Here is a 60948-nt window from a genome sequence, read left to right as displayed (position 1 = left end):
AGAAGGTGCCCTCATCAGAAATCGAATCATCGGGCATGGGAGGCGTTTTTGCTGTCAAAGGAAAACCATACCTGAAAAATGATGACAAAAGCCACCTTCAATGCACTTACTGTGGTGGTACAAGACATCAAGAGTGAATGCTTCAAGCTAGTGGGGTATCCAGACTGGTGGTCGGACATGAAGAAAAAAGGTTCTAGAGAAATTCAAAAACCCTTCGTCAACAACACCGGCAGAGCAGCCATAGGGCTAGGAGAAAATTTCGAGTTCATCAATGAAGAAGAAAGAGAAGGATTAGCCATGAACAGTACATCAGGTAAGAGAGAGAGAGAGAGAGAGAGCACACCCCATATACGGCGCACCAAAGGAGCCGGGAAGTTTAGGGTTTTGTGAGGCCCCAAACCAAAGGGGATAGTATCCCTTAAATAGAGAAGGAAGGGGGGGGGGGGGGTCACGTGTCCCTTTAAAAACATGGCTTATGGCCCTCCTCCTTGCGGTACTGCTTTATTCGTTTTCAAAGGCGAATAGATTTTCGACTGCGGGGCCACAGACACCATGTCTTATGACCCTAATGACTTTGTGATTCATGGGAAACCAATGAAAAATATTATTAAAACCGCAAGTGGGGAGGAAATTAAAGTAGAAGGAGCCAGGACCATCTCACTCGCAAAAGAACTCACTTTAAAAAATTATTTAGTTGTTCCTAATCTTTCTCATAAATTATTATCTGTTAGTTAACTCACGAGGGATTTGAATTGTACTGTTCTCTTAAAACCTGGTTGTTGTATTGTGCAGGATGCTCAGACAGGACAAACTATTGGGCGTGGTATTGAGAATGGTGGATTGTACTACATAGAGGAGGAAGTTCGAAAAGGCAAAGCAGTTCTTGTTCACGGGTCCTAGGAAAAACAATTTTGGACTTGGCATCGTCGGCTCGGGCATCCATTTATAGGGTATCTAGAGAAACTTTTTCCTAATTTAGCAAGAAATAGATTTGATTTTAACTGTGAAACTTGTATTCTTGCAACTAGTCATAAAAACTCGTACCCTAGTAGTATAAATAAAACCCATATTCCTTTCCTGCTTATTCATTCAGATGTTTGGGGTCCTGCACCTATAGTAGGAATGCATGGTTATTTATATTATTTTGTGTTTATTGATGACTGTACCCGTATGAGTTGGATCTACTTTCTCAAACATAAATCTGAGGTGTTTAAGGTGTTTTTTGATTTTTATAACATGATTTGTACCCAATTCCAAGCACAGCCCCATATGTTTCGAATTGATAATGGTAGAGAATATGTTAATTCTGATATGCATCAATTTCTCACCACTATGTGCATAATACACCAAACCTCTTGTCCTAACACACCCCAAAAAAATGGCGTAGCAGAACGAAAAAACAGAACTTTACTAGAAATGACTCGTGCTATCATGCTCGAATCCTGTGTCCCTACCTATCTTTGGCCCGAGGCAGTTGCCACAGCAAACTACCTCACCAACCGTCTTCCCACAAAAAGTCTTAACTATTGTACACCCCTTGATACTCTAAAAAATCACAACTTGTTTCCTTTTGCGCATTCTCTATTCCCCAAAATTTTTGGTTGCACAGTCTTTGTTCATTGTCCAAAAAGAATGGAAAATAAGTTGGAACCCAAAGCTGTTAAGTGTGTTTTTGTGGGGTATGGAAGACATCAAAAGGGGTACAGATGCTATGATCCTCAGACTCAGAAGGTGTATACTACTATGGATTGTGAGTTTATTGAGCATGACTTCTACTACCGCCATCCTCGATGTCAGGGGAGAAGGAAGATGACGATCTTGGATGGTTAATTAGTCCAGTCTTGTCTAACTTAGACCCAAAAGAACAAGTAGGCGATGCCACAAAACCACCTCATCAAGCTGTTCAGTTTCCATTTCTACCAGTCCTGTCTGATCATCAGGTGAGACACTTGGAAAATGAAAGTGAACTTGAAATTGTTGATAATAATAATGTTGATTCTTTGGTTGAGAATGAGAATGAGATTGTAGGGACTAATAATCATGAATGGCAGGGTAATGAGAAAGCATCATATACACTATCACCTCGAACCACTTGAGGAGTCCTTCCGAAGAGGTATGATCTAGATTACGAGGCTCAACGATCGAGATATCTTGTGGGAACATTGTATGCTTACAAAGATATCGATAAATATGTAGATGACTTCGAAGACAACCTTGTTATGAGCATCACGGAGTTTATCAGAATGGAAGCAAAAGGTTTTAGTTCTTCTAACAGGCTTCTAGAAGGTCGGATGTCTGTAGTTAGAACATTCGAGAAGTTTGGAACAAGATTGGTGGCATCGGAAAGCAGTTCTGAGGCTCAAGGAAGCTGCAGTTCAATCCATGGAAAGTCGTCTGCTTCACATAATTCACATTACAAACATGCAGTAGAAGAATCACTGAGATTCAGCCAGAGACGTACCGGGTTTGAGCTACTGGGCAATGAAAGTTTAGACGAGGTATTGGAGGAAGAGTTGATCGAGTTGTTGGAAGCTAAAGAAGCCGAAGTTACATATATTGTTGGTAACACATATATAAGGACACGAAGACATTCTTCTAGGTTCAAATGATTTGTGATTAACTGAGCATATTCGTTTCTTCGAAATAATTGTCATTCCCCAACAATAATTCTTCACATTCCACATATCAGTTTGATCAAGGTGGGTTTAGTTTATCACATGTAGCTCGATTTCTTGAGTTTGTGATCACATCCATCTACTTACGTTCTTGGTTAACACAACCCTGAAACGTATACATGTCGATTCTTTTTACATGTAGGATCTTTCTTAATGTGCAGTTTATGTTCAATACAAAATAATTTATCAGTTTTTTTATTTATATAAAAGTACATGAAATTTTGAATAAACCCCTTCCTTAATCTCTTCCTAATTTTGAATACAAAAATTAAGGGAGTCATTTACTTTTAGTATTACTGAGGAACTTGACTATTTGCTGACATGCTGTAATGTATGCTCTTTAAACATTACAAATTTACAATATCATTGGTACTAGGGAGTATATACTAGATTAAGTATTGATTATTGATCTTTTGATCGACTTTATGAATTTTTTTTACAATTTGAATAGGGATAAATAACTCAATTAAATGAATTAAAACGTTTACTTTCATATCTAAAGTACTCATTTTTAATTATTGAATGTTACACATATGACATGTCATTTTATATCATTTTAAACGTTAAAATTGACACTTGAAATATTATAACACTCTTTTAAAAATCAAGCTTCTCATACAGTCATATCTCCAATTGAGACGGTCTTATATAAAAGTTGCTTTTTAAAATATTAAACTACTTTTTTTTTAATTTTCAATTACTAAAATTTTCAACTAATAACTTTACAAAAAAAATTAATACACCTATAAATACAACACATGACGGTTGATGTTTAATGAGATTCAAGTTGAAATTTGAGTTGATTACAATTCACGGTGACGTATTATGATGGAAAATATAAAAGTATAATAAAATGGAGAAAGTTGGTGTGAATTTTGTTTAGAGGGGTGTATCAATAAAAAAAAAAAAAAAAAAAAAAAAAGTCAAGTTCGGTAATAGTAATACTAGTATTTATTCATGAGTGTTTCTGTGCCACGCCTTTCTAAGGAATCTAAATTTTTCCACCTCTACTTCAACTCAATAGCCACCGCAATTTCTCGATTTCCGTCAAATTCTTGTCGGTGCTCCGGCAATAATTTCTTCAATCTTTGCTTTGTTTTCCATAATTTGTAACTAAGAATTTAGGGTTTTTTTTTTTAGCAATTTTCGCCAATCGACGATAACTTCTTCAACCTTTTTTGAACTCAATCTTTTTTGTTTGGCATAATTCGTATTTAAGGGATTAGGGTTTTTGTTTCAGTAAATTTCCCCAATCTGGGATAATTTTCTTCAACCTTTTTTGAACGCTCAATCTTTGCCTTTTGGAACAGTTCGGCTGTAAGAAATTAGGGTTTTGTTTTAGCAAATTTCTACAAATGCATAGATTTGGTGTAATTGACGAAAAGCCATTGAGATAACCCTAAATTTTACCTCACCTCAAATGTTGAGTTCCTCCTCTTCTATTCTCTCTAATCGTCCCCTAACTTTACCTTCTCTGTCCAGAATCAAGCTTTCTAATCGTCCTACTAAGTTGTTTCCGCTTAATCGGAGCTTTCGTGTTACTGATTCTCATTTCAGCTCTTCAAAAACTGTAAGTAATTTGTGATGCGTTTTCCTTTCAATTTTTAGAATTTAGGGTTGTTTCGTCTGAATGACCGTATATAGAGATTTAATATTTGTTTTTGGTGTAGAGATGGAAAATTTGTTGTTTTAGGCAAGAGGAGTTTTCAGCTGAGAATTTGCATCAAGAGGTAGTTGGGGATGTTTCAGCTGATGAGTTGGTGAAGCCAAAGGTTGATAATCAGGGAATTGTGAAGAAGGATTGGGCTTCGTGTCTCCGCGAGGTAAATTCAAATTCAAATTCGAACATATATATGAATGATTAGTGAATTAATATGCTGTATGTACGTATGTTTTTTGAGTGAATGATTCGGCAATGACTCGATTAGATAATTTTATGATGAGCTGTTTTGGAATTTGTTTATGTGTTCTCTTGTAACAGACATAGAATATAATGATGCCTTGGATAACACTCTTGTATTCCACCAATGAATTTATGCAGTGATGATTTTGTTCAAACATCGTAGCTTAATTAATTGGCTAAAAAGGGTAGGGTTACAGGATTAATGTGCTCACTTCTTTAAGTACAAACACTACTGTATATAGCATGATATGGTTTGCTTAATTGGTGAGTTTTTGGCCTCGCTGCAATTGAATGCTAGCTATAGAACCTAACCATTAATTTCTCCCCGTAGTGAACTTTTCATACTTGTCCAGCATGTGATCTTTTCATATGCCAAAGTCACCTTGCGATACAATGGAAATGGAACAAGAGATGAAATTCTATCGTTTAGATGTATTAGTAAATTATGATATAATGAAAAATAATATCCTATAATTTCTGTTAGTTTTGTGAAGGCTTGTGAGTTGTGGCTAGGTACCAAGGGATGTACCTTAACCTTGCCTAATCAAGGGTGCATCTCAATAAGTATTGGATTAGTACCGTCATCTGTAGAGACTTTAGACTAATTATGATTATTGCAGTTAGGGCTTTGCTCTTTGCTATGGTATTGGATAAACTAATTGGGCTTGTATAAGAACTCTGATGGTGTTCGTGGTTGCAGTCTTGTCGGTGGTATTTTTGAAGGATTAGTTTAACTTTGGCATTACTGAATAATGGAACTATTCAGATAAATGATGGAAACTGATTTTCAAATTTGAATCAAATTCAAATGGAGCATTTTAGAGTGGAATTTGTACTCATGAATAATTTTGTCAGTATATTGTGCAAGTAGTTTATATAAGGAAGTTTAGTGTATCATTTGTCGAAGAATAGAAACATTGACAAAGAATTAACACTCAAAGATGGGGAAGTTTTTAGTGTTGTTTGTGCAGCTATGCGTCAGAATGCTTATATGATGAATAGGGCAAAAATGTATACATTATGTAGGTTGATGCATGGTGATACAACAGAAACTGCAATGCAGAAATTTTTATGGAAATGTTGTCATGTTGGTAGTTGCGTTGGTAGGAGTACCCATCGTGTAAAAATATGTTAGCAGTTACAGAACGGTGTTGCAGTAATAGGAGTGATGCGGTTATCGCAAAGCCTAAATATAAGTTGAAACCATAAGATATCCCTTGATACTGCGCAAAATGCGGTTTTTTTACGCCTTTACAATGCGGGAAGTATTGGTTCATTTATTTTGAAAACCTTTACAACGCGGCCGATGCAATGTGGCCTTGTTTTTACACTATGGGAGTACCGTAAATCCATAATTTATGTTTGTTTAAGGCTTCAGTTTGGGAGAGTTTTTTTGAAGAGGCAGTAGGAGTGATTTACTGGCCTTGGGAAATTTGTTAAAAGTGATTCTGGGTCCCCGTAGCTATTCGAATTGACATCCTTCCCTTATGTTTACCATTGTACTTCTACCTTTCTTCCTAGGTTATCAAACATTCAAACACATATTAATGGATTAAAAACTCTTCAGGCTGCTGTTTCCATTTTTGGGGCATTCGGTGACCGTTGGACTGTACCATGGACAGGAGAAACCATACTACAAGTAAGTTCAAATTTCGAGATTTTTTATTAAAAATATTGATTAGAAAGCTGAAGATGCATTTTCGTTTTTTTTTTTTTGGTTTGCATGGATTATTCATATCTCAATGAACTACAAGCATACTGAAGTCTAAGCCGATTTTACCACTTTTTGAATAAGTCGTGTATTTTTTTCCCTACATCTTACACTATGAACAGCTTGAACATGGCTTGGACTTCAATTGTGCAGCTAGTGTGGCACTGCACCTTTTATGCAGCTGAGCTATAGCTCTAGAGACCTGCTAAGCATCAATTTTAGTGTTTAATCATCTGGAGTAGTTCCTCTTTCCAAGCTTTCAGTTGCATAAATATAAAGCTACAGCAGCTCTATGTTGTCAAATTCTTTCCCATTTAACCAAGGCATAGTATTACAAGAAGACTTCTGACCATAGATAAGTTCTATATAGCCTCAAGGCCCTCAACCATCTTTATGAGTTAGCTAGTGGTCGAAGACTGCCTCTCTCACCCTTGGGAGTTGGGACAAGGGTTCGATTCTTATCACCTACAAGAGGGACTAATTCCCCTTTCCCCCTTACCTTTAGAGAACTAGGAATTCTCCAACCTTGCCCCTGTTTGAAAAAACTACTTTCAATATCTGTTTCAAAATTGTAAAAATGTCTTTCACTTGAGTTATCTGCTTTCAACGAGCATTAACTCTCAAGTTTTTGACACTTCCAGATTTTATGATCACATGCTAAATGTTACGGGACTAAACTACTTTTTTGTTGATTCAGGTTATGCTTTTATGGATTGCCTCATTTTGGTTTGTGGGTTCTTGGATGATGCCATTTGCAGCACACATTGCTGGCTTCAGTAAAGAGTCTTTGACATACAGGGGACAAGCATTATACAGCTTATTGACCGATGTAACTGAAGGCCTAGCAGGTATTGCCATCCTTCACCGATGTCTGTCTCGCTTTCGTCCACTTCCTCCAGGATGGTTTAAATTCAGCCTGAAAGGAAAGTGGCATTTGGACGTTGCCCTCGGATGCCTAATGTTTCCCTTGGTCAACCGACTTTCTCAATTCAACCTCGACATACTACCTCTACTGCCATCAACTCCCGTCACTCTTTCAAGCGTCGAGCAGTCGATCTTAGCAAGGGATCCAGTAGCAATGGGATTGTACATTATGGTTGTTTCTGTATGCGCTCCCATATGGGAGGAGATAGTCTTCCGAGGTTTCCTTCTACCCTCGTTAACAAAATACATGCCTGTATGGTGCTCAATTCTGGTAAGCTCAATTGTCTTTGCTCTAGCACATTTCAATGTACAGAGGATGCTACCACTTATTTTTCTAGGGGTTGTCATGGGTGCTCTCTTTGCTCGGACGAGGAACCTTGTGCCGTCCATGTTGTTACACAGCCTGTGGAATGCATTTGTATTTTTAGATCTAATGAAGTAACACCTTACAAGTTACAACTTGACCTGAAATATAAACAAATAATTCATTGGAAATTCAAGCATTGTGGAAGAAATACCTTCTCAATCGAAACGTGTTTCGCCTTTCTAGCAGATTCATTGCATAGTTTTAATGTATTGGATACTAATTAAACCATGGAAATGGCAAACTTTCTGAAGGTAGTCTCATAATTTCCTACTGATAATTTATTTTCATACGCCTTTCAAGCTTTTCTTCCCAGCATACCCAATAGGAATCAAACTAAATTGGAATTTATTTCTGAAGGCGTTCACCTGAATTATATGAAGTGGATTCGTGTTGCAAAGTTTCGTAGTTGTTTATTACGACTACTGAGACATAATGTTGAATGGAATCAAACTAAATTGATTAGTAGTTTCAATATGAAATAATAAATTGGAAGAGTATGTTATTTGTGGTTCCATTGCTATCAAATAAACGTACGTTAGTATCTCAATATAATATTAAGTTGCAATTTGTTTGATTTTAAATTTAAATTATTAAGTTCCTAAATTATAAAAGGAAATCTTATAATCCATTTGGGTAGTTGACCCATAAACATATTTCAATTCTAAAAATTAATAATTATTTAACAAATCCCTTCTTATTGTAAATAATAATATTTAATGCGAAAAATTATTAATATTCAAAAAAATCAATAAAATTGTCAGAAGTGGGATTTGAACCCACGCCCTCGTTAGAGGACCAGAACTTGAGTCTGGCGCCTTAGACCACTCGGCCATCCTGACTGTTGATGGCTTTTATAATCCTTTAATTATTTGACTATTTAATATTTGTATTTTTTTTACTCTTATTTATACGTTTTTAAAGACGTATTTTCTACGATGCATTGACTATATGAACAAGAATTAACAAAGTCATGGTCCAGGACGGCAAGACCCAAGCATGACAGTATGATGCTGCTTATTTTGTCTCTCATCTCTCGTTTTTTGAACAAATAAAAGTTGTAAATATTGAGTTGTTACTTGTTATGAAACAATGTCAATGTTCAATACACTCTAGCGCAACCTTTTTAGACCCATCTTATATATAAAGTTTTGATCATGACTCACCTGAGATTTTAGAAGTTTGGGCAAAATATTTATCATGTTTTTATTTAATAAATATACTATTATAGACCTTTAACTATTAAATATTAAAATATTATTTTTTAATTTTCGGAGCACATGCTCTTCTTACCTCCTTATAGGGTTGAACCTAATCTTAACTCAGGGTTTGAATTCGATTGTTGAATTGAATTTTAGATCACGATTTTTTTTAGTTTGTCTTATGTTACATTTCTGTTGTATCCAATTAACTTAAATTTTTATTTGGGTAGGATTGAATTTGACCGTTTAGGTCATCTCAAATTCAAGTCTACACCAAATTAATATCAAGTTTCGTTAAGGTTTAACAAGTATTGCATAAATAAAGACATATTAAATAGGTAATCCATCTTGCACTTTTGCTTAGGACTTTAATCAAATAACAAGGACTATGCAACTCAATTCAAATATTATTGGGGTTTTAATCAAAAGAAAACGATTATAACCTAGACAGATCCGAACCTAAATTTTCCGCCTAAACTCTAAACATGTTTCCTATGGATCTTGAGAAGAATATTTAACTAAGTAGCATCTCATTAATCCGAAGAAATTGATGTGATGAGTATATATTTGACATCAACGTATATGATCATTTACATAGTTAATATCACTTAAATTTAAAATAAAATTAATTAGTATATATAAAATGCAAATATATATTAAATGAAGTATAATTTTTGATTGAACATCATTTAAAATACTTTAGATTATCAAAATTATGCATTTGATCATTGCATACAAATTTAAAATGTAGCCTAAGGAGGGAGTCATAGTATAGTAGTAATAAAGCGCCGCCATTGTGATCATCAATTTCAAGAAATTCTGACCTACTGTGTTGCCTATCACGTGCAATTGAACTGAAAGATCTATACACATTGATGTTGTTTAGACAATTTTTTAAACATCACCATCCTTTTCATTTTATCGTCATTTTTATTTTAATAAATGGATGATATTACTTCTAGACTATAATAATAATAATAATAATAATAAATAATGATAATAAAAATAAATATAATATTTTAAAAAATATATTTAAAGGGATGAGTCGCAGATTTTTTTTATTTTTTTAAATATTATTATTATTATTATTATTATTATTATTATTGTTATTATTTTTTAAAATATTATTTATATTTTTATTATCGTTATTATTATTATTATTATTATTATTTTAAATATTACTTTTATGATAATAATAATAATAATAATAATAATAATAATAATAATATTTTAAAAAAATTAAAGGGGTGAGTCGCACAAAACCCCCGACTTGGCCGCGGAACTGCAGCCGAGTCGCGGGTTTTGTGCGACTCACCCCTTAAAATTTTTTTTTATTTTTTTTAAATATTTTATTATTATTATTATTATTATTATTATTATTATTATTAAATATTATTTTTGTTTTATTATCATTATTATTATTTTTATTATTTTTATTATAATAATAATAATTATTATTATTATTTTATTATTATTATTTTTTATTATTTTTTTTTTTATTATTTTTTTAAACATTATTATTATTATTATTATTATTTTAAGTCCAGGGGCATTTTCGTCATTTCATTAAAATAGGAATGGTGATATTTAGCAATACCCTTGATTTAAGGTATCATCTTTGTCCAAAGTACTGTGCATATCTCGGCCATACTTCACATTTTGTTATACTCCCTTGTTTCATTCGTTGAAGAAGTTTCCACTTTTCATTTTAGGTGTTTTAATTGTTATTTTCATAAGGAATTATTTCATTTATATTATAAATTTTGGACAAAAATAACCTTACACATTCTCATTTTAATATTTTAATAATGATTATGGTCCCCACATATCTTCCACTAACTCTATTTAACATTTTTATATTTCTTATGGTCCTCACATGTTTTCCACTAACTTTATAAAAATATTTTTTAATTAATTGTGGTCCTCATATTTTTTTTACTAACTTTCTTTTAATATTTTTTTAATATTTGTGGTCACCACTTTTTCTTCATCAAATTTATTGTTTAATAAAATAATATCTGCACTATCTAAAAAATTCTATTTTTCTTAACTTCTATTAACATTATTTATGAGAACTACATTAAGGAACAGAGGGAGTAGTTTGTTTCTTCAATTTTACTCGCTATATAATAATTTATTTAAAATTTTAAAATAGATATTTTGTTTTATGATGAATATTATAACTCATAGAAAAAAAATGTAAAAGTTAATGAGTTATGAGGTAGGAAAAAGTAAAGACAATAAATATTTACATGATTATTTTTATAAAAAAAAATAATGCAACAAGTAAATTAAAATAATATTAAGTAAGAAAATTATAGCAAGTACACGAAACGAATAAAATATATCATTTCAAAGAAAAGTAAAAATAATAAGATGAAAAAAAACGTATATTGGCTATGAAATAAAAGAAGTATAATTTAGACTTATGACGATGGCTAAGTCAATCTTCTAAGTAAAAGAAGACGGAAAAGGCCAAACCTGTGTGACCAATAGTCAAACCTTTGTTGGAGAGGTCAATTTTCATATCCAAAACCCCAAAAAAATAAAAAATAGAAGTTTGACAAAAATTTACGTAAATGTATCTCATACGCCGAATAAGAATTATTAACACTATTTATTGTTCAAGTTTATTTTATATATTGCGGCTAATATGTAAGAAAAAATATAATCAATTGAGGTCTTGTTTGAATCGTCTAGTCGCATACTTTCATGATATTAACTTTTTATAACTTTTAAATAATCAAATGACACATTTAATTGCGTAAAAAATGGAAATTAAATTTATTAAGAGGAAGGGTATGTAGTCGTGTATGTTGGTGCATGCATGTCGAGCATTCAATTGAGAAAATTAGGTATGTGCCTATGTAGCCAACACTAAAAAATTCAAAAATGACAGAAGTATATACTTATGAAGCCAACGCTATAAATAATTTTCTTTTGTCCTAATTAAATGTAATAATATTTGATTTTGCAATTTTAACTAGCAATGTATTATTTTAACATTAAATATTTTTAAATTTGTTTAATAAAAATTTTTTAAAAATTAATATAGTATAATGCATCAAGACGAATCAAATAAGATTCAATTTCAACTTGATTAGATCGTAACTATATTTTTCTTTACACATTCAGAAAAATTATAAAATAAGATTAATTGATGAAAAGTGTGGTTATTATTTAAGTGTAGTTATTCAGAAAAAAATATTTTTAGTTTTATTTTGTAAAAATTATAAATAATTAGCATTAATAAAATTTATATTAGAAAGAATCAAACTTAATTTTACCGAACTGTGTATTGTGATTTGTGCATGCTTCAACTTGTTACATTGGCCGATTGGCGGTATCTTACGGAGATTCCAGTCCATAATTTTGCGCTGTTCTGGATTTTGTTATGAACTTAAAGTTTATGGTAGAAAATACTGAGATATTTTTATGATGTAAAATTTGGTCCATATACAATGAAATTGTGAATTATTTTAACTGCTTTGGGTTGTACTTGTTATTTGTATCAAGTCATTCATTGATTCTGTACTTAGGTGTTATTCATGTGTTGCACTGCAACTTGTAGTCCTATTGCATTCTTTTGTTCTAGAAAATTCTAATCAATCACGGTAATTTATAAAGGGCATTATTATTTATCGTCATTCCTTTTCATTTTATCATCACCCCTATTTTAATGAAATGATGAAAATACCCCTGGACTAAATTTGCTTAACAAACATAAATCTCAATTAATAACACTATTATCACTTAAAAAACATTAAATTAAAAGTTTAAACGTAATCCAGAACATTTTTATCGCGACCCTATATATATTGAATTTTCAGTAGTGCTGCTGCATAATATACGAACTCAAACACGGTACTATCTCTCTAAAATCTCTCTAAAAACGTTCTTTGAGTTTAAACAAGCTAAAAGTTTGAATCGATTTACAATAGCTAACGAAAGCGACTATGAATCTGATTGAGTACGTACTTTAATCTTAATCGATTCGAATGGGTGTTTTTTTTATAAAAAAATGGTTCGTGTGCGACTGGACCACGGATGAGTCGCACGGTCACAAGCGACCCAATAATTTTTTTTGATTATTTGCATTATTATTATGAAATTATAAAAATATTTTTTTTATTTATTAGTAAGTTATATTATTATTAGGTAAATTATATTCACACAGCAATGGACCTGCTCCTTATATTCACTGGATGGAAGCACCGAAAATGGCATTGTACTCTGCAGCAACATTTCTTAACATTGGCATTGCTTATTACGGTTCTGCTGATGGTAATCTGATCTACAACTGTTTGGTTCTTCCGTTAAGGAAAGCACCAAGTGTGCATAGTGTAAATAAAGTTATACATATATGTTGGGTAAATAGAAATGATTTTTTTCAACTATTAATGAACGATGATTCATCTCCACTGCCACCAGTCTAGCAATCATGGAGAGAAGCAGTTGACAATTCTTTCAGACATAGGACCACATTTTAGTAGCAGGATTTTGCTTCGAAATAGACTATACGGGCCACGACCACCACAACATAATAACACCGCTGAAGATGCTGTAAATTTAGATAGTCCATAGTGTAACACAACGTAATAAAAACATTGATGTAAATAAATTTAACTATAATGTAAAAAGCATTAGTTTTCAATTACAAAAACCAACAGTCTATGAAGGGCCATGCCCCTTAAAAGTTTGTCATTCGGCAAATAAATCTGTAATATCAGAAACGTATACATCTAAAGCATGTCTCTTCTGAGAGGTCATTTCCGCAATAGGAGGCAGTCTTACCAATGGAGCGACTCAACTAGGCCATTCATTTAGAAACTGTAAAAAAAATAACCGGAGGCGTAAGCTCAGAGCCGTCAAAAATAACTTTAGCTATGTGCCCGCCATAGCTGGGTATCAGTCGCGTATCAATGGGCCCCCCGGCTGGGGCGATGTGATCAACCAATCCATTCCAACTGACTGTGAGAGCCTGCTCCCCCGTGGCGGCTCATTATCAACGTAACTATGTCCGGCATGCTCAGATACGCCTGCAGAACTAGGGCCGGTACGTGTGAATTTACCGTCGAGCCCATCGACAACAGTCCAATCCACTGGGTGACCAACTGCGCCTTGGTACTCATCATCATTATCACTAGAAACCTCCAACTACTCTGAACGTTAGCCTGGTCATCAAACTGAGTGCGCACTTGTTGCAGCGTACTCGACCGTTGGGCCTCACTGTGCCTGGCAGCCTCTTCCTGCCTAGCCCTTCTAGCAGAACCCGTAACCCCCCTCTCATGAGGGTCCCTTCTGAGTAGGATAGGCCTAGAACTATTACCGCTCAACAAGTGTCTAAAAAAACCCTTTCCTTTCCCTTGATTACCAGTCATTTATTACAATTTTGATAATTTAATTAACTATTATTAATACATAAAAATAATCAAACATTACGTTAAATTAACCACATGAACAACAGACAATAATTAATTAACATATTAAATTACTCATTATCAACAAATATAATTTAACAACAACAATATTTAATTAATCATTATCAACAAATATAATTTAACAAAATATTAATTATTATTATTATTGTAATTAATTTTTAAATTAACAATAATCATAATAATAATAATAATAATAATAATAATAATAATAATAATAATAATAATAATAATAACAACAAAAACAATAATAATAATCATAACAATAATAACAAAAATAATAATAATAATCAAACGTTATGTTAAATTAACCACATGAACAAGAGACAATAATTAATTAACATATTAAACTACTCATTATCAACAAATATAATTTAACAACAACAATATTTAACTAATCATTATCAATAAACACTCCCTTCGTTCTTTTTTGATCTTCCACTTTGGGTTTTTCACACATATTAAGAAAAATAGAATCTTTGGGTTGTAATGGGTATTATTTTAATTAAATAGTAGTGTGAAGTAATGATTGTATTGGAAGTATGAGGTTGTATTGGGTATTATTTTAATTACATAGTAGTGTGAAGTAATGATTGTATTGACAGTATGAGAGAGAAAAAATAACTATAGATAAAAGAAAAGAAGTACATTAAAAGAAAAGAGGGGGTTTTAAGGGGTAAAAGTGGGATAAAAACTTTCTAAAAATAGAAAGTATTTTAAAGTGGAAGAACTTTTGAAACTATCCGTTATAGTAATGTGGAAGATCAAAAAAGACGGAGGGAGTATAATTTAACAAAATATTAATTATTATTATTATTGTAATTAATTTTTAAATTAACAATAATCATAGTAATAATAATAATAATAATAATAATAATAATAATAATAATAATAATAATAATAATAATAATAATAATAATAATAATAATAATAATAATAACAATCATAATAATCATAACAATAATAACAAAAACAATAATAATAATCATAACACTAATAACAAAAACAATATTTAAAAATAACATTAAAAAAATTTACTAACAATAACAATAATAACAACAACATCACCAAAAAAAATAATAAAAATAATATTTAAAAGAAAAATAAAAAGTTAATAATAATAATAATAATAATAATAATAATAATAATAATAATAATAATAATAATAATAATAATAATAATAGTAATAATAATAATAATAATAATAATAATAATAATAATAATAATAATAATAATAATAATGTTTAAAAAAATAAATTAAAAACAATAATAATAATAATAATAATAATATTAATATTTAAAAAAAATCAAAAATAATAATAATAATAACATCAACAATAATAATAATAACAATAATAATAATAATAATAATAATAATAACAACAATAATAACAAAAAAAATTGGGTTAGTCGCACGCGACTCGGCCGCGGGTTAGTCGCATTATAGGCATGGCCACGGTCCGGGTTGGTCCGGTTCCGTTCCGGTTCCGGTTCCATTTGGAACCTGCCGCGAACGGTTCCGGTTCCAAACGGTTCCTTGGCGGTTCATAAGGCGGTTCCGGCGGTTCCAACTCACGGGACGGGCGGGTCGGACCATCGGTTCCATTTTTATTTTTTCTTTAAATATTTATATAATAAAAAAATACTATAATATCGCGGACGTACCTTTGATGATTACTTGATTATTAGCGAAATTCATTGCATGTCAAGTTGTCATCGTTATTGAAATATTTACTAAAAAGAATGAAAAAAATAAATTAATAAGAAACGAATCAATGATAATGTCGATAAAGATGATTAATAAAAAAAGAGGGAGAAAATGGACTTGAACCTAGTACCCAAATGAATACTAAGCTGCCTACGTATCCCGAAGGAATCAAAGCCCACGTAGTTCTTTGTCATACCTTTTATTTATAGTTGTTGAATGTTGATTTATCGTTGTCGTTTGTCGGATTGATCCTATTCGTCTTCGTCATCATCATGTGGTTGATTAGATGCTTCCGCTGACTCTCCTCCTGACGATGATGCAGATGTATCCATCATCATCCATGGATCATCATCGTCGTCTTGATCATCATCATTCCTTAGTCCTTGTGTTCGAATCTCCGCTTGATCCCAATCTTTCTTGCAAACACATATTTGAATACTATGTGGAGCAAGACGAGATCGCTTTTCGTCCAAAACTCTTCTACCTGCACTAAAAGCAGACTCCGACGCAATTGTTGACGCGGGAATTGCAAGGATATCCTTTGCAATTCTCGATAAAATGGGAAATTTAACAGATTTTTCTTTCCACCACTCCAAAATATCATAGATACTTTGGTCTATTTCAAAGTGGTGTTTAAGATAACTATCTAGTTCTAAATATGAGGTCGAGGAAGAAGAAGGTGATCCTACAAAACTATCATCTTGAGTCATTATGTTAGCTATTACCGAATTATAGTAAGAGGGACGTGCCGAAACGCTAGCACGCCTAGACATATCGCGTTTCGGGTTATATACACTAGCGTAAAAATCATAGAGTTCTGTTAAATATTTTTTACATGTTCCTACATAATTATGTACATCAGTAGACGGGCGATCTAACGATTGGTAATAAAATCCTATTACTTTAGTAAGGACCTCAGTTTTAAAACGTGGGTCCAAAATGGTTGCGATTCCATAAATATAAGGAAAATCGGTAAAATATGCTTGCCATTTTTCCATCATATCTGCAAGAATCGGCCTCAATTTTGGGTTAGTATCTTCATGTGTATATTTAAGGAGATGATAAAAAATAGTAATACATTCACTTATTACTAAGTGAACGTTCGGTTCATAAACATAAGAAAAAATCTTAGTCGCGTGGTCATACGCTTCTAATATGTTATGTACATCTATAGCTAATTCCCAAGTGTCATCAGCTATGAAACTATCTGTACACTCACTATATAGTTGTGTTATTACTGGGCGATAAGCAATCGCCTTTCTTAATAAATCGTTGGTTGAGCCCCAACGTGTAGGAGTATCTAATGACCAATACACTTTTTTAAGTTGGTATTGGTCACATAATTGTTTATATCGTCTTTTTATCTTTCCGATCCTAAGCCATTTCACTATATCCCTGATTGGTTCTAATAAATCACTTAATTGTTTTATGCCTGCTTGACAAGATAAGTTAATTATATGCGCACAACAACGTATGTGTAATAAGCTACCCCCAAGGATTAAACTAAAAGCAGGTTCGTTAAACAAAAGTTCTATACATTTAATGTTCGCGGTTGCATTATCAGTTGAACAACAAAATATTTTATCTAATAAGTTCCATTCTCTACATATCTCTACTAATCTATATTTTATGTTTTCACCGGTATGTCTTTCTGGCATTGTCTCAAAAGCAATTATTCTTTTTTGCATAATCCAATTTCGATCTATCCAGTGTGTTGTTACACACATATAAGGTTCTAAATGTGGGGGAGCAGACCAAATTTCAGTTGTTATGCTAACCCTACCATTAAACGATTTAAACATTTCAACTAATTCATAGCGCATTGATTCGTATAATTTAATTGTGCGTCTTTTAAGAGTGCTCCTAGGGATTGCTCTATATTGTGGTTGCAAAGTTTTTCTATTGAGACGCTCGTATGCCCTACTTTCACCGTGGTGAAAAGGCAATTCATCACAAATTACATACCTAGAAAATTCATCAATCATGTCATTACGATTATATCTAAAAGGCATACCTGTGATGGGAATGTCCCATTGTGTCTGTCGGCTTCCACTTGTGGTCCCGCTCCCGCTTGCTGCATGAGTTTCTTTTGTGATTCCATGCTTCTTTGCCAAATGTTTGTTAAAAGATCCCGTACCACCACCTAACACGTATTCACAAAACACAATAAATAAATGTTTATAAAATATGAATATATAATGTATCAATGTATTATGTATGTCAGTATGTATAAAAAACTTAAAAAGTATTTACCTCTGGCGAAACTGTATGAAACTAAGGGCTTTACTCCTTGACTTTCACAAATTTGACAAGTGCATAAGAAAATATCTGGATTCTCGATTGGTTCTTTTGTGAAATACAACCACACATGTGAAACAGCTCTACCACTAGGAGGTGGCATTGCCGGAAAAGGTTGTCTTACTGGTTCATCTTCATCTAAATAAATAATTTAAAATTATAAAACTATAATTAAATAAATAAATAATTTAAAGTTTAATTAATTTGAAGAATAAAATTATAAAACTAACCGATAGTTTGGAAATTGACTCGTTTACCACGAGCTTGTCTTTGTTGTTGTTGTTCTCCTTGTTCTTCATGTGATCTTGTTGATGACTGTCGAGATATATTTATCCCAATTGGGGTCGTAGGTTCCTCTTCTTGTTCTTCTTCTTCATCAATTTGTATTTCTCTTTCCATTTCTTCTGCACAATTATGTAACTCCGGGTCGTACCCTTCCGGATAATTATGTTCATAATTATAATTACTAATGGAAGGTGTTGTTGATACCGACGGAGTAGAAGTGGCCTTTCTTTTGGACGAACTGGAACCTCCCAATGATTTTGCCACTTTAGTAACTTTTTTTGTGGCTTTTTTAAAAAATGAAGACATGATTGATAATATTGAAGTAATAATAAAAATATAGAATTAAGAAATAAATAAATAATTAATTATGTAACTAACTAAATTAAGAAATAATTAAAAGACTAATTATTTAATTAAGAGAATAATTGCGTAATTAAAGAATTAAGTAGGGAGAGTAAGTAGAGAGAGTAGGAGAAGAGATGAGTTGTGAATGAAAATGATTGAAATTGATGAGTATTTATAATGAAAAATGCAACGGCTAGTTCAACGGTCATAAACGGTAACTTTTGGCGAACCGGTTCCATGGAACCGGTGGGCCGGTTCAACCGGACCGGTCCTGGTTCCGGTTCCACAGAACCGTTGAGCCGGTTCAACCGGACCGGTTCCGGTTCCAGAACCGGTTCCGGTTCCAAACCACGGGTTTTTTACCCGGTTCACGACGGTTTTTTCCGGCGGTTTCACGGTTCCGGCAACTTTTTTCCTGCGGTTTCACGGTTTCGCGGTTCGGGGCGGTTCGGAACCTGTCGCAAACGGTTCCGGTTCCAAGCGGTTCGGGACCGGTTCGGTTCCGGGTAACCCGCCCCGTGACCATGCTACTCGCACAAAACCCACGGTCGAATTGCGTGTGACTCACCTTTTTTTTTTCTTAAAACTTAAAATTTAATTAAATTCGAATGAAAATTACCTCGATTATTTGTTTGCAGTTTGAATTTCTAAGCTTTTGATCTACGAATTTTATGTTATAATTTAATATTTTAAGAGTGATAATGGTGTTATTTAGTGAAGTTGGAGTATATATATAAGAAATTTTAAGTCCAGGTGCAAATTCGTAAATTCATTATGACAGGGGTGGCGATAAAATGAAAAGGGTGACATTGTTTAAGGATTATGTTTATAAAACATCATAACAAGACAAAATAAATACCAATAAAGTAAACAAAATGAACAAATAAATTAAAATCTTAAAAGCTCCAAACTATTAAACTCATCCACATAAGAGTAATTTGCCAATATTACAAATCTCCCTTATTATTCTATATTTTCTCCTTTTACTCTATGTATAGTACTACTTGATCTCATTATCAAAAAGAGCTTTTAACTCTTTACTTAAATTAAGGGATTCTCTTTTGTACTAGCCTTATTTGGTTCATGATTATAGAATATCATGAAATTAAGTTTTTGCCGAGTTGAATTGCTTGTTGCAAACTCATCACCTATCCTCTTTATATGGACTTGGGATATTATAAAGATTATCAACGATCAGGGACAAACAATCACAAGTTACATAGGGAAATAAGACTTTATAGAAAGACTTCCTCGCGGGTAATTACATCAAAAAGTGATGTAAAGAGAATACATAAAAAAATATATACTCGTATGAGGTTTTATCGATTTATAAAAGTAACATACTTTTTCTAGTTCTATTTAAATGAACATTTCTGAATTTTCACATACTTAATATAATATTTAAATCAATAAGTTAAATATGTGGATAAAAAGTAAAAAAAATAATATAAGTTATGTCTAAAAATAAAAAATAAGACAAAATTAGAAAGACAAATTAAAAAAATAAATCAAATTTTATCAATAGAGAAATTAAAAGTAGTAAATGTTCATCCGAATTAATTTTAAATTAAATAATTCGAGCTGCTTTTAAATCATAACTTGTAGCTCCATTGGTTTTATCATTTATAAAATTGAATCAAAGGTGGGACTTAGTAAATACTTACTCCTTTTTTTTAATCTTTCACTTTAGGTTTTTCACACATATTAAAAAAAATAGAATTTTTGGGTTGTAGTGGATATTATTTTAATTAAATAGCAGTGTGAAGTAATGATTGTATTAGAAGTATGAGGTTGTAGTGGGTATTATATTAATTAAATAGTAGTGTGAAGTAATGATTGTATTGAAAGTACGAGAGAGAACATAAGTATAAATAAAAGAAAATTGGTACATTAAAAGAAAATGAAGGGTTTTAAAGGGTAAAACTGAGATTAAAACTTTCTAAAATTAGAAAGTATTCTAAGGTAGAAGAACTTATGAAACTACCCGTTATAGTAAAATAGAAGAACTTAATAAAAACAGGGGAGTAACAACTTTGGTGTTCCCTATGTTGCACACAAAATATATCATAATCTTACATTTAATGTTTTTCCTATTTATAACAAGAAAAGCACATGAAATAGAGCCTATCCAATATCAAAACCGACTACTCTGCAAAGTGCAAGGTGCACTAACCGCTTCTCCATTTTCATACCCTTTTTTTCATCTTCATTTTTTGCTCTCACCACCGCTTTCATTCGTTTTGTCCATCTTCATTCAATCTTCTCCATTTCCCTGCACCAAATTCCTCTCTTTTCTCTGAATTTCCGCTGAATTTACTTCTATAGACAAGAAATTTAAAATCAAGAAACTAATATTTCGTTTTTGGATTATTACTGATTTTATTACATCTCAATAAATTTATCGTATATTAAGAAAACTAGTGAAATTTGGTTGAAATTAAAATTTCTCTACCGAAATTGAAGTGTCTTGTTCGAGTTAGTATAGAAATGGAGCCAAAACAGATATTGATGTCAGCGGTAGGAGTAGGGATAGGAGTTGGGGTCGGGCTCGGGCTGGCTTCCGGGCAGACGGTGGGAAAATGGACGGGATCTTCGTCGAGTACGAACGCCATAACAGGGGAAAAAATGGAGCAAGAGTTGTTAAGGATGGTGATTGATGGAAGAGATACTAAAGTTACTTTCGATGAATTTCCCTACTATCTCAGGTTAACCGTGTATTTTTATTCTTTTCCCACTCTGTTTTAATGTATTCATTTTCTTTTATTTATAATTATTTTTACTTTACACTACTATTTATTTAAAATAATACCCACAACATAAAAGAATGGAGGGAGTATTTGTTATACTTCTACGTTATTATCTCAAATCATGTACTTGGGAAAAAAAATGTTAGATTATAATCTGAAACCGTTCAATATGTCATTAATCTAGTAAGATCTGGGTAGAAATTTTCGTGTATGGTAAGTACTGAAAATGAAGTTTGATTATATATCAGTTACCACCACCATCAATATAGATCGTCTGAAGAATAATACTCCTATTGATTTCTTAAATAAAAATTTTTGTTTCTCCGTTTTTTAACTTTGCATCCTGTGCACTTTTTACGTTTTTTTGGTATGGTAGAAAATTTGACTCCGACGAAATCAAACTCGATCAGAGAGTCGCGACTCGATCAACCGACTCAATATTTTTCTTTGAAAAGGAGAATTTTTTGAGTTTTACATAAATATGTTGAAAGTTAATAGAATTTAGTAAGTTTTTAGCGTTAAATTTTAACTGTATTTGTCATTGATTTATATGAAAAATGTATTAAGGTGGAATCTTTATGGATTTATCCATATATTTTCTAAATATATTAACTTTTTTAGAGTTTTTTTTAATTAAAACTCAAAATAAAGATTATTTGATTTTTAAGTTTAAATATATTCAAAAAGTAAATGAAAAAAATTTTACATTGGAATATATTCAAAAATTAAATGAGAAAAACAAATAATAAGAATGGGGAAATATAATTTATTACTTTTTGTAGTCTATTATTTGGGTCAAAATTTTATAATTATGATTTGAATAGCTATTATTACAACTAAAATTAATTTGAATTTTGATAGTACCAATATTGCTTGGTACTTCCGTTCCATAAAACTTACTACTATAAGAAATTTTCCCACGCAACATGTTATACTCAGTAGCAAGTATTATGTAACGGAGTAAGTAATTGTTTACTATTCTACGGTAATAAAAATAAAATAATGATAGAAAATCATTCGTTGAGTTTAACCCAACCAATCTTGAACAAACCAGCCGATTTGAAACTGACTCAACCAACCGTGCCATACTGCCATTTGATAGTTTTAGAGGTGTGCTAGAGAGGGAAGGGACGGCTAGGGGACGACAAGAAATAACTTAGATTTCTCCTGATAAATTTATAAATTTTATGGCTTTAACTTTGTTAAAAATTAAATTAAATTTATTGAAGTTGAAACTAGATTTCTAGATTCTACTTATCATTTTTTTAATTTTTTTAATTGTACATAATTAAATTATAAAAATTTTAATGTTAATAGTTTATTAACACGAAGTAAAAGAGTCTACTTAATTATTTCAATTTATAAATTAAGAATAAAATAAAAATTAAAAATGATAATAAATAATGCAAAAATAATTAATGGGATACTTTTGAACAAATGGAGGGAGTAAATGGTGCCACTAATAAAAGGACGCATAGAGGTATTATACAACTAAACATACAACACATCTTTCATGAATCAATCATTATAGAAGTTACAGTCACACGGTAATAGTGCAAAATTCAAGTCTGACAACTAAAATGGGCGGAAGGAGTGTATTCAACTTGGTACTTCGTTGAACTAAATTATGCTGAAGTACTACCACTATATTTTTTATTGGGAGTTCAAATATTATCCCATTGTTTTTTTTTTTTTTGTTTGTATTATAACCTTAGTCTCTAATTTTTAGAGCTCAAGATGGTGTACATAACCTAAAACTTAAAATGAAATCTCGTTTTTGTTTTGTGGATTGCAACACACCATCATGTTGGATTAACTTTATTTTTTAACTATGCAAGTGATCAAGGACTCATTCATTGCTTAGTCTTCTTGTTATTTAAAGCTTAGTAACATCGTACGCATTTGATGTCAATTGATGATTAGGGTAATTTACTTTTGTGAGGTGACAATTGATAATTAGTTGATAAATGATTAAATATGTTTTTGATAGATAATTGGTGAATAATAAATGTAGAATCTATATATCCTCGATACTATCTCAGATGAGTACTTTACTCGATGGGTAAACAAAATTCAAGTCTGTTACGAAATAATTCCCAATTTGTTTATTAAAGTTTCAATTTGTTTATTAGGTTCTAGATAGTACTTTTATATTTGTATGATGATTCAGAGTGACTTGAATGAGGATTATTATGACCCTCCTCGGGAATTTATGAAGTATATATTTTAATATATAAATATCTTCTCTCTATTTATAGATAAATTATTTATACACAAGTAGTTACATAGTGAGTATTGAGTAGTGACTCAAGATTCGGATAAGATTCATATATATTTCAATAATGTTGGAAGAGACTTTTTGGCCATACTTATGGGGTGTGTATTTTTGTATTATGCTTGCAGTTATGGTTATTAGGCATGATTTATTGATTATGTAGTTTTTTTTTACTGAATTTCATTAAACTTAGCTGCATAAACTGAAGATAATATAATGTTGGAGAAACCACTGCAATTTTATTATCTAATGCTTTCACTTTGTAGACAACACTGGATCTGGTTGATATAATAAACTTTAATCTTTGGGGAATTGGGATTGAAGCTTTGGCATCCGCATTGTTGTCACTGTGATTGCAGTGATTGCACTTCATAATTATCTGTTGACGGTTTACTTAGGCTATCTATAAGCCCTAAGGGCAGTGAAGGAGACTTGAATTTATTTTTCTGCACAAACTTAAGATTGTACACTTGCTCACGTGTGTGTTTGGACCTTTTGGTGGGGGATGGGGGCGGGAGGGGGGGGGGGGGGGGGTTTGGAAAGAGAACTTTGATAGTTTCTTTCACACAATGAAATGGTCATTCCAATTCTTACTGGAATCGAGACGATTGAAAGGTTATATACTTATTACTGATTTTGCCGATGGGGTTGCATATATTCCTGAGAAATATGGTTTACCCGGATTCTTCGAGAATTATGTTGGAGTTACAGAAATATATAGCAATCACTGGCGAGAATATGCAATTGTCTTTAGGATCTGTCATCTGTTAGAATATCTCAGGATGGAATTGTTCTTTAATTCTCCTTGGAAAAACGTAGCATTTGCCTCTTAACTGGTTGACATTTTTCTTGATGCCTACCTAGACATAATCATGGCCGGTCGCATCGTCCAGAGGTTTTATTATATTACTTGTTCTACACTGCATTAACCAGTCATCCTACCAAACACTTGCTCTTATGCTTTGCTTAAAGTTCTTACCATATTGTTCATGAGGATCAATGAATTGGAATATCTTGATCTGATATGTATTGACATGTCTTGACAGTGAACAAACGAGGGTTCTGTTAACAAGTGCTGCTTGTTTTTATTTGAGAAAAGGGGACTTCTCCAAGTATACACGAAACCTGTCTCCTGCAAGCCGGGCTATTTTACTGTCAGGACCTACTGGTTGGTTTTTCAGAAGCCGGTTTCGTGTACTGTTGGCTAACTTATGTTAGTTTGAGACTAAAGAGTTTGTTTGTGCTGTAGAACTGTACCAGCAAATGCTTGCCAAGGCGCTGGCACATTTTTTTGAGGCAAAGTTACTGCTATTAGATGTTACTGACTTCGTACTGAAGGTGAGTATTCTCATCCCATCCTTCCTGCTCGAAAAAATGAGATTGAATTTTACAAGGCAGATTATGAGTACTTAATTGTTTTTAATTTCTCCTTTTTAGATTCAGAGCAAATACGGTGCCAACAATGAATCAGTAAGTTTTTAATGTATTATATGGTGAATTTGGTTGTTTTCGAAGAATTCTTTTAAGCTTGAAAATTAATCAACTGCATTAACAAGTTATTTTTTTTCTTTTGATGTCCTAGTCTTTCAAAAGGTCCACGTCCGAGACTACTTTGGAGCGCCTTACTGGGTTTCTTGGGTCTTTCTCTATACTACCAGCAAAGGAAGAGCCCAAAGGTGGTATTAACATTTTTCACTGAAAGAGTTCTGTTGCAAGAGCCTATCTAGCTAGTTTATGAAAGGAAGAACCTGTTAATTAAGAAGAGCACATTCTTACATGTTTGTTTTTAGATTTTAGATGCAAGAATATGTAAATAGAAGTAGCAGACTATTGTTGAATATTGGTTTGAGGATCAACTGGAAACAACCTTTCTATTTTTACTGGTGTAAGATTGTGAACATGCGACCTAATAATGTTCAAGGTGGGTCATCAGAGACACTGCTTTGAAAAGATAATTGATCTATGAATGTTCTTTCTTTGGGAAATAACCTATTATTATTGAAACATTTAAATTATGATGTAATGTATTTTCGTTGTGAATCAACCATCTGCTTGCTTGTGTAAGTTATGTCCTTCATGATGAAAACCTTCTTACTACTATTATAATATGTGGTGTAGGATCCTTGCGCCGTCACGGTAGTGGGGTTGACATTGCTTCAAGGTTGGATCATCTCTGATCATGTATTAGACCTGTTTCATTATTTTATCGAGTTTTCAGCTTAACTCATCCCATATATTTTCGTGAGCAGGAACAATGAAGGCTTTTCTACTCAATCAAAGATTCGCAGGAATGCTTCTGCCTCGGCCAATATCAATGATTTATGTTTACAAGGCTCACCTACAAATCCAGGTTTTTATCTTTCTATTGAACACACCCATAGAATAATGGACATTATATATATGTTGAATGGTTCAGTAAAGAATCGCCAGGGTGTAAAATAAATTCTGCATTTTGCTTTCAAGGGCACGACATCCTCTGAGATTTAGTCAGTCAGATTTTAGTTTGTTAGAGTATGCATTTACATTGCTATTGTCCATTGTCGTTGGTATTATGTAGCGTGTTTATGTTGTTCATCTTCACTAATTTCCTGTTCTTGAAATATCTTATTCTTCAGCTCCGCTTAAGAGAACGAGCAGCTGGTTTCTTGATGAAAAGCTACTCATCCAATCCCTTTACAAGGTGGTATGCTATATACTCTGTTTTGTTAGAAATTATGGGATATTTGAACATTGTTGGGGGTATTAATCTCTTCTTTTTTCTATGGTCCTATGACAGGTTATGATCACTGTATCCAAGACTTTTCCAATCATTTTATATTTGAGAGATGTCGACATGCTCTTGTTCAGATCTCAAAAGCTATACAGACTGTTTCAGAAAATGTTGCAGAAACTTACAGGACCAGTTCTTATACTAGGTTCTCGAATAACAGATCAAGAAAGCAATGATAATGACATTGATGATATGCTTGTTGATTTATTTCCGTATAACATTGAAATCAAACCCCCTGAAGATGAAACCCATTTGGTAAGCTGGAAGTCTCAATTGGAGGAGGACATGAAGATGATTCAGTGCCAGGACAACAAAAATCACATAATCGAAGTTTTAGGTGCAAATGATGTTGAATGTGACGATCTTGGTTCCATTGATGTGGAAGATACCTTCGTTCTCAGCAAATACATTGAAGAAATTGTGGTATCTGCTATATCTTATCATTTGATGAATAATAAACATGAGTATCGGAATGGAAAACTCTTGATTTCTTCCAAGAGGTTAGCTGCTTATTCCTTTAGTTTGAGTTGTGATTGTTTATTGCAGTGTTAGCGTTAGAATAATGTATCATTTGGGCTCTTGGAACAGTTTATCCCATGGACTCGGTGTGTTCCAACAAGGTAAATATGTCGGGAAGGAAACATTGAAGCTGGAGTCGCGTACTGATGCTTCAAAGGTACCGTACATTTTTCTATCAGATTATTGATTAAAAACTTTTGATCGCTGGGAGATTTTGTTCTTATATAGCTCATGAATCATGTTGAAATTATAGGGAACAAACTCAGCTGTGAAGCCAGAAATTAAAGCAGAATCTGCCGGACCAGATAAGAGAAACGGAGTAGAAGCTTCTGTGCCCACATCAAAGGATGCGGATAATGAAGCTGCTGCTCCCAAGGTCCCTGTAAGTAAATTCTTTACCGCCCTTACCACTACCACACCCCCCTCCTAAATGCTTTTGTGTGCTATTGTTTATGTGAATTTAGCGAATTTTCCCTACTACATGACTCTTTAACATGTTTCATCCTAAAGCTTCAATAAAGAACAAATTAGGCATTAAGCACGTATAGGGTATCCACTTTTTGCTTTGAAGGAAGCTGTGAAAAAATTCAAAAGGAAGTTGCTAACGTGGTATATATACTTCATTTTGTCCTACAGGAAGTGCCTCCCGACAATGAGTTTGAGAGGCGGATAAGGCCAGAGGTCATTCCTGCTAATGAGATTTCTGTGACATTTAATGATATCGGTGCCCTGGATGAAATTAAGGATTCACTTCAGGAATTGGTGATGCTTCCACTTCGTAGACCAGACTTGTTTAAGGGAGGACTTCTGAAACCTTGTCGTGGAATTTTGCTCTTCGGACCTCCAGGCACTGGCAAAACCATGCTAGCTAAGGCGATAGCTAAAGAGGCTGGTGCAAGTTTTATTAATGTGTCAATGTCAACCATCACATCTAAATGGTTCGGTGAAGATGAAAAGAATGTTAGGGCATTGTTCAGCCTTGCAGCTAAAGTTTCCCCCACGATTATATTTGTTGATGAAGTTGACAGTATGCTTGGGCAAAGGACAAGGGTTGGGGAGCATGAAGCTATGAGAAAGATTAAAAATGAGTTTATGACACATTGGGATGGTCTAACTACAAAACAGGGGGAGAGAATTCTTGTTCTTGCAGCTACCAATAGGCCATTTGACCTTGATGAAGCCATTATACGACGTTTTGAACGGAGGTAACATTGTTGTTGTTTGTCTATCTTTAACTTGTATTTGCTGATAGTATACTGTGTGTCAAGCCCTGCCCTTTTACAAGAGTGGCATGAGCGACAATGGCTCAAGACCCCGCTATTTGAGGGCCTAATTTTTTTAATATATGATTTTTTTTAATCATAAATTGAAAAACTGATAATTTCAATTGTATGATCCAAGTCAATTGTATGATCCAAGGAAATGAATTTTCATAATGGCCATTCATCACCTAATTAATGACTAGTTGTTTTTATAATTGATTTTGAGTTACTAGTTAGTAGATCATATGGTATTGTATTTTTTTTACCATGATCATTGAATTTAGGTAATTAACAATATAGTCCAGTATAATCCAAAACTAAAGAACCATAACTAAGCAATGATATTGTTAATTTGTTGTATTTTTGTCAGGCGATCACTTAAGAAATTTAGTGCTTTGTCTAATTGAATATGAGACATGCATGTTCATAACTAGAGAGCCGTATTTTAGCTTTCACTCGGCCCCTGCCCCTGCTGTGTGCTAGTCGAGTGCAAGTAGCTCCATACTCTGCTTATTTCTTTCGCATTTCCAGGATAATGGTGGGATTACCATCAACAGAGAACCGAGAAAATATCTTGAGAACTCTTTTATCGAAAGAGAAGGTTCAAGAAGGGCTGGATTTCAAAGAGATTGCTACTATGACAGAAGGCTATAGTGGTAGTGATCTTAAGGTGGGGTTTTTGTATCGTTGTAAACTATCTGAAGAAATAACTATCAGTGTTTTAGGCATCCATATGAGCCAGGACTAACACTGTTAAGTATGTGACAGAATCTATGTACCACCGCTGCTTATCGACCTGTTAGGGAGTTGATACAGCAAGAAAGGCTGAAAGATATGGTAAACCTTACATTCTGCACTGTATTTTTTTCTCTGTATTCGCGCTTTTTCCTGCTGTAAGTAGTTCTTGTGGAATATCCAGGAGGGAAAACAGGAATCTGAGGAAGGTCAGAATTCTGATAGTGAACAAAATAAGGAAGACGTTAAGGAGAGAGTAATTTCTTTGAGACCTTTGAACTTGGAAGATTTTCGACATGCTAAGAACCAGGTAAGGTTTTTTTTTTTTAAAGGTTTTAACTAGATAGATAAACCCTGAAAACTGGATAGCAGATCAACAATATATTTGAACATATTGTACTGGATGTATTTATCTGTTTGAGAATCTTAAGATTAATGAAAAAGCTTTAGCATAGTCAGATTGGAACATCCCAATTTTATGGTCTGTCGTATCAATGTTGAAAGGAGTAGCACAGTTTCTAGCTTGTGTTTTTGTTACCCCAATGTTACTAAATGACACTCCCGTCTAAGCTCCCACCTAGATAGGGTTTGGGAGGCTAATTTAATGCACGCAACTTCATTTTTAAATAATAACAAGGCTGTTTCTGATTAACTTGATTGAATATACACAACTTCATCCTTTGTACGTAATAATAATGAGGTTGTTTCTAATTAACTCGTGATCACTACAAATGTCAAATAAGAAGTATGCATATATTATTGAGTCATTTTACTATAAGTTATCATAATCCAAAACCAAAGGTTTATAAATCTTTAACTCCATCGATAATGGACAAGAATTTCTTTCTAGTGAGATTATCTTGTTTATATAATTCTTATCAATTGCATATACTTGACCTCTAATCATACTGGGTTTCGGTACTTCTATTTCATGTTTAATGTGTTCTTTTTTTAATGTTATACCTTCATTCTTTAAGATACATTTATGCTGATGTTTCAACATTAACCCTGATTTTGGTTTTTCAGGTTGCTGCTAGTTTTGCAGCCGGAGGAGCAATTATGAACGAACTGAAGCAGTGGAATGATCTTTACGGGGAAGGAGGCTCAAGGAAAAAGGAACAACTTACATACTTCCTATAAACATGGAAGTATGAACCTAGGCTCGTACACTAGTCTCACCCCTTTGTTCCGATGCATGAAATTTTCGTGTATTTTTCTTTACTCTAGAGTTTTGGGTTGAGTTTTTGTACTAGTACTCTTTAGTCATTCAGTATTTTGTATACTCTTGTTAAGTACTTCTCTTTACCGTTTTTTAAGAGGATATTTGGTGTAGACGTGTAGTGGAGAATGGGAGACGGAATGGGTTCATTAAGAGGGGATGAAAAAGGATTAAGATGACATTTACTTTTATGAAACTTTGGTTTTAAGTTCAACTACAGAAATGAATCATCTCTAGTTTGAACCAGGGTTTGTGTTCATTTTCATCTATTGACGTATAGTAGAAATGTTCAAGTGTTAATTACAAGGTTTACCATATGATTAAGTGATAAATTACCAAATCAAATTCCTACGAGTATTATATAAGAAAAGTTTTTAAGCAGTCAAAATATCATTTTAAGACCCTAGGATAAGTTGAAAATATAAATGGCACCGAAATGGTGACATAATAAGCTCAAAGAACCACTTATCAGATTATGGTATGTATACACACCTTATTACAAATGTGGGAGCAACTTAGCTTGAGATTAGGTCCAGCCCCACCAAGTAACGAAATCTGGGAAATGTGAGCCAGAAATTTTGGTATATTTTTATAAGATTTAAGTGTGGTTTTGTAGTTTGAGAATAATGATGTATGATGTGTGCACAAGTGATACATTAGTGTATACATTTTTGGAAACGAAATGTGAGGTTTGGAAGTAGGAACACAAGATATCAAAAAAGTTGGGCAAAATTTTACAAAGGAAAAGGCACACAATAATTTCCATGATAAACCAAAGTGCAAATGTCCAAGTTAGGTCAACATCATACCTAACAGGAATCATCTTTACCTGCTGCAAGAACATTCGTAAGCACGCTATCAACAAAAGACTTAAAGAACAATCATTTAAAGGAATTTTACTTGAATCAAGTGTAATCTGATAAATTTGGGCTTGTACACATCACCCACACAATAACCAGACCCCAATGGCCCCGGAAATTGCATCAGTCATTTGAGACAATAGAAGACCTAATATCAAGTTACCCTGGCAATTGAAATGGATGGTAACACATGAACAAGTACTGAGGTGAAGTGGTATTTTTGGCTAACGATTCTGAGAAGCAAAAGAGGACGTATTGAGATCTCGATTAATCCTTGTCCCTAACTCCACACTCCTTCAAAGGCATACCCTAGCTGAAATTATATACTTCTTTGTAGGGTTCCCAAAAACAACTGGGGAAGAATGTTAGCCCAGCCAATACTGTTTGATCGTACTCCTAAGATGTGATTAGACAAGAAAATTCAAATCCGTAAACGAAATTCGTACCAACTTGATCAACATCATTGGTTGGGCACTTACTAGTACTCCCATCACAAAAATACCAACATGGAGGTGGATTGGTGAAAATGGAGGAAATGAATCCTTATTCATTTGGATATAGCAAAAAGAGAGTGGAATTGGAAACCAATTAACTCTTCAACATTTTTTACAAACCAAATCTTTCCAACAATAAAAAGATTTGTAAAGAAAACATAATGTCCTCCCCCTCCCCCTCCCCTTCATTTCTCTTTTCCTCTTCTCCCCTTTCCCTTCATTTCCTAGAATACAACCCAAACATACTCTAAAGTCTAAATATAGTAGTATATCTAACTGGCAACGACTATATGAGCCTCCTTCCAATTAACAGTTGCAACTGGCCCAATCAACATAATTTTCGGTGACATCTCCCCAAATCCTAATTCCGACGTAATTTCCCCAAAGTTTGTTAATCTCAATGACCAACAAGCCCAGAAAACTAGTGCAAATCAGATAAAACAAAGCCAATTATAGCCCAACAGAAGCTGCCGATTGCCATCTATAAGTAAGCTAACCAGATAAATCCTCGACTAATACCCACCAACTTGAGCATCCACAATTAAACAAGCAAGAGACTGTAGAATTTCAAAAACAGACGGAAGTATAGAACATCTATACATCAAATGCAATTTGTTGACAAGTCAATTTTAATCTACCAAGTTTGATACAACTAAAAGAGAAGTAATATCATCTTAAATACAAAGGAAAAGGAAACACATGAATAAATTAAACAATCAAACAGCTATCTTGCAAAATAACAATATCATATGATCTTAGTAAGAGCAGATGAAAACTTCTGTTCTCATGTCAATTGTCTAGTATTAAATATCATATTTCTGCACATAGTAAATCCAAAACACATACAAAATCCAGAAGAAGGCAAACCTACCCAAGTAATAACATAATCACTGGACAAAACACGCCTACCTTATGTATCTGGCCACCGAAAGGCCGAAACCACCATGTACCAGTAGGCACCATATCACATTAAGCCATCTTCTTGTCTTTCAATGGACCCCTAGGGATTTTGCTCAATACTTTCGCGTCAAAGACGGCATACTGTTTCTTAATCTCAATCATGGCCTTCTCAGCGAATGCATCTACTTGATCCTCGTATTTCTCATACAGTACAGGCAAGGTGTGAAGCAGAACAAAGCCTAGTCACCATTTGAGACAACAGCCAAATGAAACAAACATCAGAATCTGATAAAATAGAAAAATAGAAAACTAACTGAGCTTGAGATTATAAGGACACTACTTATGTAGAACAATGTCAAGAAGTTGCAGCAACTTCCCAAGATTGAAAAGAACCACAAACCGGCAATAACCTGACCAAGACACAACAGTATTCAACGTCAGCTCTAGACTTTATGTGCAAGTAATCACAAGAATCATAGGGTAACATACAGCGAGAAATTTTTTCAAGTCTTTTCCTGACGCAATCTCACGAACAGAGGCAAGTCCGCGATTGATTTCACATCTCAAAGCTGATGCAACTTCTAGGACTGGGCCCTCAGGAATGTGTACATCAGGAATTTTGGGGGGAGCCCTATAAGTAAACCAAATGCATTAAAAATCTAATTACCAAAACTTGAGCAACAATCCATAGTAGCCAAAAATATCAACTGCTTACTTGTTGATGAAGCCCGAGGCATTCGACCACAAGAACAGAACGGTAATAGTAAGTATCAAAAGATGGCAAATCAGAGTGAGCAAATGGTACTCAAATACTTCAAACAAAGCCCATACAGCAGTGACAGTACCAAGAATCACAGCAGAAATTTTCTTGTCTCTCCACAAAAGAATATCCGCAGCTGCATCCATTTAGAATCAGAATCAGAAACACAATTCTCAAGCAACAAACCCACATAGGGGCATACTATTTACATAAAAAATTGCAACTTTACAATTAAATCTTCGACATCTCCCAACTTTATGGCCAGAAAAAAAGCTAACATAGGAATTTCTAACATGATCTAATTATTAACTTTCCAGTTACAAATTTCACAACTTCAAATTAATTTAAGTCCTTAATTGAATCTTTTTTTATCAGGCTTGGACGCATAATGAAAGTGTTACTTTCAACTTTCTCTTTTTTCGCTCCAAAATATCATCATTTCTCATTATTATATTATAGTTCATAATAAAGCGAATCATAATGATGGAAAAATGCTAGTTGATGGCTGATATTGTTTCACAAACTGATAACAAGACACATAAAAAATAAAAACGCTAAAGCTGTTATTAGCAGTATATCGATTAATACATCAGTTCACAATAAATTCCATGTACATCCCAAAAACATCACGTCAAAAAAAAAAAAAAAATTTCACCAAAGTAAACCAGATCTACGTCAAACGCAACACCAAAAAAAAAAAAAAAAAAAAAAAAACCTGATTCCTGTCTTAGAAGCGTAAAACTGCAAGTAACAAACAAAATCACTTCCGATCTCAATAAAATCACATCAATTCAACTTAATAAACAGCAATACACAGTCTCTATTTCTCCAAAACGAACAAAAGTTCGTCGATTAATATCAAAATTTAAGTTATCAAGCAATAAAACGAAGATATCGTATGCATACCTAATTTGAAGCTATAATCAACCGTGATTTCGCCAAAAACAGTATAAGAAATATCGACAATTTCGAAGATAAATAAAAAATCTACAATGCGACGTTAATTTGTTGCCATTTAACCAAAAAACGAACGAAACATAGAAAAAACGTCAACGACAGAAAACCAAAAAACGACTAATAAGGAACAAATCGTACGTTTACCGCCACCGAGAACCTTGTGAACAGGCTTATCTCTTCCAAATAGACGATAAATCTTAGATTTCAACGAAGAAGGTGCGGATTTATCATCATCGGAATCAGAAGATGAGGAATGGTGATCATGAATTTTCTCAGAGATCTTTTCAATCAAGGATTCAGGCTTAGATGCTTCGTGTTCAGCCATGATTGATTAAACCCTAAAAATGGAAGCTTTCTGTTTCTCTCTCTAGAATTTCTGTTTTTTTCTCTGTAAAGTTTCACCGGACAATAAATTCTCTCTCTTTCGAAATTGTTTATCGGGGGTAATTTGTAATAGGCTAGGAACCTTATATGGGCGCGTAAGGATTTCAGGTAACTTTCAGCCGTTTCTAATTACGAATTTATTATCCTTAGCTAAACCCAAACCTGCCTCCAAGCTTGCTAGAACTTCTTTTTGTTTTTGTTGAAAGGCTAGTCGAATCAAGTTCAATCGAGTTTTTTTAATCATATAGATTAGTCAGTTTAATTGAGTTTTGAAATTCACAATAACATACAAATAACTATATAATTACATTTAGTACAAAGTAATGAAGTGTACGTATAGAATAAATAATTTATGTGTTCGTATAAATTATGAAATTAGATACTAAACAAAGAGTCTATAAGGCTATTTGAATATTTATGTGAAGGAGAGAAAACAATCATCAACAATTTTATCTTAACATGCAATTTTCCCTATATAATTAATACATAACTTGCATGCTTTTATCCTGTTCATTCCATCATGTAACTGATTTATTCAACCAGTTTTAATGAAGAAATATTTTACGTAACTTATATTAACGGAAATAACAATTAAATTCTTCAAACAAACACAACTATACCGAGGTGCTCAGATGAGCTAGCACATATATTGTTCGCATGAGAAAATGCCAAAATATTTTATAGAACATTATGCCTCGAAACTAACCAAATGCTCAGACGAGGCACACAAAGTGCTCGAACGAGCAAGGTATGTGCTCGAACGTGCACTGCTCTTTTAAGCTTTAATCTATTCTGTTTGTTACGTATTTGCTTCGTATGATCAAAGCATACGAAAAATGTCCTAACTTGCTCTGAATCAACAAATATAAAATCACCAGTAACAAAACTGTAGTAAAATGAAAAAATGCAAAATAAAATATATATGTGTTAAATTACTTGCAATATTTTTCTTTTCACGTAGTTCAATGTATTAATTTAGTTCTTGATATCTCTAAATATGCATAATAAAACATCATAAAAATTTGATATTAATAATCTTTGCATCGAGACAAATTAAATAAAATTTTACTTGACTATGTTTTTACTTATAAATTAAAAATTAATTATAAAATTAAGAATAATTAGTAAATAGTGCAAATATTGCTAATAGTACAAGTAATTGGAACCGAGTATAAGTGTTTGTAGCTTGACAAGCTCATTGCCACCTAATTAAGTGTAAACAATGGAAAGAATACAAATTTAAAGAGACAACGTGAAGTAATGTAGAGGCCATATACTAAGGAGTAAGGACTGAAGAACGTGAAGGGCAGTCTCCTTTAAAATATTGGTGGGATTAAGACATCAATTTGTGATATTGAGCAAGTAATTAACATCTGAAGCTGAATCTTTCAAAGTAAATATAAAATACTACTCACGCTTTTTTTATTTGTTCGTATCAAATTTGTTATTTTTCATCTTATTTACTTATTTCTATTAGTACCTCATTTTTGTATGTTTTTTTTTAAATTTTTCTATTAAATATCTATGGTGCAAATTTAATGAGACAAAAGAATAATACTTCTCCTATTTTTTTTATCCACTTTAAGTTTTTTCGTTTTATGAGAGAAAAATTTATATCTAATTTTTAAAGTATATATTCAAGACAAAATATATATTCAAATGAAATATTGTTAGATTCGTTTTAATGCAAAGAATTTTAATATATGATTTTTAAATTTGAGGTATTGAGACTCAAAATTAGATTGAAATACGTAAAAAATAAAATTGATAAACAAAAAGAAACGGATGGAGCAGTAACAGTTAAGTGTTAATCGATCACCATTAATAATTTCATGGAGTATCTTAATTGGCCTATAGATGTATGACATTTGGCCTGATTTTAGCCATTATCTGCATACCACTTCATCTACTTTCTTTCCTTACATTATTAAGTTAAGTGAGTAATTTTTAAAAAGATCCAGGTTTGTCACGGAAATTTAGTGAGCCAAGTTTTGTGACAAGTTTTTATAGTATATGGTGGGGTAAGGGGTTATATTCTTAGGGTTTAAGTAATTTGGTGACTAATTAAACATGTAATTAAATCAAACTAAATAAGCAATTAACTTTGACTGTATTTTAAATTTGGTTACTAACAGTGAATAAATATGTTTTAATTTTTATGTTTCTTTTAACGTTATGATACTGTCTTTCTTTTGTTCGATGTTAGTACAAAGAACAAAGAATTTTAACTAGTTTCTTTATTCGATGTTTAGTTACAACGAACATACTTGACTTTAGGGCTTGAACACGAAGACACTTATTTTTAAAATTAAAATTTTTCGAAGCTTATTTTGAAAATTTTTAAATAATGAGCTTAGTTTTTTTAATCTTTCTAACATTTATTAGCATGTCTACACGACCTATATAAAAGCTAATTGGGATAATTTTATGGCATTTATTGGGTTGGATTCCAAGGGCGTGTGGTAGACCTGATCATGGGCGGTCCGGTCCGAAAAAGTGAGGGTTTGGGTACCAAAATATGGCCCGATGGGCGGGTTTGAGCAGAAAATAAGTGGCCCGATATTTTTTGGGATGGGTTTGGGATTGGCGTTTAGCCCGCAGGAGCTTGTTCATGATTTGCATTTTGAATTTGTTTTACATTATGTATAATATGTAACAATTGTATTTGTTTATTTCAATTATTTGTAATTTGTGTTTTAAATTATGTATAATATGTAACAATTGTATTTGTTTATTTCAATTATTTGTAATTTGTGTTTTTAATTATGTATAAATAATATATAACATAGGCCCGCAAGCTTGCATATTACGGGTTTGGCAAAAACTTTTAGGCCCTGCACTTCGGCCCCGCCCCGCCGCATCAATGGGCCTTTTCCCACCTGGCCCGGCCCGGTGTTTGATCAGGTCTAGCGTGTGGTGATTCAAAAAAACCTAATAATTTGTCATCTTACTTTTTTGACGAAATTGTCATCTTACTTTAGTTTCTGATAACTCATAAAACCGTAAAAAAATAATTATAATCTTTAAAATGGAGTACTTGAGACCTTAATTACAATTTTTCATAACTATTCCTAGACTCCTTACTAATTGTAGAGGGATAATTGGGTACGAAATCACCTTACTCAAACTTAATTAGATATAAGTCTTCAACTTATGTATTTACATATACTTACTTCTTAGAGCTATTTATTCTCTTATAATCTAATAAGACATTTTATATAACCTAGTGACTTTTTTAAAAATCTTTCTAAAATGCCACTTAAACATAAATCATAGAGAAATTAAATATTATTTTTTGAAGATTGCATGGTAGGTTGAAAAAGCCTAGATTAGGAGAAAATTAAATCTTAAAAATTTAGCTAAAAAAATAATATTTTTACAATTGAGATAAAACCCATTTTTCAATATATATATAAAAAAATAAAAGCAGTCCATCTAATCTCAAATCCTAACCCTTAAACACCAAAAAAAGAGTTTCATAATCAAACATAAACCCCTCACAAAACCCCTGATTTTCTTCGCACAAAAATGCTCCTACACCGAAAACTATGCCAAACCCGAGCTCACCATCACCTTCGCTACTTCAGTCAATCAGCAGCGGCTGTAATCCACCCATACGACCCAGAAACACAACTCACATACCTTCCCGGGTTCCCCAGACCCGACCCATGTGAAACAATCACGGCAATTTTACGTTCTGAATCAGGAAAGTCCATATGTGCTAAAGAAAGAAAAGCTGGTAGAGTTCCTAGCATTGTTTTTGAACAAAAAGATGGACAACATGGTGGTAATAAAAGATTGAATTCTGTTCAAACTAAACAAATCAAGAAACTTGTTGCTCATCTGGGTACTTCCTTTTTTTTGTCTCGCCTTTTTGATCTTCAAGTTAAGCCTGGTTTTGATTCTACTGAGATTATTGAACATGTTCGTGTTCTTCCTAGAAAGGTATTTTTTATCTTGATTTTTTTAATTTAATTATTTGGTTTTGAGAATATTGTATTTCTGTAGAAATCTGGGATTGGTGCAAAAATGTATGTAGTATTTGGAAGAGATTTTCTCCAATTTGGTTTAAGGGTAATTTTTTGTGGGATTTGGGTTGCATTTTATTTGGTTTGTGTAAAGCAATAATCTTTAGTTTGGGAATTAGGCATTGGAATTGTTGTTGTTGTTGAAAGCAATACTAGAAATGTTTAGTGGGGATTTTGCCTTTTTGATTCATTGAAGAGGGTTTGTATAGAAATGTGAGAATTTTGCAAGAATATAACTATACTAGTACTAATCTTTAACAAATATATTTTGTACGAATCCTACTTTTTTAATGAAGGGATTTATACAGAAATAGAAAGATAGAAACTTTGTTCATTTTGACTGAAAATTATATAGGATAGGATCAAGGAGAGTGGAATGGGGAGAAGTTGAATTTTCAGCAAATAGGAGATGTAAGACATTTGAATTAGAACATAAATAGCTAAATGATGGATTGTTTCTTGAATTAGGACATAGTTTGTGTTTATGTTAATGTTAGTCCATTCACAATTCACATCAAAAGCAGGGAGTAAGTTAATGTGGTTCATCATTGTTTGGGCAATGGATATTATTACATGGATTTAGTTTATGTTAGGCTCCCAAAAATAAGTGGGTTGGGTATACCTACCCTGTAGGTCATTAGGGCCTGTGTGGTGTAAACGGACGAGTACTTGGTACTGTTGATTTTTGATTGGTTTCATTTCTTTGACCTTCGGTGTTTGTTTGAATTAGGCTAAAATTAGGAACTCAAGTCGAAATTTGAGTTGCGAATTCCCGACTTCAAGATGTTTGCTATCCAACTCTATGAACTAGTCTTTCAAAAATGAATACTTTTCATTAGCATACTTATGATACCGTGATAACCTGGTTGGCTATGCTATTGGCGAGTTATTTGGGTTGGACTCGTGTGATATTGTCACTTAAGCATAACATGTAAGGATACTAGCAATTTAGGCATCTTTATTTATTTAAGATTCTAAGGTTGTTTTTCTTACTCCCGTACTCCCTTCATACCCATATTGAAACAGCAGAAAGTTAAATCTGTTTTCCAAAACGTCATAGTTTAAGATAAACCTGATGTAATGAGAATGTGTACTTATGCCGTTTCTTAATATTCCCCTGAGTGGAAGCCTGTTGGCGATCTTCCCCCGCGGAAATGATGAATCAGCTTCAGCCATCAGTGTCTTTGAATCAAAGATGTTGGACTGAAATACATTTGTTTAACCATCCCTTCTTCATTCAATCTTTTCAGTTGAGATCAAAGCTCCAAATTAGGTTTTTGCACATAAAGAAATATCCTTTTTAGTTTGTATGTGCCGCTAAAGAGAGGAACTTCTCTGTTACCTCTTCATCTAGTTCTGCCCATTTAGGGCTCGCAACTGAGATTACTTTCCTATTTCTTCATCCAACCCTGTTTTAAACGTGATGTTTCAGTTAATTCTATATCATTTGCCAGCATTTTGTAAAGTTGACGTAGTTGTCATTTTTTGCATTATACTTCCTCTATTTAAAGCAACTTTTTAACCAGACGATTGTGTTCTCTCTTATAGGGAGACTTAAGTATGGCATATGAACAATATAGCGTTGATAGGTGTTGTGAATACATACCAAAACTTTTTTCATTTTGGTTGAAGGCTATTTTTTTGTAGGTTGTATTTTGATGGTTTTTTTGTTTGATGAATTTGATAGCTTGGGTATTGATTTAGATTGTGTGAACTGTGAAGCAATAATATTTGGTAAGAACCCTGCATATTTCAATGGAGGATATTTTGATAGGAATGTTGGACTGTCGGATCAGTGCAAGAATGTAAATAGTAATAAAGAATCTAATAAGTAACAGAAAGACAAATACTATCTTTATTTTTAGACTTGCATTGAAGGAAAATTTTTAGATGTTTCTGTTTGGTTTCATCTTTGAAATCCTTTTGTGCAGTTCAAATGTTCTCGATGTAGAATTTTTTTAATCATATATTTATCATGTGCTTGAACAGCTTCACATGCATGTTGCAACGGAGGCGATACTCAATGTTACCTTCATTAGAGCTCCATCTGATGCCTTATTGAAGGTTGATGTTCCTCTTGTATATAGAGGAGAAGATGTATCACCCGGTCTAAGAAAAGGTGCCCAATTATATGCTTCCTCTGTTTTATACTAATAGGCTATGTTTAATTTTTTGAGCTCCTCAGTAACATTTTCTGATTGCATGTTCAAACTCGACATCAATCTTTTAGGATTATTGGCTTTGGCATTGTTGTTGATGTTCAAACTAGAGATTACGTTCGGGTCATCGGGTTGGTATCGGATTAGGTGTTTTAGGCTGGTTCAAAATCGGGTTTTGTGTCATTGGTTTTTACATAATTGTAAATTTATTTTTGAGTCGGGTCAAATCGGGTTTGGTTTCAAAGTCGGGTGAATTTCGGATTTGTTTTGAACACCTCTAGTTCAAACGCGTTTGCTGCAAAATCAGTCTGCTTTATCTTTGCAATAAAATTCGTACCATAGAAGTTATTACCATCTTCTTGAAAACAAAACTTGATCGTATGGTTTAAGTCAATTAGACTAAAGCAATTATAACTTTGGATTAATATTCTTGTATAGAACTATGGGAGAAGTTGTTACGATGTTTGTTTCAACTTCTGATACGTCAAAATTTGTCAATGTTTTCTGTATGCGATATAATTCCTGCAAGTGTTCAGGAACATAGTGCATGTTAGAGAACATGGGTTAGGCCTATGTTTACGGTCCATAAGGATGATGGTGTTATCGGATTCCATCTTTGCAAACGTGATCGGCTTGTTGTCTTTCGAGCATAAAGCTGATTTTATGATTAAATCATTTTTCGCTATCTCGAGTAATTTGTATGTTATCACCTATCACTAAATATATCATTAAAACTTTTTGGTCTACTTATACAGGTGCTTATCTGAATATCATCAAAAAAACTGTCAGATATCTTTGCCCAACTGACATAATACCACCCTATATCGACGTAGATTTAAGCGATCTGGACGCGGGTGAGAAACTCATAATGGGGGATATTAAGGTTCATCCCGGACTGAGATTGATTCAGTCAAAAGATGAGCCAGTGGTTAAGATCATGGGATCTAGAGTTTCCGAGCAAAAGAAAGCCAAGTAGTTTAGTATTGATTGAAAGAGTTCAGATTACAAGAAATACAATGCCTTGATATGCAATATTTGGTAGAACCATAACCTATGATCAAGGGAATTTTGGGGCACCATCCTGCCTTGTGATAATTCACACGTTTTCTATTTCCTTTGTTCGGGTTCTGGATTGCAATAGATTTGCCATTTAGTAGAGTTTCCTTTATTTTGTGGCTATAGATCATGCATTCATGCTATAGATTTTGTTCCTTGGTTCAGATTCCTTGCTTGAAGATTGTCTTTCAAATGTAAAATTAAAAGTTCCTTTGTCCAGTGAATTATACACTCACTTAGTTCCTGTGAAATTGCATCACTTTCAAATGGCAAAAATTAAGAAAGTGGTAGTGGGATTTATATTTTTTGGATTATATTAAAAGGAAAATAGAATGATTGAATGAGAATTAAAGAAAATGTTATAAAAATTTCTATAAAAGGAAAGGTTGCAAAGTTTAAGAAATGGATGAATATATGTTTTCAATGTATTTTGGGTTGATTCCGATGTAATAAAGAGATGGTAAGAATTAAGCTTCTACTATAAATGCAGACGAGAAAGCCTTCAACCAATGTTAAACTATGGGTCCTTAGATCTTAACTCTATCTCTTTCTTTGATGTGTACTGAAAATAAGGAATATCTATTTGCTATTAGCAACAACGAACAAAAGTTTGCTTGAGTTTTTGATTAAATTTTTTTTTGTTCTGTTACTAACAACAAACATTTCACAAAATCTTGTGAGAGACCATTTTTAATGTGGGCTGGCCCACTATATATTTTTTAAAATATTATAAATAGGCATTAAGATTGATGTAAATAGACATTTAAGACATTAAAAGTAGACATTAAGAATACGGTGAGTAAGCATTAAGCATAATACAAGTAAGCATTAAGAATGCGGTAAATAGGTATTAATCTTTAATGGGCTAGGCTTAAAATACGTCTCTTAAAGAGACGGTCTCTCAAGAGACTAGCTGAGAATATATATCTAACCTGAAAATTTGGATAGAAGAAATTTATTTTAGGAATTTAAATTTTCTCAAACTGAGATTTTTTTTTTAATATTTATTCCATATATTTTTAGTGTGAAATTCTTTTCAAAAAAATTTATGATACTTTTTTTCGGGAAAATGATACTGATATGGGCAAGGACCCAGGACCCAGGACCCAAGACCCAACCAAATCCCTAGATAGGTTCGCATGTAGTGGACGGACCTTATGTACCCTAATTTATCACATGTCCAGCCTTAAATGGCCACATAGGTTTTTGCCAAAATCCTTTTTTTTTCAATAAATTTTCTCATTTAATTACTGGAAAAGCTGATTTTTTTATATTCTGTAATTATGTTGAGTTTGCTTTATATAAGGATTGAAAAACAAACAATAAAAAGTTTGTGGCATAGAATTTGCTCATTGTTTAAAAAAAAAAATTTACTTATTTTAAAGAGTGCATACTAAACCGAATTTATATTATAAAGATGAAAGAGAAAGTTCTAAATCACTAGACTAATTTATAATTGTTAACATAAATTTACTTTTATTAAGGTTACTTTTGTGGAATATTATCCTATTTTCTCTGTCCCACCAATTTTGGCAATTGATGGGATATTAAGAAAAGTGTAAAAAATGATATATTTTATAAGAAAGTGGGAGAAATATATGAATGAGATGATATTTTGCATTGTTCAACATTATATAGTATTTTATATATTGCAGCTATTACACGAGATAAATATAGTCATGTGAATCTTGTTTAATTCGTCTCGTCGCATATTTTCATATAGTTAAATTTTGATAATTTTTCATTAGGTATAACTATAAATATAAACAATCCAATTATTACATTGGACTATACAAAAAAGTGTTTCAATGCAAATAAAAAAAAGAATAAAGTATTATTAAAAATAAAGGTAAAAATTAACCATCTCAAACAAAATTGTACCCCAAAAGAAGTACTACTCCTAGAAAATGTACTATTATGAGGTCCTACCCAAAGCAATATATAGGCCCAAACAAAAGAAATTTTTTATAGCAGTAGTAAAAAATTTGGACGAGCAGTACAAATACTTTAGCTGTCTAAAGTGAAATCAGAAATGCAAATTAAAAAAAATTTAAAGGGGTTAAGCTATCAAAGCGAAGTTAACCTCAATATGTTCACCCATTAAGGTGTTCAAAATAGATTCGAAAATTTAATATTTATTTGATATTGAAATTAAATTTGACTTCGACTCAATTTGAAAATGATTTAAAATTATGTAAAAATTAATATGGACATAAAATTTAAATTGAATTCGCTTTGAAATACAAATTCAAAATCGACCCAATAAACCAACAAACACTTCATCCCTGCTCTTTATTTGCTCCTTTTACTGTACTAGTCTAAGTTGGTTTCTTTCTTTTCTTTTTCTTTGCTTTTAGTCTAATCACCCACCATTTTTGAAAATTTTTTTTTAACAAGATAATAAGTTGAATTTTTATGATATATTTCAATATTACTTGAGATTTGAAGTTATAAAGCTTTTTTTTATCTTTTTCATTCCTATTAAAAAGCAAGTTTTCCTTAACTAAATTTTAATTTGGATTCAAAATGAGAATGATTGATTAGTTTAATTTAGTTGAACTCTATTTAGTGACCAATTAAGTTTTTGCCTATCATTTTTATACTTAAATTTTAATAATCAGTTTAATTCGATTCAATTCAATTGTTAGTATTTTCAGAAAATATATACTTGAACTGAACTAAATAAAACTGAATTAAACTAAACTGAAAGATGAGTGCATGGAAATGTGAGAGTAAAAGTGACGTGTAAAATTAAACTAAATGAATTGAATAGAGTTCTCAAGGTTTACACTTACAAGTTACTCTTGGAGAGGGATTAATGAGAATTGTAAGTTAGTCTTTTCTGTAAATATGGTATTTGCCGCAGCTGTAACAAAATCCAGTAAGAGCTTGATTAAGCTTAATTAAACTAATCTATGTAATTAAAAATTATCAGAAAAAACTTAATAGGGAGCATGAATTGAAGTACATGATATAAATGCAAAGGCATGAATAATTTGGCATGAATTGAAGTTAAAAGAAACAAAAAGAGATGATTGAACAGTTTGGAGTTTTGAAGTACTGACTTTGGGCCCACAATAAGCACAAAATGGTGATCTCATCATCAAGGCCATGGGTGGATGGAACATCCAAGTTGGAGATGAAACAATAAAGGGGCTACCTAAATATGCCAAGAAATTTAATTACATACTATTTCTATATCATGGCTATTTTTATTATTTTATCCCATTAATTTGGGCAAATATTATTAATACGCTTTTTGTTCTTTTGAATTTGCATTATATGATTCAATTTAAGTTATATGGTGTAAATTTAAAAGACGAAAATGATAATTTCTCGATTTAATGCAACAAATGTGTCTATTTATGCATGGAGATGGAGTGGTGGATATTGTCTTATTTTGGATCATGACGTGGGCAAACCATGCAAGCAATTTAAAGAGAAAATGATGGTTTTTGGCTTTGTTGTAATGCAAGAAAGAGGGAAGTAAAGATGATTGTTTTGATATATATTGATAATCAAAAGGAAAAATATGAAAATGAATTATGTTCTTCGTTGCTCTTTATACGTGTATAGTGTGATCTTTAATAGTTTTCTATCAGTTGGGCTTAGTCTCTTAATGAAGTGTAATTAGTAAAGAGCTTTACTCAACAAGGAAAAAAAAAATACATAATGTAGTTATTTTGCAAATAGACCTATAGATAAGATAGTTCCTTATAATTTTTTCTACAAGATATAAAATTATATGTATTTATTATTTACAAATTACCTATTAAAAGCATACTTCTTTTGTCCCATTTTTTTACTCTGTCCTATTAAATTTAGTTCATTTTTATTTTTGGTTATTACACACATTTATTCTTTATTTTTCATTCACACATTTATTCTTTATTTTTCATATCACACATTTAACTTACATTTTTATTTCAACTATACATTTCTCTCACGTCCCCATAAATTATAAATTTATTTACCTTTTTAACTTAAATTTTTCATCAATTAACAGTAAGACAATTTTCATAGGAAAAATAAATATTTAATTATTTATTAATTAATCATCAATTATCACCCAAGAAAGAGTAAACTATCAATGGATAAATATATGTAAGCTGAATGTGAGTGGAAGTCAAAAGAAGAATTTAAAGTGGCACAAAAGAAAGATTAGGTTGATAAGCATTAAGAGCCTTAATTAATTATGATCATGAAAGGCTTTATTGCCTCTATTGTCTCAGAAAAAGTATAGAAGTAGTTATTCTGACTTGCGAGGGGTAAAAATAGACACCAACACAGACACAAATTCCTACTCAGTTTTTTATACTTCACTACTGTCTTCCTTCTGTTCACTCTGCCCAACCTCACGAGAGTAATACAATATCATATCATAGAATTATTTCGGAAAAATATAATTTAATTTGAAGATGAAAATATTTAGTACTACTTACGACTTCATTTACTATTACTTAGGAGTATATACAATAAACGGCATAGTAATTTTTCAACAAAGAAGTATTTATTTCTATAAATAGTTGGTCAAAAACGAATAGTTCAAATTAAGTATAGTTCTACGCTGAAAATACTTTATTGAAAAAAAAAATAAAATAAAGTATATATTATTGTTGTAAATTGGACTCCATAATTTATTAATGTCTATTAAAAATTAATTGTTTCTCAATGAATAGCCAAAACAATGTCTATTTAGAGTTTAATTTTTGTCATAGTATAAATTTGGGATCATAGCCATTACCTTAGAATTTTTATTTCATTTTGATTTTTTCCTACTTACAATAAAATTTTAATCTTGATGTTTTAAGATTCATTTTAATGTATACTTTTTAATAATAAAAATATTTAGGGTATTAGCATAGAGTTAAAAATATAAAAAGTCAAATTCAATCAATTAAAATTATAAAAGAGTATTTTCACACAAACATTAAATATACACAAATTCTTAAATGATATGGTGACACGGTGAGATAATCTCCATTAGACTGATCCAATATACACTTATTGTTCTAAAGTGATCATTTTAAAGTTATTACTTTTATGGTCTTAGAAAAATAGGTTAATTATATAGGTTCGTCTCATAGTAAAACGGTCTCATACTATACTTGCTGTTAAATACTTTAAATATATTAATGCTTATGGTTTTCAGTATCTTTCACTAACTTATTTTAACATTTCCAATAATTATAGTCTTTATAATTTTTTTCTCTAATTTTATTTTAATATTTTTTAATACTTATAATTTGTGATCTATATTTTTCTTTATTACGAGCAAAATGCACTATATACAATGACAATCCTATTTTTTCTCCTTTTTAACAATATCATCTAATAAATGAATATATTTATCATCTAATAATTTAATTTTTCTTAATCCATGTCAACATTCTTTAATATCAATAGGATAAGGAGAGTATTCTTTAACAAAAACACAAAGTTTTAATGATTTCTAACAAATGGTCTCAAGGGTAATTTTCCCTCCATTCAAATAAAACCTGGTCTGACAAACTCAGCAGAGTACTCGGTCTCCCTCTCTGATCTTCACTGCCTTTCTCACATGACTTTCTTGCCATTAACTCCCTTGTACCACTTCACTTTAACCAACCCCCATTATTTCTTCCTTTCTTCTATCTTTCCCTTTTCACTGTATTTCTTCCTCTAAACTGGAAACCTTAATTTCAATATATATAGTCTGGCTCTCCCAACAATGGAAGCTTTTAGCCTACTCAAATACTGGAAATCCACCTCCAATGGTGGAGAAAATGGAGTTTCTCCTCATACATCACTTACTACTTCAGCACCCACCTCATCCACCTCCACCATTGTCACCACCGTAAGCGACGCCCATGATTCCGATACCACCGACGACGACGGTCCTTTCTTTGATTTGGAATTTACTGTTCCTACTGAAGATGAAGAAGAGGAAGAGACGGATAATGATGAAGAAAACAATGACGAGAAAGAAGCTGAGGAAATTTATGAAGAACTGGAAGAAGTAGTGTCAGAGGAGAGAGAATTGGAAGATACTAATCTCAGATTCTCACCGTCTGATGACTTGTTTTTTAAAGGAAGAATTGTGAGTATCGACGCTTCCGAAGTGTCATCGGAAAACAAATCCGTTCAGTTTCCGATTCCGGTGTCGCTTGTTAAATCAGCGACTAAATTTCGTGTGTTTTTAGCTGGATTAAAACGGTCTAAATCAAAATCGAAGCAGCAACAATGTCTACCATTACAAAATCATAATCACAATAACAAAAACAAGTTCCTCGCTGTTAGATTCAAAATTGATGATGTTCCAGTTTTGTCTCTGCTCACTCGAGCTTCTTCGAACTCCAACAATTGCGTCTCGAATGCGTCGGAAGCTTTGAACGAGAAAGAGGACGAGAAGCGACAAAAACAGCCGGAGAAAAGCGACGAAAAAGACGAAGGTGAGAAGAAGAATACACTAAAAAAGGAAGTGGTGCAGAAATATTTGAAAATGGTGAAGCCATTGTATGTTAAAGTGTCGAAAAAAAATCAAAAAGCGACAGCGGAGAATGAGAAAGAAAAAAAAGAGAAAAATATGAGTCAAAAGCAAAGGTTGAATTTGAAGGTAATGGCTAAGAAACATTTAGGAAAGAGTAAGTCGGCTCTTGTTCATTCAATGGTTCAGAGTAATAATCATACTACTACTACTACTACTACTAATAACAATAATAATAATAGTGATATAACGACGTCGTTTGGTTCTTCTTCTTCTTCATCTTCAAAGAAGAGAGATGATTCTCTTTTTCAACAACAAGATGGTATTCAAAGCGCCATTTTGCACTGTAAACGATCCTTCAATTCTTATTCTTCCAAAGGTAAATAAATTCCGGGAAAAATCAAAGTTAAATTTCTAATTTCTTTAAACGACACCGTTTTGATGCTGATTTTTTTTTTTTTTGATTATTGATTTTGAAGATTTCTTCAATGGAGAAGAAGCGAGTTCAGTTTTACTGACTCAGTTAGTAGCTGAGTCGTTGAATGAGAAGAAGGAAAAGACTATGGAGGAGCAAAACGGTGTCGTTGAGGCTGTACAATGAAGATTAATAGGGGTAACATTGTAAATTTAGTACTAGTAGAAAATTAGGGTGCACAAAGTAAAAAAAGTAGAAGTAAAAAGTAAAAAAGTGACTGTTGCCTGTAGAAGAAGCAGGGGCAAAAATGGTGGGTATCTTTTCTCCATGGAAAAGGGTAACAAAAATTAAAATTAAAATTAAAAAAAAAAAAAGAATTTATGTTAAGTATGGTCTTGGTTTAATGTACTTGTAAAAGTTGAATCTATTAAAATAATTTAGAGGAAGAAGAGTATGTAGTAAGAGTAGTGAATTAGTCAAATATGGATTCCATATTTCCATTCCAAGCATTCCACTTTAATTTTGGTGGTTGTAGTGATTAGTCATTAGTCTATGATATTGATATGTATGGATCATAAGAATGGTTAAAGTTGTAATGTGATATATGAACATCAAAATTGTTTTGTTATGTGCATGTAAATTGATTGTTATTTTGAGGAGAAGGTGGGACTGGAATGGTGGATGATTGCATTTGCAACTGAAGTTTGCATCTCTAATATCCTCATTAATCTTCTTACAAATTTATTTTAATTTTTAGTTCTATTTTGATGAAATGTGTTAATGTCAATGTAATTGAAATGAATGTTTTTATCTTTAACTATGCTTTTTCTTTTTTTTGCAATTTTTTTTAATGATCTAATTTATATATTTATTTAATAAAGTATATTATTATATTAGGTGGTAAGAAAAGGGGATGAATTTTATGAAATAAAAATATAAAATTGATTATCTATTGTTCGTAAGTTATACTTAGTTGTTATTATTTTCACCGATTAATTTGGTCCATCAAACATACTATTAAAGTAATTATAATTCAATTGTTGCAATAACTTTGGAGTAATAAATTAATTTGTTAGTATAATCTAGTACTACTTGTGGAGTATTTACTTAAGCCACCCTCCAATGTAAAATGCCGGTAGGATTTTTATGGTTACTTTAATTTGTTATATTAAATGGTGGTAATGAGAATAATTTATAATATAAAATTTCATTAAAAGTTTCATAACATTTCTATGGTAATAAAACTTTGATAAAAAAAATTTTTTTTTTATAAATTTTTATTACCACCTGATACCACCTCTCTTAAAGGTAATACATTGGAATGAATTTTATGAAGAAAATAAGATAATTGAAGTAAGACAAGTATGACCATCAAGGTAACCAAGGAATTTTTCAACCAAAATTACGCTAATTTTTCATTTCCATTACCATCATTTATTACCATCTACCAAACAGACCGTTATTCTTAATATTATAAAACAATAGTGTGTGATAGAGTATCGTTGAAGTTCCAAAATGTTATCATCCTTGACTCCTTATCTCCTTTCCCAATGTTTCTTTACTGTTGCACATCCCTTGCACTCTTCTTTATTTCTTTCATTTCTGTCTCATAAGGATGCATTGTAATTTCAAGTCATTTTGAACTTATTACTAAAAGTGATATTTATTTTCATAATATACTACTTATTGTTTTGAATTTACTATTGAAAATATTAAATTTTCTTGCAACATGTCATTCTTAATGGTAAATTTTTAAAAATCTAAAAGTGACGTTATTTTGGAGTAGCTTGTAAGTTATAGTTTACCAATTTAGGGTCATAAATAAAGAGTATAGTCAATCACTTGTGATGTCCAACTCGACTTATAACCTGAATTTCACTTTGTCTTATTCATTATTCAATTCACAAAAATTAAATAATCCACCTTAGTAAAATAATGTATTATAGATGTATGTAACAAAAGATGGAATATGGTCGGACTGATACACAAGCTGCTCAAGCACAGTACGATAAGACTCATTACTACTTACAACACAATTTGACGTAGGGTATTGTTAGAGTTTGTCACTCTCTCCTAATGAAATTATGAATTTGCTAAATACTTATATTTATTACTAATAATAATATTCTTTTATACAATATATTAACATTATTACAATTAGATATGAATATTTAAGAACAGATAAAGTATAATCAGATGGTCTTAGAGATGCGGCACAATCGAAATATAAAATCAAAATGTTTTCGATATTTGATAAAACGTTGGTGATTAATTTTGTCTCCTTTTAAAATTAGGGCCCTACCATTCCCAATATATGCAACTTTGACTATTCCACGATTCCATTACTACCCAAAGCCTTTTAAAGCTTTGTCCTCTTTCTTGATTTGTTCTTTTCCCTCTCTTTTTTAGAGGTAAAATCTCAACTAGAGTTAGTTAATTTAGTTTTACTCTTATTCAAATTTTCGAATGAATTTACTCATTATCTCCCTCTAGAAGATTATCGCGTTTTTCTTTTTAATTCATCTCGTCTATTTTGTGAAGGTTATTATTAAAAAGAAAAATATTTATATTACTTTTTTCATCTTCATCCATATATTTTAACATTTTTTTAGTATTCATACAATTAAATAACTCTCTTAATATTTGCACAATATATCCATTTTGTGTAATAGCTACTTAATACCTTCCTCAAAGCCTAGCAGTATTGATTGCTCTATAATTACACTTTTACCACCACAAGGCCATCTATAGATCAAATTATTTCGTGGATTGAATTTCACTTGATTGTTTATGATTGCGTATGCTTAAGGTAGAATTTTGTGTAGATAATCGTTTTGATATATAACCATGTGACCAAACTTTGGACAAATTTTGTAACTCCCTTGCTCACTTGCCAAATAATTTAATTACATCCTCAGCAAAAATTTGCTAAAGTGCTTTACCAATCCATGTCAACAATGTAACAATACCCTACACTTGCTTGATTGTTCTAGGCATACACCAATTATAAACCTCACCAAAAAATGAAAAAAAAAACTAAAAAAAGAAAAAAGGGAAAACAATAGATCTTCCCATATATATTTTCATTCTATTCAAGACTGTACATTATTCTATCTTCTCAGTGTTATTCCCGACTCCTTGCTTGTTCCTTTGGTATCTACTTCGTAGGAGTAATAAGTTACGAAACAAAAAAAAGAAAGTATATGTATGTTCTTGAGGCGCTTAAAATTTCCATCTTTGCCGTTGCGAAAAAGTGAAGGAAAATCCTTATGAAGACTTCTTAGAAGTGCTCCTTATGGAACTCAAACTTGGTTGTACCTCTTTGATTATACTCATTGCATAGCTCCTTTAGTTCTTTGGCTAAGACCGGTAAACCACAATAGAAAACACCTGCTCCCAAATTTTGTAATAAGGAAATTACTCCACATGAAAATAGAAAAGAAGCTATGAGGTTAAGCCGATACAAACACCCTCCCCTTTGGCAACTTGATCCGATAATTGGTACCTACATCTATGTTACTTGGACTCGAGTACTTGCACTTGACACAGGTACATTTCAGAAGTTGGTCTTGGAAAATTTTTGGAAGTTTCTACATTTTTGGTCCAAAATGAAGTGTCCAACTGTCCTACTTATGTTCGAGTGTCGAGAATCCTAACATAGGTACTTAATAGGTTTAGCCTAGATTCTTGTGAGCCCACTGAGGAACTCTTCCGGGTGATGTTCATACCAGAAAGATGGTGCCAGCATTTATGTTCAAGCTCATAAAGTTCATTTTTCTCACACAAAAATAGGTTTAACTTTAAACGAAAACAAAGACTTAATAATTTGCACTCACCTATTCTCGCATTTGCGTGTTTGGAACCAATCTTGGATAGAACCTTTTTCCAATTTGGCCTTGCAAAATGGGTGCGGACCTGCCGGAAAAATAGATATTACAAATTAGAATCAGATCTACGGGTTAGAAGAGTTGATGCAGCAATTGGACTAACAAATGTTCTGTTGGAAAAATGTACCAAAAGTACAATACAAACTAGTAAAAATATTACTGTTAGAAAAGAGTAGCACTATATGATACTAAAAACTCTTATATTAGTGTCCACGGATTTGACTCCAGGTGTACGATTTTGTTATTAATAAAAAATCTCAATAATTAGAACCAAATTGAAGTGTCTAAGTACTCTTCCATGTCCAAGAGTCAAAGACCCAACACGGGGTACTTGAGGTAAATAAAGAACTCGAGCAACATAGAGCGCTATGATGAGCAATCCAGACTTCTGTTTCATCATATCAATGTATTTAACAAAAAAGGTGTCATCAGTTTGTATATACCTTGGTGCCGGAAACAATATCCACCCCGTTCTTGGCATGGTTGAGTGCCGCAATCATGGTGATTAATGCTGAGCGTGCATCTCCTTCCTCATATACACTGGTCAAGTAATTATGCATTTCAATCACACCCTGACAGAAAACAGCAAGCTCATGAGACCAGTACCAAGATTTATTATTTGAAATAAAAGGATGAATAAAACTTTGGGTTGTTGGATTTACTCTTTGATCAAGCTCAGCAACTTCATTCATGACTCCTTTGAACCAATCAAATGAACCTTGCTCTCTAGTTACCCAGTAGAAGTAGGCATTTGTGGTCCTCAAGGGCTTCTTTTGCTTTGGGGAACCCTTGTTATTGAGATCTGGTACTGGGTAAAGATCAGCAGCTTTTTCCTGATCATATACAAAATAGAAAGCATTTGTTAACTACACCATTTGGCTATCAGCGTTTAGATGGTAAATGTAAGGAATCCACAATCTTCCATTCTAAACTCTAGAAGCATAGAGCAAGGAAAAAGCATCTGAAACTAGAAACTTCTCTGGTATTAAGAAATTGATATACAATGCTATGTCGTTATCATCTGGGAGGTGAACAATATAGAAGTACTCACTTCTTCCTCTTCCTTTTTGACTATGTTGTTCAGTAGATCCTTAAGGATGCTAATGCATGGAGTAGCTCCAATTCCGAGACCAACGAGGAGAAGAACATCATATTTATGGTAATCTTGTGCTGGAGCACCATATGGCCCATCTATCCGAAGCTTTGGCATACTGAAAATTAATTGAAGTTCTTAGATGAAATCTTAGTTTTAAGGAACCTAGAGTGAGAGGATAATAGATAGGAGGTTCGCAATTACCTTTTCTTTGTCGTTTCATCAGCTCTAAGAAGTCCACTTCTCCCAGGTTGAGGCTTCTCACAAGCATCTTTAAAAACCCTTTGTAGTTCTTGCGTCCAGTCACCAAGCTTGCGAACATGGATGCTGAGGAAATCATCTCCCGGAGCAGAAGTAATCGAAAATGGGTGCCTAAAAATTGGTCATAATCTTATTAAATAAGCTTTACTTTCTAACCTAAGAGATACAGATACCCACACTTCGGGATCCTACATTTTACATAACCTAGGTATTGTATAGTTGCCTGTCTGAAATGCAGCACAGTAGCTATTTATCAGTGGATTGACTGATAACTTCTATATAAGACACCTACAATAAATACTTCCTGGGTTATATTCACTTGGAGCATACAACTACAATTTTGTGAGACAAAATGGAAGACATTTTCTGCACCACTTTTTGAATAGGTATGTAACAGTAGTGTAAGGTATTGGAAGTTTAAAATTGAATACAATTCTTCTGGAATGAAAAGAACATTCACACGAAAATAGACGAAGTTTGGAGATGTTATATATGTTTACCATTCAAAGGTGGAAACAGCAGGGCACTGCACAAACATGTACTGTCCACTCTTGTACCGAAATTGAGATGGCTTTGACATTTGCAGTGTGAGAACATTTCCAGGATAAATCGCTGCCTAAACCAAATTAAGAACAGAAGTTTACAATGTTGATGCACCATAAAAGATGCTAGAGGAGAAGAGGTTATTTTGCAGGTAACTTTCCTAGACAACTTGAACTAGTGCTTACCTTCAAAAGACAAACAGAATATAACCCTGATCGAAAGAATCTCAAAGTCCTTTCCCCAGCATATAATAAAACAGGAACTGCCAGATACATCCATGTCTGCAATCATATCATTAATAAAAAAAAAGTTTAATTACTCCTATTAGATTAGAAGCAGTAAATTAACTAGAGATGAAAAGTACTTATGGAAGCAGGTAGAAATTGAGTACCGTTTGTTTGTACCATTGGTGGACGAGATACAGCTTTATCCCATGGATGAACAAACATATATAGACGAAGACTAGCAGATGGTGTGAATACCAGAAGGCATTAAATCCTGTGAGTCTATCGAAAGGCTTGGGCAGCTTAATGAGGCCACGTCTAAAATGTCGAGTAGCCAGAGTGAAAGCAATTGCCATCAAAACGATCATTAAGATCCCCGTTATGCCCTCAGCACCCTTCACTAGATCTCCATAGGTGGGTTTTGGCATACCAAAGTCACTCAAGTATAGAGCATAATCCGTTGCTGATGACCTCTCAAGTCTCACAAAATCACATGCAAGATGGTTTCCAGCATGAAGGATAATACCAACCACAATAGCTGCAGCAATTGTCTGCACAGTTCAATAGTAGAGTTCACAAGACGTGTAAATAAGAATTGTGAACATTTAAATATGGAACCACAAGACTTGCCATTTGAACTAATTATATCCTTCTTTGTTTACTCGCCCCAGAATCATTTTAAGCAGCTTCATCAAAACAGCTGCAGAAGAAGTCTTTATAAAAGGAAATTCACTGCCTAAGGATGAACCAGTTTACAAAAATAATGAGTTGATAAAGGAAATGAGTTGACTGCTTGATTTGACTGTAGGGCTGCCAGAGATATTCCTTTTGAAGTTGTGAGTTGTGAGTTGTGACTGCTAAATTTGTTTGCTCTTTCTCCATTTAAAACATACAAATGAAGAAAAGGACATACTTCTCGAGAAAAAGACAATACACATGCAAGATGTTAAATTTGTCATGAGAGTTGACAGAACACAAGCCCAATGAGTTTTCATCATAAAACTAATTGGTAACAAGATGACTAGCTCATCAAACTTATATGTTAGTCAACCGCTTTCTAATTTTTCAATGTGAAATCACACGTGAGTTATTTTTCCAACACTACCCTCACATGTGAGCCTATTTTTAGTTGGACGGGAACGTCATTCTTTTCAAACTCACGTTATTTTATTTAATGGAAGACCGAGGTTTTTTGTTTCCAGTTGATCAGAAACCGTTAGCTCTAATGCTATGTTAAATTTGTCATGAGAGTTGATTGCACACAAGCCCATAGAATTCATCCTAAAACCAATTGGTAATAAGAGGTGTAGCCATCAAGCTTATATGTTAGTGCATCTTTCTAATTTTTCGATGTGGGATTACATATGATTTATTTTTCCAGCACAAGAATCCAAGATATCGTCTAGTAGCACTGATATGGCAAGGTTAAGCACAACTCGTCAGCAAAATAAGGTTTAATTATAGCTGCCAATATGCTTGGTTTCTGATCAGCTATGCATACCTGTGTTACTCCAACACTACTAATCACCCAAGTGTAAGAAGCTCGACACTTGACACTCTCAATAGTTTAAATTAAGCTGTATCATTGTATATCAAATCTTCCAATCCTACTGTCCGATACTCTTAGACAAGCCTGTGTTAGAATTGCATAGTATATACCTATTGACAGTATTCTTGATCATAGCTCAATGGTTTCAACCAACACGTAAATAATAAAAACCACCATTAAAAAACGACCTTATTTCTCCTCCCCCTGTTTGCTCTCAATGTAGCTCAAGATTTTATTTTTATTTTAGGCCAGCATAGACATTTTTCCATCATCAGTTGTCCAACCACCTTAGATTTATGCCATGTCCTGCTGGCATAAGACCAAAATACCTAACAGTGAACTACTAACTTATAAGGCCGAAGTACCTAATATAGTGAACTAATTAGATCCTTGTGTCACATGGAATATACTAATATCCAAAACACTAACATCTGAAAGGTTTAAGGATACAAGTCAAAAACTTTCTGTGTTGTGATCTAGTATTATTCCCTTCTATAATAAAGAAAAAAAGGGGAAAATAATACTTCCTAAATTTTTTTTAATGTACAAAATAACGACAAAAAAATATAATACTTTGAGTCCTTTGTTTCTTCTCCATCATTTTTCCCGATTATTTTAACCATTTAGAAAAAGTGAAAATCTATAGTTAAATTAGTTAGCTAGTTGATGTTAAACTAGGGCTGACAAACAGGTGGAGTTGGGTTAACTTTGTGTTTCAGTCAACATAAATAGGTTTAAAAAGTTCAACACAAACTTAATCCATTTATTAAAAAGGTTAAAAAGCTCAATTCTAATCTAACACATTTATCAAATAGGCTATCTACTTTACAATATATCATTGATCAATTAGATTTTTTTTATCTTGAACAATACATTCCAAAATAATTTTAAAGACATACCATCATAAAAAGAAATATATTTTGATTTTCTATACTTTAAGCATCATAGATCATCAGACTTTTCTTATCGTTTTGCTTGATCCTTGATCCTAAAGGATATTTAATAGTAGTGGTTAAATGGACTGAAGATCATCCAAGAGGGGATAGTTCAGACATTAATTAACCTTTAGAAAAAATTTGAGGTTTCCACCTCAAAGTAATGCCACTAATTTAACAAAAGCATGACTTCCCTACCTTTAGTGATTACCAACCATTCAAGCGTAACACGCATGCACACTTGTTCAAGTCTTCAAGATAGAATGTATACTACTAATTCAATTAAGGAAAAGGTCAAACCAATGATACTGACTTTTGCTTTAAAAAGGCTATAATATGCCAGGGGCCCACACAAAACAACGAACTAGTATAGAAGTATTAAACAAACAAAAAAGGCCAAACGTAGTAGGTATACCTTATGGAAGTTGAGATTGTCATCAAAAGGCACAATGTAAGCCAGCCTTGTAGACCTAAGCCAAGTTATCGTATTCCTACACACCGGAAACAGAATCAAAGCCATGTTCAGCTTCAAGATTTCGGCTCCACCTTTCGCGACAGTAAGGCAGTAACCCATAACTTTGAATGCAGCTTTGTTTTTGTATTGAAAGAACTTCCATAAAAATAAGCCAATCATTACCAATATCCAAAGACTTAAAACCCAAATCCTTTTCCAATTATCTTGTAAGAAATAAAACATTTTTGATCTCATTCTTTGAATTCTGGTCCTATATCTTAGTCCTTGTAAATTTTGGCTCAAGGCTTGGCTTGTGTAGCTGAGTGCTTGACTGTAGCTCAAGTAAGTGTCTTTTTGTAATAAAAGTGTCTCCAATTGCCATAACTGCATTTTATGGGCAAACAATAACATCATTACAGAAAAGAGACCTGATCCTTTTGCATTTATTTGACCTTAGTGCGATGTAACAGAACTCATCATACAAGTACATCAGTGGTGGATACAGGATAGAAATAGACATAGATATCAACATCTACGTGTCTGTTTCTGCACGTGGCAGCAACATGAGTCACATGTATATCCATAACAGCATAAGTATAAAAAATACTTCTAATACTCTTACAATTTTTATAAAAAAAAAAAACCAAAATATACAAAATTTACTAATAAACTATACTAGCTATAATTAGTATATTCATATCAGGTAAGATATACTCAGTTTAAATATATACCAAATATTGTGCAGTATATAAAAATTGATGTTTGTCTATCAGCACTAGATTTATTCTCCTACTTCTACATAGTCAAGTGTATTGGATATACACATTGTACATATATATCCTTTAATTTGTGATTGCTTAATACTGTAGGAGAACTGCCATAGTGGAAAAATGATATCACAAAAACCTACTTAATGGTTAAGGGTGGCTAAAACCATTATATAGGAGTTGGTGGCAGTCATAAACCATAGTTGTAAATACTAGTATTAGTAAGTTAGGTTGAATTATCTCAACATATTTTTAAACAAATGAAAAAACAAAAACAAAAGTATAAGAAAATTAAATTTCTTTTCAATACAAAAATAAGAGTTGTCTTACTTTCTAGAGCGCTGAGAGAAGAAATTTCTTATAACCAGAGTTTTCTATTATAGAAAAAATTATAATGAACTAACCCAACTAACCCGTACTCAAACCTAATATACCGAGAGACTAGATCAGTCGAATCAAACCCCGAAATTAACCAAGAGTAGTTTATTGAAATCTAACTCGAATTAGTCAGACTAGACTTTAAGTTGATTGTTTTTTCATGACAAACAAATCGATAATAAATCAACTCGAATTCATCTTACGAAAACCCCATTTTCCATTATGAAATGGAGCATTTGATGTCATCAACAAAAATTCACAAGTAGTGAAAGGGAAACAAAGAGCATAACTGTCAAGCACATTAGTGATTTTCATTTTCTTTAGTGCAATTTTAGAAAAATCAACCCAACAACAACCATGTGGGAAAAGAAAAAGAGAAAGAAAAGAAAAGTGCATTGGTAAGACCGTAGGAGTCACGGACTACCGATTAAAAAACACAATTACATAAAATATGGAAAGTAATTAAAACTGGCTTATGGTATGAATTGGGTTTTGTGTTTACGCCATGAATGGTTGAACGTTACGCCAACTAGCCTCTTCTTAGTGCACAATTTAGCTCATGCTCTCGTTTTTCATTAAAAAAAAGACTTGCAAGAGAAATGGTCAATAATATAAATCTACTAGTCTCTCACTAAACTTTCACACAATTTTTTTTCAATGTCTGAAATTTCTTTTACTAAATGTTTTTTTTGTAAAAAAAGATTAATAATTAAACTGATAATTTGACCACATAAATTAATTAAAGTCAGCATAAAAGTAAATTTTAGCTTTGATCAATATAAACCTATTATTGATAATTAGGAACAACTAAAATAAAGCCAATAGAGACCAATAAGTATCTAGTTTCCAACAAAAAAAATTTCATTCTTATTGATCAATCTCAGTAAATAAGTTTTAAAATTATATTTATTACCATAGATTATTTCAATAAAAATCAATTAAAGACGAAATACATCCTAAACAAGGGTTGTTCTTGACGTATGCAAAGTGTATGGCTCAATAAAACTTAAAAAGACAGAATTAGTGACAAAGAAATTATGGCAATATGGTAGTGCAACTGTGCAAGTAATAGTAGAAGATGGTGACAAAGAAGTTGTAACTGCGTAATATGATTAAAGAAGACAGCAATACCTCAATATATCCCAGTCCTTCTGGATCCAGTTCTTCCATTATTAAAGCTGCATATTCCTCTGCTTGTTCATTTAATCTTGACAGCTTATTTGCCGATGCACTCAATGCTATGATCTGCACACCATTTCAAACAAGTTTTCGATTTTTGAAGCATTCATTACTCCTAATTTTCAATCAGAAACATTTAAAATTTAATCCAATATCTCTAAATATTTGCTACATTGGATAAAAAAAAATTTTTTGATGCGGCCAAGCAAGAAAAATATTAACAGTCCATAGCAAATTCGATAATGGTAATGAAAATTTAATATAAGTAAACTAGAAAAAGTATTAGACTATGATTATAATCATGTTTGTCGACTTTAAAAGTTTTTTTTTTCTTTACAAAATTTTTCTTTTTCTTAAATTAGAAAGATACAATAATTTGTAAATTATTTTTAAAGATATTTTAGGAGTGGTTATGTGATTCTAGATGTTACTCCATCAAAACATGGAAATGTGATTATAAGTCGAAATTATAATTAAAAAAAAATAATGAAAAAAAAACTTTTATTAAAGTGGGAAATTCTAACCATAAAAATGACATAATAACACAATTCATGAAATTTATATTAAAATTCTTTTTTATTACCATAAATTAATATCAATAACAAAATAGTCCCTTTATCCCACCAAATTTGTCCCTTATGCATTTGGTGGGAAAATTAAGAAAAAGAGACAAAAATAAATATTGTGGAATAGTGGAAGAAATGTGTTGATGAGATGAAAATATACATATTTTCTCAAAAAAAAAAGATGAAAATATACATATGTTAAATGTATAGACGAGAATTAGAAAAATAATATAGGTCATGACCTAATAATAGA

At 32.4% G+C, this 60948-nt stretch overlaps 6 protein-coding genes and 1 non-coding gene across 7 annotated transcripts in view; 4 read left to right on the top strand and 3 right to left on the bottom strand.

Moving 5' to 3' along the window:
• Window positions 1-3579: 3579 nt before the first annotated feature.
• On the top strand, window positions 3580-7837 carry LOC130801567 (uncharacterized). Its single transcript, XM_057665435.1, has 4 exons — window positions 3580-4245; window positions 4346-4498; window positions 6146-6217; window positions 6987-7837. Exons 1-4 carry the CDS (start codon window positions 4096-4098, stop codon window positions 7653-7655), a joined length of 1044 nt encoding a protein of 347 aa, XP_057521418.1. The 5' UTR covers window positions 3580-4095; the 3' UTR covers window positions 7656-7837.
• A 498-nt stretch (window positions 7838-8335) lies between these two features.
• On the bottom strand, window positions 8336-8419 carry TRNAL-CAA (transfer RNA leucine (anticodon CAA)). Its single transcript has one exon. It is a non-coding gene; the product is annotated as a tRNA-Leu (tRNA).
• Window positions 8420-20659: 12240 nt separating this feature from the next.
• LOC130801301 (peroxisomal ATPase PEX6) lies at window positions 20660-30867 on the top strand. Its single transcript, XM_057665117.1, has 16 exons — window positions 20660-21558; window positions 24922-25043; window positions 25125-25213; window positions 25313-25345; window positions 25458-25551; window positions 25994-26036; window positions 26125-26225; window positions 26491-26555; window positions 26652-27145; window positions 27234-27321; window positions 27418-27546; window positions 27801-28369; window positions 28958-29096; window positions 29195-29263; window positions 29346-29471; window positions 30188-30867. Exons 1-16 carry the CDS (start codon window positions 21341-21343, stop codon window positions 30299-30301), a joined length of 2493 nt encoding a protein of 830 aa, XP_057521100.1. The 5' UTR covers window positions 20660-21340; the 3' UTR covers window positions 30302-30867.
• A 1592-nt stretch (window positions 30868-32459) lies between these two features.
• LOC130801302 (reticulon-like protein B2) lies at window positions 32460-34929 on the bottom strand. The gene is made up of 5 exons (XM_057665118.1): window positions 34490-34929; window positions 33350-33530; window positions 33124-33265; window positions 32975-33044; window positions 32460-32873 (listed from the first exon to the last, which is right to left on the bottom strand). The coding sequence occupies exons 1-5, from the start codon at window positions 34674-34676 to the stop codon at window positions 32704-32706; spliced, it is 750 nt and encodes a 249-aa protein (XP_057521101.1). The 5' UTR covers window positions 34677-34929; the 3' UTR covers window positions 32460-32703.
• Window positions 34930-38181: 3252 nt separating this feature from the next.
• On the top strand, window positions 38182-44677 carry LOC130801702 (uncharacterized). Its single transcript, XM_057665583.1, has 3 exons — window positions 38182-38680; window positions 40753-40882; window positions 41678-44677. The coding sequence occupies exons 1-3, from the start codon at window positions 38264-38266 to the stop codon at window positions 41896-41898; spliced, it is 768 nt and encodes a 255-aa protein (XP_057521566.1). The 5' UTR covers window positions 38182-38263; the 3' UTR covers window positions 41899-44677.
• Window positions 44678-47384: 2707 nt separating this feature from the next.
• LOC130801714 (probable membrane-associated kinase regulator 2) lies at window positions 47385-49655 on the top strand. The gene is made up of 2 exons (XM_057665600.1): window positions 47385-48823; window positions 48924-49655. Exons 1-2 carry the CDS (start codon window positions 47689-47691, stop codon window positions 49043-49045), a joined length of 1257 nt encoding a protein of 418 aa, XP_057521583.1. The 5' UTR covers window positions 47385-47688; the 3' UTR covers window positions 49046-49655.
• A 2073-nt stretch (window positions 49656-51728) lies between these two features.
• The window catches only part of LOC130801963 (respiratory burst oxidase homolog protein A-like), a 15997-nt gene continuing 6777 nt past the window's right edge, over window positions 51729-60948 (bottom strand). Inside the window, exons 4-14 of the mRNA XM_057665940.1 lie at window positions 60082-60195; window positions 57767-58189; window positions 55035-55418; window positions 54829-54924; window positions 54601-54716; window positions 54044-54211; window positions 53798-53957; window positions 53409-53579; window positions 53190-53318; window positions 52696-52774; window positions 51729-52249 (exon numbers count right to left, since the gene is read on the bottom strand). Coding sequence (XP_057521923.1) covers window positions 52140-52249; window positions 52696-52774; window positions 53190-53318; window positions 53409-53579; window positions 53798-53957; window positions 54044-54211; window positions 54601-54716; window positions 54829-54924; window positions 55035-55418; window positions 57767-58189; window positions 60082-60195 — 1950 coding nt within the window. The 3' untranslated portion in view covers window positions 51729-52139. The remainder of the gene's footprint in view (window positions 52250-52695; window positions 52775-53189; window positions 53319-53408; window positions 53580-53797; window positions 53958-54043; window positions 54212-54600; window positions 54717-54828; window positions 54925-55034; window positions 55419-57766; window positions 58190-60081; window positions 60196-60948) is intronic.

Source organism: Amaranthus tricolor, chromosome 15 (assembly GCF_026212465.1).
Source record: "Amaranthus tricolor cultivar Red isolate AtriRed21 chromosome 15, ASM2621246v1, whole genome shotgun sequence".
Classification (NCBI taxonomy): domain Eukaryota; kingdom Viridiplantae; phylum Streptophyta; class Magnoliopsida; order Caryophyllales; family Amaranthaceae; genus Amaranthus; species Amaranthus tricolor.
This window is presented reverse-complemented; position numbering and strand designations above follow the sequence as displayed.

Excerpts from the sequence above, each read along its gene's own strand:
- LOC130801567 (XM_057665435.1), top strand. The coding sequence starts at position 4,096 with ATGTTGAGTTCCTCCTCTTCTATTCTCTCTAATCGTCCCCTAACTTTA. Across the intron at positions 4,246-4,345 it reads ATTTCAGCTCTTCAAAAACT|AGATGGAAAATTTGTTGTTT; the intron begins GTAAGTAATTTG and ends TTTTTGGTGTAG. Across the intron at positions 6,218-6,986 it reads CAGGAGAAACCATACTACAA|GTTATGCTTTTATGGATTGC; the intron begins GTAAGTTCAAAT and ends TTGTTGATTCAG.
- LOC130801714 (XM_057665600.1), top strand. The coding sequence starts at position 47,689 with ATGGAAGCTTTTAGCCTACTCAAATACTGGAAATCCACCTCCAATGGT. Across the intron at positions 48,824-48,923 it reads CAATTCTTATTCTTCCAAAG|ATTTCTTCAATGGAGAAGAA; the intron begins GTAAATAAATTC and ends TTGATTTTGAAG.
- LOC130801301 (XM_057665117.1), top strand. The coding sequence starts at position 21,341 with ATGGAGCCAAAACAGATATTGATGTCAGCGGTAGGAGTAGGGATAGGA. Across the intron at positions 29,264-29,345 it reads AAGAAAGGCTGAAAGATATG|GAGGGAAAACAGGAATCTGA; the intron begins GTAAACCTTACA and ends TGGAATATCCAG. Across the intron at positions 29,472-30,187 it reads TTCGACATGCTAAGAACCAG|GTTGCTGCTAGTTTTGCAGC; the intron begins GTAAGGTTTTTT and ends TTGGTTTTTCAG.
- LOC130801302 (XM_057665118.1), bottom strand. The coding sequence starts at position 34,676 with ATGGCTGAACACGAAGCATCTAAGCCTGAATCCTTGATTGAAAAGATC. Across the intron at positions 33,531-34,489 it reads GGTTCTCGGTGGCGGTAAAC|CTGCGGATATTCTTTTGTGG; the intron begins GTACGATTTGTT and ends AAATGGATGCAG. Across the intron at positions 32,874-32,974 it reads CTTGACATTGTTCTACATAA|GCTTTGTTCTGCTTCACACC; the intron begins GTAGTGTCCTTA and ends AATGGTGACTAG.
- LOC130801702 (XM_057665583.1), top strand. The coding sequence starts at position 38,264 with ATGCTCCTACACCGAAAACTATGCCAAACCCGAGCTCACCATCACCTT. Across the intron at positions 38,681-40,752 it reads TTCGTGTTCTTCCTAGAAAG|CTTCACATGCATGTTGCAAC; the intron begins GTATTTTTTATC and ends GTGCTTGAACAG. Across the intron at positions 40,883-41,677 it reads ATCACCCGGTCTAAGAAAAG|GTGCTTATCTGAATATCATC; the intron begins GTGCCCAATTAT and ends CTACTTATACAG.